The sequence below is a fragment of the Heterocephalus glaber genome, unplaced genomic scaffold (genome assembly GCF_053883595.1).
Source record: "Heterocephalus glaber isolate CG9 unplaced genomic scaffold, H.glaber_assembly_v1.0 deba00001461, whole genome shotgun sequence".
Classification (NCBI taxonomy): Eukaryota; Metazoa; Chordata; class Mammalia; order Rodentia; family Bathyergidae; genus Heterocephalus; species Heterocephalus glaber.
In genome coordinates this window covers 39,868,354-39,939,399 of record NW_028258308.1, presented here as the reverse complement: position 1 = coordinate 39,939,399, position 71,046 = coordinate 39,868,354, and the positions used below count along the sequence as shown (strand labels likewise).

At 45.6% G+C, this 71,046-nt stretch overlaps 2 protein-coding genes and 1 long non-coding RNA gene across 9 annotated transcripts; all 3 read left to right on the top strand.

Moving 5' to 3' along the window:
- The first annotated feature begins 14,892 nt into the window (after positions 1–14,892).
- On the top strand, positions 14,893–17,563 carry Adrb3 (adrenoceptor beta 3). Of its 6 annotated transcripts, none has more exons than XR_015453484.1 (3): positions 14,893–16,358; positions 16,572–16,791; positions 16,929–17,563. XR_015453484.1 is itself a non-coding variant. In XM_021236819.2 (3 exons), exons 1-3 carry the CDS (start codon positions 15,194–15,196, stop codon positions 16,963–16,965), a joined length of 1,251 nt encoding a protein of 416 aa, XP_021092478.1. In that variant the 5' UTR covers positions 14,893–15,193; the 3' UTR covers positions 16,966–17,563. The 6 variants fall into 6 exon arrangements, 5 of the variants coding, with proteins under 5 accessions (XP_021092478.1, XP_021092479.1, XP_087073415.1 ...); XM_021236819.2 differs by having other exon boundaries at positions 16,690–16,738; XM_021236820.2 differs by having other exon boundaries at positions 16,690–16,752.
- Positions 17,564–24,366: 6,803 nt separating this feature from the next.
- LOC101711826 (uncharacterized) lies at positions 24,367–35,504 on the top strand. 2 transcript variants are annotated; one of them, XR_002386356.2, is made up of 3 exons: positions 24,367–27,423; positions 30,366–30,423; positions 32,183–35,504. It is a non-coding gene; the product is annotated as an uncharacterized LOC101711826 (long non-coding RNA). The 2 variants fall into 2 exon arrangements; XR_205691.4 differs by having other exon boundaries at positions 24,369–27,412; positions 32,183–35,503.
- Positions 35,505–42,535: 7,031 nt separating this feature from the next.
- On the top strand, positions 42,536–47,804 carry Got1l1 (glutamic-oxaloacetic transaminase 1 like 1). The gene is given in 9 exon segments (XM_087216934.1): positions 42,536–42,541; positions 42,633–42,798; positions 43,516–43,697; positions 44,020–44,412; positions 44,603–44,695; positions 44,786–44,936; positions 45,522–45,687; positions 46,649–46,791; positions 47,026–47,804. Coding segments are annotated over 9 exon segments (1,452 nt in total). The 3' UTR covers positions 47,178–47,804.
- Positions 47,805–71,046: the final 23,242 nt, after the last annotated feature.

Sequence of the window (71,046 nt, the reverse complement as noted above, 5' to 3'; positions counted from 1 at the left end):
CATGTGGATTGCAAGTTTGAACCCAGCCTGGGTAATTTAGTGAGACCCTGTCACAAAAAAAAAACCAAGCAAAGCAAAGCAAAACAGAACAAACAAAACACACATAGGATTTGCAGGCTAAAATTTACAAACACTATGGGCACTGATTGGAGCACTCAACATGGCAGGGACATCACTTTCCCCCAAAATTAATCTATAGGCTTAATGTAATTTCTATCAAAAACCTGGCATTCTGTAGACATAGGCAAGCTTATTCTAAACTATATATATATGGAAACAAACACAAATTTATACAGAACAAAACAAGAAAACAATATTGGAGTCAGGGAGAATAAAGTGGGAGGAGTTACACCACCCCTTAGAAAGAGGCACAATTAGGGAGGTTTTAGTGGATGACCAATTGTCCCCGTTCCTTTGAGCCCATGGAGGCACAGGTGGTCACTGCAGGAGCACACAGCAGAGGAAGCCGGGGCGAGGGCCCTGATGTCCTCTCTAAGGGCACCCCCACAGCCCAACTTCCTCCTACTAGATCCCATCTCTTAAGGTTTCCACCATTCAGTGGCACTTGCTGGGGACCCATCCTTTAACACATGGGCCTTTGGGGACACCTGAGATCCACACCAGAGCTGGATATCACCTGGAAAGGAGAGACACAAGTAAAAAGCCTGTGAGTCAAAGATGTGCCTACTCGTTTGCCACAAGAAATGCCACATTTGAGGTGATGGGAGACTGGCCGCAATCAGTTAGCATGCTGGGTAATAGAGTAGTCTAGTTATTCAAAACTGCTCTTTGTTATAGTGCATGTTTATACATGCTTATTCCAGTTAGGGCAAGATCATGCTTATTAGGAATCCTGAGATCAAGCTGGGCAGCTGGCACACACCTTGGAATCTCAGCACTTAGGAGGTTGAGGCAGGAGGATTATGGGTTTGAGGCCAGCCCACAGAGTGAGTTTAAAGCTACCTTGAGGCAGGTCCGGTGGTGCACCCCTTTAATCCCAGCATTCAGGAGGCTGGGGCAGAAGGATTGCCACAAGTTCGAGGCCAGCCTGAACTACATAGTGAGACCTTGCCTCAAAAATAAATAAATAAATAAATAAATAAATAAATAAATAAATAAGGCTAGCTAGCTTGAGCTACATAGTGAGATTGTGTCTCAAAACAACAAGAAAACAGTTGGTCATGATGGCCTACTGTAGTCTCATCACTCTGGGAGGCTGAGGCAAGAGGACTGCAAGTTCAAACCTTGACAACTTAGTGACATAGTGAGACCCTATCTCAAAATAAAAATTAAGAAAGGGAATTGGGGATGCATGTTAACATGAAGGGCTTGGGTTCAATCATATATATATATATATATATATATATATATATATATATATATATTACATCTTCTCATAATAATATTATCACAGTTAGAAAATGAACTCAGTATGGGGCTGGAGCTGTAATTCAGAGATAGTATATGCTTAGCATGAATGAAATCCTGGGTTTGGTCCTCAGCAGCACCAAAAAGAAAACAAAATCAAACAACTCAGTACCGTTTGTAAGATGATCACATATTCAGTCAGTGGTTTTGGATTATCTCGTATTTTTTGGCCCAGTTTTTAAAGGTGTTTTTAAAATTATGATAAAAGATATGTAACATAAAATTCCCATTTTAACCATTTCTAAAGATGTAACTCAGTAGCATTAATTACTTTAGTGATGCTGAGATCCCAAACAACACTTCTGTACCCATTAAGCAATTCCTCCTCTTTCCTCCCTTAGTCCCTGTAAAGTCTAAGGTACTTTCCGTCCCCAAGAGTTTGCCTATTCTAGATATTTCATATAAGTGGACTTATATAGTATTTGTCTTTTTTGTGTCTGACTCATTAGCTTAATCACCTAAGGTTTTCAAGGTTCATCCATGTGGCAGTAAGGTATCACAATTTTATTCATGCTAATTATTTATGCTAAAAAAGATCCCATTGTCGATATGTAGCACTTTTTTTTTTTTGTACTAGGGACCAAACTCAGGTCCTTGTGCTTGCGCAGCAGGCAACAAAACCACTGAGCTAAATCCCCGGCCCTGTAGCACTTTTTTTGAGGGGGACTGGGGTTTGAGCCCAGGACCTTCACACTGAACCACAACCCAGCTCATTTATTTATTTATTCATTCATTCATTCATTCATTCATTTATAAGGCAGGTTTTGCTAAATCACTAAGAAGCCCAGGCTGGGCTTGAACTTTCTTTTTTTTTTTTTTTTCTGGTACCAGGGATCAAATTTGGGTCCTTGCCTTTTTTGGAGAAGGCGACGGAACCACTGAGCTAAATCCCCAACCCATGGGCTTGAACTTTCGATCCTCTTTCTGGCACTGTGGGCATGTGCCACCATGCCTGGCTTGTGGCACATTTTGTTTAGCTGTTCACCTGCTAATTGATACACCTGTTGACTGTTGTGAGCAATGCTGAAGTGAGCATCCAGGCACAGAGACCTGAGTCCTTATTTTCAGTTCTTTTGGGGGGGTACTTAGGAGTGGGATTGCTGGCTCACATGGTTCTGTGTTCTGTGTTTAATGTTTTGTGGGACATATTTCCACTGTGGCTGTAACATTTTACATTCCTACCATTGGTGCACAATAGTTCTGATTTCTCCACGTTTTCTTCAACAGCTGTTACTTTCTGGTTTTTGTTTTTTGTTTTTTTATTATAATCACCTTAGTAGGTGAATGGTTTTGATTTGTTTTTCCCTGGTGACTACTGATGAGCGTCTTTTCATGTGTACTCAAATATCTTCTTGGGAGAAATGTCTCTTCAAGTCTCTTACTTACCCCCTTAAAAGTTGAATTGTTTGTATTTTAGTTGTTGAGTTTTAGTAGCTCTTTACATATTCTGGATATTAAAGGCTTATTAGGTACATGATTTACAAACGCTTTTTCCCCAGCTGGGGATTTGTACTCCACTCCTTTGATGGCGATCCTTAGTGCTCTAAATGCACTTGTGGTTTTGTTGTGGTGCTGCTGCTGATTGTTGTTTTTGTTGTTGTTGTTATTTTGGGTGGTTTTTTTCCCCCCACTACTGGGGATTAAACCTGGGGTCTTTGCATTGGGCTACATTCCCAGCCCTATTTTTATGTTTTTGGTACTGAGGCTCAAACTCGGGACCTTGTGCTTGCAAGGCAGGCAGCAGAACCACTGAGCTAAATCCCCAGCCCTTTTATTTTTTATTTTGAGACAAGGTTTTGCTAAGTTGCCCATGCTGGGTTCAAACTTGGTGGTTGTCCAGCCTCAGCCTCCCAGAGTGATGGGATTACAGGCATGTGCCATTTTCTCAAAATGAAAAGGATGTAAGGGTGATCTGGCTTCGACATCTATCACCCCACTGATCTCTAGGGTTGACTTGGCTGATCTGGCTGGTTAGGTGGGTGTCCCCTTCCTCCCTCGCCACTCCATGTGTGTCCCTCCTGAAGCTGCGTGCTCCATCAAAGAGGATGACCACACCCGATGGAAGAGGACTGTTTCCTCCATCAAGGGTGTAAGAGCAGCTGCACTCCCCTGCTAGTACCTCCAAACAAGCTCTCAAAAAATAAGAAGGGGCTGGGGATGTAGTTCAGTTTAAAGGCCCTGGGTTCAATCTACACTACTGCAGGGGGGAAAAAGCCCTTTATCATTTTGAGGAAATTCTCTTCAGTTTCTAGTTTGAATATTTTTCTTATGAAAGGCTGTCAGATTTTGTCAGTATCCAACTTTTTCTGCATCAGCTGACATAATCGTGTATTTTTTTCTCATTCTATTAATGTGGTGCACTACATTGATTTTCACATAGTGAACCACTCTTGCATTCCTGGGGCAAATTCTAGTTGGTTATTGTGTACAATCCCTTCTGTATGCTGCTAGATTCAGTTTGCTAGTATTTTGTTGTGGGTTTTTGGAGCTTAATTCACAAGACATTGGACATTAGGTATTGGCCTGTAGTTTTCATTCTTTCTTTCTTTCTTTTTTATAATTACAAAAGGGATTTATTAGGTTGGCTTACATGATCAGAGGTGAACAAGTCCAGAAGGTCAGTCTGAGGAAGCAGAAGCAGAAGAATTCACAATGGTCCTCTGTGTACTAGAAAGCTGGAAGATCCAGTAGCAGTCAAAGCTTGAAGGTAGGGAACTTTGCTGTGGAGTTGCAGGTAGAAGTCTGTTGGAAGGCTGAAGAAACTGGAGACTCATGTCCAAAGGTGAAGGCAAAGACTGAAACTCTTCCCAAAAAGGAGCACTTCCTTCTTTCCTTCTTTATTCCTTCCAGGCTACAAGCCTATTGGCTGGTGCCATCCACACCCAGGGTAGGTCTTCCCCTCTCAGTTTGCTGGTTTACATGTCAATCATCCACAGATACACCTAGAACTTTACTAATTTGCTAGGGGTTCTTCCTCAAGTCAAACTGATGTATCACAATTAATGATCACAACAAATCACAATTAACCATCACACCAATTCACTAAAACAAGTGAAGCTGGGGTTTATTCAGGTTTTACCTAGGTTTCTTGTGTCTTCTACCTTACCCTCCCATAAGGGCCAGGTTTCCTGGGATACTTTTCAGGGGATACCTCTGTATTTACAGATGCTCACATTCCCTATTCATCTTTGTCTGAAACAGCAGAGAAATTTGCTTATGTTAGTAACAGTCTTTCTCTGCTTAATAAGACAAAATAAAACAATGAAAAACAAACAAAAAAGGCAAACCAGTCACTATCCTAGAGGTCCCACCTACAGTAGTGCATTGTCTCCAGTGTGTGTGTGGGGGGGTCCCCCAGCCTCCTTTAATGATTAACCTGGGCACTATAATTCCCAGGGATTTCTGCCTCCCCTATCCTTTTGTTAAATAATGGAAGTCAGCTACAATGGAATGGTTTGAATTCAGAACAATTAAAGTGGTAAAGTTAGTGTAATTCATTTTTTGATTTGAAGACTACACTCTTAAAGATTTTTTAAGAATTCCAAAAACTCTTGTTTATGTGGGGTATCTCTATCCATATTTAGTGTATTTGAAATTAAAACTGAAAGATTAAAAAAGTGTTGAATATATTTAAAAATAACAATAAATTCATTGCATGTTATAAACAACACATTTTTATTCAAAATAACTATAATTTAAAAAATAATAGCCAGTAAGAATGGCATTTTACATTTTTATAAATCTTTCTCTTCACTCTATTGTGATATTTTGCTTTCACTAAAGTATATGAAGAAAATCTGGCCTCATATTGATAAGAATTTGAAAAGGGAGGAGTATGTTAATATCTTTTTCAGATAATTGTGAATAGTTTTTTTTTTGCCCCTTTATCCACATTGAACAAATTGTAGTTTCTTTCTTTTTTTTTTTTTTTTAAAGGGGAAGGGGTTTATTTGGCTTACAGTTCATAGAGGTTTCAGTCCATAAAGGTGACAAACAGGCATGGCGGAGCAGAAACAACATGGCATACACAAGGCAGCAAAGGTAATGAGAGCTGGCCTGTAGTTTTCTACACTGGTCTCATACAATGACTTGCGAAGAGTTTGAGAATGGTTAGCATTACTGCTTTGTTTGGTAGAATTCTCCACTGGAGCCATCGATTTCTTTTCCTTCTGAGAGGTTTTGATTTTGGATTCAGTCTCCTTACTTATTAAAGGCTTATTCAGATTTCCTATTTCTTCTTGAGTCATTTTTGGCAGGGATATATGTTTTATGTGAATAGATTGCTGATGAGGCATTCTTTCTGGGTGAGTGTGTGTGTGTAAAGGTGTTTCTGGAAGAGACTGACATTTGATTCACTTGACCCGATGAGGAAGACCTGTCCTTACTGATGCAGGCAGCATCTATCTGTGGAATAAAAAGGCCAAGGAAGGACCACTGCTCTCTCTGATTGAGCTTGGACTTCCGTCTTCTGTCTTCAGATATTGGAGCCCCTGGTTCGTGGGACTTCAGACTCAGACTAAATTACACCACTAGCTGTACTGATTCTCTAGCTTGCAGGAGGCAGGTGATGGGACTTCTTGGCCTCTGTAATTATGTGAATCAATTTCCATTATAAATCCACTGATATTGATATCAGCGTTGACATAGATATAGGTCCTGTTGCTTTGGGCCTGTGGCTAGGTGGCACATGATGGTGAGAGCACATGACCTCATGGCCAGGAAGCAAACGGAAGGAAAGCCCAGTCCCATAGCTCCCTGAAAGAACGCGCCCTGCATTACTAAAGACCTCCCACTAGGCTCTTCCTCTTAAAGGATCCATACTTGGAGTAGTGCTATGTGTTGGAGACCATGCCTTAATACGTGGATCTTTGGGAGACCCTTAACCAACCACAGCGTAGACAGAGACAGGGACGTTCCTTGTCGGAAGTCTTTTCGTTTTAATTTGAGATAAAACCTTCAGCTTAGAAGCATGAATTTATGATGATTTATTTTAGTTGCTGGTGATGGAACCCAGGACCTCATGTATGCTGAGCAGGTGCTCTACCTCTGAGCTGCACCCCAGCCCTATGATGATGGAATTCCTAGGCAAATCCTCCTCCCCACAGGAGGCCACCTTCCCAGTGCTTCCCCGCAGATCACATGCCAGTCATTTTAAAAACAGCAGGCCTGGCAGTGTTTCAGCACCTTTGCTTCATCCGTGGTATTTCCTGGTGTGCTGCAGCCTCTTGGATGAGGCACCTGGAGACCCTCATGGGAGAGTCTTGTAGGAGCCTCTGCACAGTCCTCTTAGGCTGGTGACACAGGTGGGAAACTACCCCTGGAAGAGGTGCTAGTGGATGAGGTCCAGGGGCAGGTAAAGGGGGAGAGAAGACATCCAAGGGTGCCTGTGGCATGATATATGGCTTTGGGAATGCAAACCCTTTTTAGAAGGAAATAATGTAACCTAGAGGAAGGTATTACTTTTCTTAGATTCAAATGAGAGGTGAACCAGATGGAGTGGCACACGCCTATAATCCCAGCATTCTGGGAGGCTGAGGCAGGAAGAGTGCAAATTTAAGTCCCGCCTGGGCAATGTCGTGAGACCCTGTCCAAAATAAAATATAAAAAATGCTGAGGATTAGCTCAGTGTGAAGGCTCTGGGTTCAGTCCCCATTACCTCCAAAACAGGATGTGTGTGTGTGTGTGTGTGTGTGTGTGTGTGTGTGTGTGTGTATAGGGGGGAACAAAGTATTGAGTGCATGTGAACATAACAAGGAGTGAATGGATGAAGGGAAGGCCTCTAGCACTGCAGCTGGTGGCGAGGACACATTCAGGGCCGCCTTCCCAAGGTACCAAGCAGCATATTAACCAAGGCTGGCAGGGCAGCTGCAAGGAGCCACACCACCTGAGAAACTCAGCACTTCCATCTCAGCCTGCTCTGCCATCTGGAATGCTCTTTTGAGTTCTTATCATCTGTTAACACTTGACTCCAACTCCCCCTTTTTGTGTATTCTTTCTGGTTACCCATCTGGAAGGGATTTTGTCTTAGAATCCCACCGTCACAGAAGCGCACTGTCCTCCTCGGCCCTTGTCAAGGGCCTGTTCTTTTCCTGTTTAAGTCTCACCTTCTGGAGCGGAGTCTGTTTCAAGGCAGCTGTCATATCTGATACTCTTGCTGTCTTCCAGCACTCAGTCAGGTGCCCAGCACACAGCTGTGTCCAGTGAGTGCAGACTGATGACTGAGTAATGAATGGGAAGGACTTTCTGGGCAGATTTCCTGGGACAAAGGAGAGTGTGAAGCAGAGGGCTGGCTAGTTGGTGACTTGTTCCCTACCAGCAAGCAGGGGTTGTGCTAGGTTTAAGTTAGGCTGCTCTGCCTTTCATGCTTTACAAGGACTTTCCCACGACAGACTTAGGACCTGTAGTTCTGTGCCATTCACCCGCTGCTCAGAGAAGAGGGAAAGAGGTAGCTGAGGTTGCCGGCCCTGACCCACTTCCACTGCTGCTTCTACCTGGGGTTGGAGCTTCTTGCAGTGTGGGGTCCAGCCTGGCTTCTGCCTGGGGCATGGGCTTGCATCTAGGCAGAGCTGATGCTGGCTGGTGCACAGGACTGTGATGCCCTCTTGGTGGGGAGGTAAGCATGTGCATGTGAGTTTGTGTGTGTGTATGTGTGTGTGTGCACCTCCCTGAGTTTGTGTAACTCTTATATGGAGGACTGTGTGTGTGTGTGTTTTAAAAATTCTTTTATTGGTACATTTTAGGTATACAATACATTTACATTTATCATTGGGTGCTTGTACCTGTACATGATGTATCTTGGTTCTTATTTTTCCCCCATTACCTGTGTGCCCTTCACCCCCTCCACCCTTCCCTATTTACATAGATTTCATTTCCATTTTTTTTCTTGGTACCTGGGATTGAACTTGGGTCCTTGTGCTTGCACAGCAGGCAGCGAAACCACTGAGCTAAATCCCCGGCCCTCCATTTTTTTTCTTTTCTCATGATTTTTCCTTTCCCTTCTTTCCTTTCCCCTTCCCTTCCCACCACCCCTACACCTTTGGACCTTTTAATATTTCAAATTATCAATTATTCATTTTAATCATTTTAATACTTATTTATACTTTCAGTTTCTCACACCAGAGAAACTATTCGGTATTTACACGTGTGTCCTATTTATTTCACTTATGAGTATAGCCTCAATGTGCACCCATTTAGCTATAAATGTCTCTAGGTTCTCCTTGTTTATGGCTGAGTGGTACTCCATTTTATTAAAAACCCACATCTTCTTTATCCAGTCTCCAGTTGATGGGCATTTGGGCTGTTTCCAACCTTTAGCTATTACAAATTGTGCCGCTATAAACATGGGTGCACATATATCGCTGTGGAATGATTCTTTTAATTCTTTGGGCAAGGTACCCAGCAGGGGACGAGCTGGGCCAAATGGGACCTCTAGCCCTAGTTCTTTGAGGTATCTCCATACTGATTTCGACTGTGTGTGTTTTCTTTGAGTGTGTGTGTGTGCGTGCGCACCTATATGTGAGAGCATTCTCAGCTGAATGTCAGTGTGCCTCTGCTGCACATGTGCATAGCCATCTGAAGTGAGTATCAGCAGCTCTCCATCGGTTCCCAAGAACAGTGGCTCCTTCTTGTCGCCAGACCCTGGACCCTCTTTTTTTCTGGTATTTTGCCCAAGCTGGGCATTTTCCCCACTCACAGCTTCTTCAAAACAGGAAACACTGCCACAGCCCCCGCTGGCACCTGGATCTTTTTTTTTTTTTTGTCCTTTATTTATTTATTTTTTAAATAGCAAAACATTTATTGGTACATTTTAGGGATACATAATGATAACATGCATCATGTACACGATACATCCCGCCTCTCTTTTCCCATTTCCCCCTTCCCCTCAAGCCCCCTCCTCTCCCTATGTACAAAAGCTCTGTTTCCATTTTTTCCTTCTATTTTCACTTTTTTTCTTGTCCCTTCCTTCCTTTCTCCCTCCCTCCTCCCTTGTTCCCCTTCCCATTTGAACATTTTCTTCCCATTTCCCAATGTATATTGTACATTTTAGTCCTTATTTCCACTTTCAGGTTCTCATGCCAGAGAAACAATGTGGTATTTAAATGTGTGTCTGATTTATTTCACTTAATAGTATGGTCTCAGGGTTCATCCATTTAGCAAGAAATGTCTGAAGCTCATCCTTCTTTAAGGCAGAGTAGTACTCTATTATATAAAAAACCCACAACTTCTTTATCCATTTGTCAGTTGATGGGCATTTGGGCTGTTTCCAAGGTTTCGCTATCACAAACTGTGGCACCTGGATATTGACAGTCCCCAGACTTGATTCTTTTCCTTGCCTTCTATCCAGGCAGTAAAGCTCTTCATCCCCTCTTCTTCCCCCAACCCCCATTCTGGGAATTGAACCCAAGGCCTTCACACTGTGCTACATCCCAAGTCCTTTTTACTTTTACTTATTAAAATTTTTGTGACAGGATCTTGCTAAGTCACTAAATTGCCCAGGCTGGGCTTGAACTCCCAATCCTTGTATATCCCTATGCCCAGCTCACACTGCTCTCTTAATTGGAGGGGTCTGATCCTGAGGTACTGGTGTCCCTGCTGGAGGAGAGGTCTTCCTCACTGCCTGTCCCGTCAGGCACCAGCAGCCCTTTCCTTAGCACATGCCCCAGGGAAGATGAGAGGAGGGAAGCAGCCCAGCTGAATACCAGCATAAGGCTCTTGTCCCAGGCCAGACCTTGGGCACTTGAGTACTTTGGTTTTCTGGGAACAGCAGCCTCTCTCTGCTTTCCTTCAAATTCCTCTGGATCTGACCTTGGAACCAGTCAGATGTATGTGGAGTCAGCTGGGCCACATAATACAGGACAAAGGGACAAAAAACCTGTGATGTTAGGGCCTTCTTCAGTTCTTGGAGTCTTCCCGTTTGCTGGTTCATTCTGGGAACCTGGGGGACAGACTAGAAGCTGGCACCAGCCACAGTCTGGCAGGGAGTGAGGGGCAGAGTTCTGGAAGAGGAGCCTTCTCCTTGGGTCCCTACGTGATGTTGTACATAGACCTTTGCTGTGAGATAGTGGAGAAGCCCGAATTTCCTCTCTGGGCTTCTGTGTTATACTGAGTGGACAGTCATTGCAGGTTACATACATGAAAAAAAAATCCATCTGCATTTTACTTCCTTCCAAGAACTTTTGTTTTACAGTACTGGAGACTGACCCAGGCCCTTCACAACGAGCTACATCCCCAGCCCCTTTTTTATTCTTTATTTTGAGACAGGTCTCACTAAGTTGTTAAGTTGCCCAGGCTGGGCTCAAACTTGTAATTTCCCTGCCTCAGCCTCCCAGAGTACTGAGATTACAGATATAAGAACTTTTAAGCAAAATGAGTAGACTAAGAATGGTAGAATAGGGCCGGGATGTAGCTCAGTGGTGCTGGCACCTGCCTGGCAAGCGAAAGGTCCTAAGTTCAATCCCCAGTACTGACAAAAAAAAAAAAAAAAAAGAATGGTAAAATAAAGCCACAAGGTGGGGGCTGGGCATACAGCTCAATGGTAGAGCACGTGCTTCAATATGAGCAAGGTCTTGTGTGTGTGAGTGTGTGTGTATCTTTATAGCCACTTCTAACACTGTAGTCTTAGACAAGGTAAAGGCCAAATCATATACTCTCCTTGGGTTCTCCTAGCCAAGTCTCACTCTCACACACATGTGCACAATCTCACACACATTCTTCCGGCTGTGATCTTCATAGGACCACATATTGCAAGCCACTAGGGAGGGAGAGCACTTCTTTGCTACTGAACTCTTTATCAGTTGGCCACTGCCTCTTCTGGCTTTGCCAAGCACATCTTCTCAATCACGGGTCACAATTCTTCCAGACAGGGAAAGCATCCCTGGAGCGCCCAGCACAGGAGGAGCGGCCAGGGGGCCTGACCGCAGTGCACTCAGAGGACCGTGTTCACTGCCTGCTTCCAAGAGCACAGAGTAAAGGTCACGGGAGCTGAGGCCTGGGTGATGTTTGCTTGGGTGCTGTATGTGTCTATCCAGAGTTGGACGACCTCTATGGACAGAGAGTACTCTTTCCTCTTGGGCCAGGCATTAGGGTGACTGCCCAGAGAGGCAGGCCACTTGCTTCCAACCCCCCGAGGCTGCCAAAAATGATGGTGAGAGTATAAATGAGGATGCTGGCTGTGGAGTGCAATTTGGCAATATTTTCCAAATTTGAAAATAGCAGTTCTATTAGTAGATATTTATCCTACAAGTATACCTACACACATGTGAAATGAAGCGGATTAGTCATTCATTGCAGAATCATCTACTAATAAAACCAGGGCACAGTGGCACATACCTGTAATCCTAGCACTCGGGGAGGTAGAGGCAGGAGGGTCACAAGCTCAAACCTAGCCTGGGGAATCTAATGACTTAGGGAGACCCTGTCTCAAAAGAAAGTAAATTAAAATGAGGACTGGTTGTTTTTTTGTGTGTGGTTCCAGGGATCAAACTTGGGTCCTTGTGCTTGCAAGGCAGGCAGCGGAACCACTGAGCTAAACCCCTGGCCCCTAAAGTAAATTACAAAAGGACTGGAGATGTACTTCAGGGTGAAGGCCCTGGGTTCAATCCTCAGAAGTAAAACAAAGGAAGGAAGGGAGGGAGGAAGGGAGAGATCTAAATGTCCAACACTAGACAATTAATTTCATGGATTATGGGATGTCCATGAGGTGGAATATTTAAATAGGAAGCTTTTGTGTATTGATCTGGAAGGATCACAGGTATGCAGTTAAATTTTAGTAAGCAAGGCAGATATACTTTACTACCATTTGATAGAAAAGCAAGGATAAAAGAATATTTATTCATATTGATCTATATGTATGTAAAACATTATTGGAGGGATAAAGATAAACAAAATTCTATTGGTAGTTACTTGTTAGGGAAATGAAAATGGATGAAGGCAATTTTCTATGGTATGTATTTGGGGTGTGTGTGTGTGTGTGTGTGTGTGTGTGTGTGTGTGTGTGATGGGTATTAAGACTCAAGGCTGGGCTGGGGATTCAGCTCAGTGGCACTGTGCCTACCTCACAAGAGCAAGGTCCTGAGTTTGATCCTTGGTACCCGGAAAAGAAAAAAAAACTCATGGCCTTCACTTCACATTGAGCTATATCTCCAACAAAATATATATTTATATTAGAGAGGTATCATTGTTTAGAGAGGTATCATTGTATTCCAGATTGGCTTTGAACTCACTATGTAGCCCAGGCTGGCCTTGAATTCCAGAAATCCTCCTGTCTACCATGCCTGGCTTATTTACTATTTTTTATTTTGAGACAGTATTATACTAAGTTGCCCAGGCTAGGCTTGAATTTGTGAACCTTCTGACTCAGCCTCCCAGAGTGTGGGGATTACAGGTGTGCACCACCACACCTGTAGATTTTATATATCCTGATTAAATGATGTCAGTGTGTTATCTATTAAAAAATTAAATTGAGGGGCCAGGGATTTAGCTCAGTGGTTTTGTTGCCTGCTGCGCAAGCGCCAGGACCCGAGTTCGATCTCCGGTACCAAAAAAAAAAAAAAAAAAAAAAAAATTAAATTGAAAACAGAATCAGAGTAGCAGAAGGAACCTTTCACCCTGTCCACATCTAGGTGGGGACAACCAGCTGGAAAACCAGCAGAAAGGACTGGAGCACCTTGGGAGACCAAGCATGGCAACATCCCTCTGCCAGCCCGGAAGCCCTGGCCTATAGGGCCCTGGAGTTTCTCTTCTTACAGTTTCCTTCCTTATTGGCCTACTCGCTCTCCCAACTCAGGCATTCTCGTGTGTGTGGCTTGGGAAATCTTGCCTTTTCTGAAAATGTAAACATTTTACACAGTTCCTCTGAGTAACAAGGTCACTCGCTGAAGCAGTGATGTTCTTTGAAGCTGCTTGACTTCTTGGAATCCCTTTGCTTTACCCCTTCAACTCTGATGTTTTGGGAAAAATCACAGAGTGGCATGTATTTGTTTCAGAGATTACTCTTTCAGACTCTTAGGACACCCTGTGAGCCCTCTGGGGTGTTGCAAAACCCGACTTTAGAGTGATTGCCTTGATGATCACAAGAGGTCACAGCCAAGTGGGGCCAATCACTCTGGCACATGGTAGGGGCAGGGCAAGGGGAGAGGAGGGTTCCGGGCTGCCCCGCCCTCTACCCCAGGAGTTCCCATGGCACCAAAGGCCTTTTTGGGTGCCTCACAGGCATGCCAACCCAAGCAGGGTGAGCTGTGGGGTCCCTGGGAGTTCAGCTCATTCTTTTTCCTCAGGGATAATTTTAGGTTCTCTCTTCCCCTCCAACCTTTCTAACTCCCAACCCCTGGCTCAGCCTCCCAGAGGGATTGCTCAGACCAGCGACTACACAGTGCTCTTTTGAAATATAGAACACAAGAGGGCATAGTCCTGGAGGCATTTTCCATGATAATTTTTTTCCCTCTATCCCATTGTTTCAGGGGAGGAAGCTCAAGGGTCAGGCCCTGATAGGTCTTAATAAAGCTGTCATATCTTCTTGCCCCCCATCTTGAACCCAGAGGGTTATTTTCCCAGTTTGAGAGCAATTGGCTTAGAGATTGGGGGCTAGACTAGCAGAACTAAGCCTTGTAAGTGTGGGTGAGGGGAGAGAGCAGGGAGGGGGTTCTGGGCTTCTTCAGAGGATGGACACCTCTGCTGGGCCCTTATGAGAGATTTCAGAGGCATTCAAGTACTACTCTGAACACCACATGTGAATTCCTTAACTCAGTGGGTCTGGTTTCTAAAGCTCATGAAGAAACACTTCACCAAAAGACATCATGAAGGGAGAGCTGTGGATAGTGGGGGGAGATCTGAGGATGCTGAACATATCTCAGCCTCAGACCATTCATTTTTCTCCCCAGTTCTGGGGATCAATCTCCAAACATAGCCCCCCTCTGTCGTGCTGCCCCACCCTGCCCTGCCCCAGGGCTGGGGATGGAACCCAGGGTCTTGGGCATGCTAAGGGGTGCTCTACCACTGAGCTACACCCCCAGACCCATTCAACTACTTTTAAAAATGTCTTCATGACAGATTTTAAGAGGAGGCCTATCTAGAGAATGTCTAAGTGGAAAGGTGTGTGGAAAGAGGCAGAGCAAAGAGGGGACGATAGAGGAATCAAGCTCTTCTCTCAGGCTACATAACCCTGAACCCCAATCGAACTGGACAATGAAAAGGACTCAATTTCCTCAGCAGCTGAGAAAGAGGAAAAAAACTATAAGGAAGAGAAGGGGAAGGGGTAGTCTATCACTAGGAGGGGAAGATACAGGCTGTTCTACCTTCCTTTAAAAACCCTCGGGAGGGGGCTCCGGAGAGAAGGGCTGCTGCGGGCATTCTGCTGGTCTTGGGAGAGTCCCCTTTTCCTCTACAGGGTAAGGCTCCCCCCTCCCCTTCTTCCTGGGAAACTGGTGCAGGGCGGGGGTGGGGGTGGGGGTGGACGGGGATGGGGACTGTCCCAAGGGCTGGCCGGAGGCCTGGGTAACAGCCGGGCCGGCCCCTCTATGTGCCCTCGCATGACCTCTGGAGGACTCTCGTCCACTATTGGCTGCTGCCCCTTTAAGCGCCGCAGCAGCTCCTCCCGCGGTGGCATCAGGGGTGGGGGTGAGGTGTGGGGAGGGGAAGGGTGAGAGCTGTGTCCTAGTCAACTAGGGAAGATGGTGGCCCGGGCCGGTGGAGTTGCTCCCAGGTCCAGCTGTCCCCTCCCCTGAGCCTGGGGCCCTGGGAGACCCCTCCCGCCCCCCGCGACGCGGGGATGGGTCCCCATGGGAACCGCTCTCTGGGCTCATTGCCAGACGCCCCCACGCTGGCTCCCAGTCTGAGTGGGCTGCCAGGGGTGCCGTGGGCGGCAGCGTTCGCCGGGGCGCTGCTGGCGCTGGCCACCGTGGGAGGCAACCTGCTGGTGACCGTGGCCATCGCCCTGACGCCGCGACTCCAGACCATCACCAACGTGTTTGTGACTTCGCTGGCCACCGCCGACCTGGTGGTGGGACTCTTGGTGGTGCCGCCGGGGGCCACTCTGGCGCTGACTGGCCACTGGCCTCTGGGCGCGACTGGCTGCGAGCTGTGGACGTCCGTGGATGTGCTCTGTGTGACGGCCAGCATCGAAACCCTATGCGCCCTGGCCGTGGACCGCTACCTGGCGGTGACCAACCCGCTGCGTTACCGCGCCCTGGTCACCAAGCGCCGCGCGCGGGCGGCTGTGATCCTGGTGTGGTCGGTGTCGGCCGCGGTGTCCTTCGCACCCATCATGAGCCAGTGGTGGCGCGTGGGGGCAGACGCCGAGGCGCAGCTTTGTCACTCCAACCCGCGCTGCTGCTCCTTCGCCTCCAACGTGCCCTACGCGCTGCTGTCCTCTTCCGTCTCCTTCTACCTGCCGCTCTTGGTGATGCTCTTCGTCTACGCGCGAGTTTTCGTCGCGGCCAGGCGCCAACTTCGCTTGCTGCGCCGGGAGGTGGGCCGCTTCCCGCCCCGGGAGTCTCCGCCGGCCCCGTCGCGCTCTCTGTTCCCCGCCCGCGCGGCTGGGACGCGTGCTGCGCCCGAAGGAGGTCCGCCCTGCGGTCCGCGGCCCGAGCGCCTCCTGCCTCTCCGAGAGCACCGGGCGCTGCGCACCCTGGGGGTCATTATGGGCACCTTCACTCTCTGCTGGTTGCCCTTCTTTTTGGCCAACGTGCTGCGCGCTCTAGGGGGTCCCTCGCTAGTTCCAGATTCGGTCCTCCTCCCCCTTAACTGGCTGGGCTATGCCAACTCCGCCTTCAACCCGCTCATCTACTGCCGCAGCCCGGACTTTCGGAGCGCCTTCCGCCGACTTCTGTGCCGCTGCGCCGGCTGCCGACTCCAGGAGCCCGGAGCTGCCGCCTTCCCGGCCTGCGACCCCTTGGATGCCCCTGAGGCCGGGGTCAGCCCCGCGGGGTCCACGGGTAGGTAACCGGAGGCTTGGCGGCTCGGCGTAGGACCAGGCGGGAGCTGGAGAGGGTCGGCGCCTGGAAGGAGGGAGCACGCAGGAGGGAGCCGAAACGTGGCCCAGGGCCCTTTCCTTCTCCATCCAATCACCAGGGTTGAAGCATAGGAGGACGGGGGTGGGGGTGGGGGTGGGGTGTCCTTCATTCAGGCTTCTGAACCCCCTCCCCGAGTTTTCCAGCTCAGTGATTCAGCTGCCCAGGTCTCTGGTCATCGCTACTCCGGTCTCCGAATTGCACAGAAGGGTGTGGCCCTCCCAACCCGCGGAATCGGTTCTGATTTCTCCCAAAGGTCCTATGGCTATGAAAGTGAAGATCCACTCCAGATATGAAGGACAGCGGTGAGCGAGGAACTGTGAGTGGAGATCGTGCTCCTCCTTCAGAGGCAGAGTGGGTGTGTGTGTGGGGAGTTTGCAGCTGGGTGGTCCCCCATGATTTTATGTAATTATGCTTCCCAGGGTCCCCCGAGGGCCACCCCTGCTCTCCAGTGCCCCTGTTCCCACCCTAAGATATGTTGTCTTCACCTTTCAGGGCTTCCAGGGAGCTCTTTAGGCCTGAAGGACAATAAACTGCTCCTTGGACGTTTCCTTTGGAAGCCTCTGGCCTCTGTTCCCAGTGAGGCCCAGCGAGCTCCCCAGCTGTGGAACTCTGTTTTCCAGAACCTGCTGACTGGGCTGTGGGGTGGGGAGGGGACCCTAAAGCAAGAGGGTAGTCACTGTCCTGAGAAGTTCTAAGCCTTACCCCTGAATGCACTCCTACCTCAGCAGTTCGGGCACAGGGGTGCCTGTGCCCAGCTGCCCTGGGAGCAGCCCCATGGCCTTGCTCACACGTGTGCTGGGAGTATGGGGCGAAGAGGGCCCCCCAAGCTCCACGCCTACCCTGATGAACGCCTAAGTGTCTGCAGGCCCGGTGGCCCAGGCTGAGGGCAGGAGGCTAGAAAAGGCCGAGGTTCAGGTGTCTGCCCCTGGCTTCCTCACTGTAGCTCTGTGCACCAGGGCCTGTCACATGAGGCACCAAACAGCTCTGATCTACCTCACAGCAGGGTCAGAAGGACCTCAGAGTTTGGGGGGACTCCAGGCTTCACAGGAAGGTGAACTGCTGGAATGGATCCCTTTTTTCCATTAAAAGCGAATTAATAAACATTACCGAATGCAGTTTATCCTTTACCCTTTTTCTTCTCCATTTGTTTTTCGTTCATAATCCGCTCACTCTCTTCCCTTTGACTCAGAGCTGGCTTTAGACAGAGGCAGTAAATTAGGACTCATCCGGCCCCTTTCTTCCTAATCTTCATCAAACAAAAAATGAGAAGTCATTTGTGTGAAGGGAGTGAGCTGGAGCTTTGATTCTCTTGCCCCCACCTGCCCTTCCTGAAATCCCTGAATCCAGTTGCAAGCGAGGAGCAAAGTTGAGCTCCCTGTAGGTCGTCCACAACCACTGGCCATGTCCAGAGCCAGGGCGTGGAACAATTGTTGTCAGCCACATGGAAGAGCCATGGTCGGTTTAGTACTAGCAGGGACCAAGCGGTTCTGTACTTTCTATGTGCTTGTATCTGGGCACACAGAGCATTGTTCAAGCTTGGGAAATGTCTTGGATAGATCTCTATATCTCTCTCTCTCCTTCACCTTCCCACTCTCTCCCTGGGCTGCAGAAATCTGTGTTTTCCTCTTGAAGCAGAGTTATAATTGAGCTTGTTGAAACTTTTTTGTTCTTCCTTTCAATTTTTACAACCATATGGGGCAGGTTTCCTATGGGAAGAAGAGTTCTATGGAAATCACTGAATCATTAATGGGTTCTCATTTGAATTCTGAGAACAAGACAATGGTCTCGCCTGATCCACAGCATACCCAGTAAATCACCCAATGTTTATTTAGTGTGCTTGTAACAAATGCACTGGCTGGGTTCAGGGGCCCTAGAGTAATAAAACCTTGGTTGGATCTCAGAAGCTTAGCGCATTTCCACATATGGCTGTTCCCTGTGCATTGGACCGGGTCTGGGCTGCTCTCTTTTCTCCTTGAGCCCAGGTTTTATTTCTCAGGATGTTTGCATACCGAAAATGACTTTCTCCTTTGCAGTCCAGAGCAGTGTGAGATCTTTGAGATGTGGAAGGTTTCTTGGCAGCTTTTGAACTATGGCTCTTAGGGAAGAAGGAAGTCTTGCTTGAGTCCAGGAATAAATAAGAGGGCCTCTTCTCCCTGTCTCTGGATATTTTCCCAGCATCACCAAGGAAAGTTATCCAGTCCTGTCCTGGGCAAGGGAGAAGGATGATTTTGGAGGAGGGGCCTCTGCTTTACAGAACTCTCCTTGAATAGCATCCAGGAACTCATACAGCTTGAGTCTTGCTCGACATGGACCCCTGTGCCAACTGTAGGTTCCTCTGCAGTGTTTAGACTTCTATGAGGCTGTGCATTCCATCTGCAGAGCGTCACCAGTGCATCTGACAGCTAGAAAAGCAGCCTCTCTGATCATTTCTTCAGCAACTTGTGGCCAGGTGTCAAACTGAGGGAGATTTACATCCTTGGATGGGAAGTAGGCTGCCTGCGCAAGCACAAGGCCAAGCATTGAACCATGGAAGACAAACAGTGTTACTCTGAATTCAGAGCTTCGAAGACTCATTGCCCAAGGGCAACTGAAGATAACTGGTCTCCCCAGAGACTGCTGGCAGGAGCTGGGCCTGGGACACAGATGACAGGAAAGGGTGGAGAAAGAATGAGGAATGAGTGGGTCTTCCAAAGGTCACAGACTGGGCAAACTGCAAAGGAGCAGGCAGAACCAGGGACAGAAGGAGGCTGGCAGACACTCTGGGCAGGTTCTTCTAGGTAGTGGTGCTAAGTGCAAGCTGCAACCCTCATGGACAATCTCTGGACTGTAATTCCATATCACCTTTGTTCCTCAGCTGTTATGGTGTAGAAACAGCTTCTCTCCATAGAGTCTAGAGCTTTCTCTCCTCTCCTGCCCTCAAGAGGGTGCCTGGGAGACCCTTCTAAGGTTGGATGAAATCCTGGGCTGAGAGAGCCTCAGCTACCCAACAAAAAAGTGGTGTTGCACGCCCCTGGATGGCAACGTGAAGCATAATGGGCTTTGGTTTGTAAGGCTGCTCTCTCAGATTGCAAAGGGCAGTTTTCCCAAACCCCTCAACTATCAGAGCTGCAAGAGACCATAGAAATACAAGATGTGATATAAAAAATATGGTGTGTGTTTGAAGAAGTTATTAGAGTAAAAGGCACACTGCCATTAATCTCCCCCTAGCTTTGAAAGCACTTATCCCATTGTGCTTGCCACTTTCGGAAGCAGTTCTGGACATCCTCTTTTGTGAGTGTCTTTAGGTGTGCTCTCATGGCTGCCTGCATGTCATGAATCAGTTCAAAACATTTACCTTTCATGGTGATTTTTACTTTGAAGAAGAGCCAGAAGTCACACGATGCCAGATCCTGTGAACAAGGTGGATGAGGACACACTAATGTTTTACAAGCCTGGCCTTCCAGCTGCTGGCGCTCAGCAGTAGCATTCATAGTATTTCTGATCACACTTCATAAAGAAACTCAGGAGCCTGGCACAGTGGCTCATGCCTGTAATTCCAGCCTTTGAGAGAATGAGGCAGGTGAATCCCTTTAGGTTCAAGGGCAGCCTGTACCATGGGTTCAAGGGCCTCCTGAACTATATCCTAAGACCCTGTCTCAAAAAGCCAAAATAAGTAATTAAGTAAAGACACTCAGGAAAGAGGACTTTCAGAACTGCTTCAGAAAGTGGCAAGAATGATGGGATGAGTGTGTTCCATGAGAGGGAATTAATGGCAATGTGTCTTTTACTGTAATAATGTTTAAAATTTAACCATTCACAGTACTTTCTGATCTCCTCTTATAATTTAGTCTATCAGTTGATTAAAATGGATGACAAATCTGAGTTCTGGAGGGGTGAGTTGAGTAGCCAGGACTCCTTTTGTCAGTGAAAGGCAGCACTATGGAGCGTAAAGAGCAGAGACTTCAGAGCCTCACACAAGAAAGACAGGGAGGAAGGAAGGAAGTGGGCACTCGCTGAGCACCTGCTCTGTGCCGTGCCTGGGGAGGGCTCTTTGAAGTCTGTGTGTTTAATAAAGACCACCACCGAGGTGGGGCCTCACAGAAATCAAACATCTGGCTCCAGCTGACTCCAACCAGTTTTTTCACTTTTCTTTCCTCATATTGCTAATAATCAGTTATGTGACACCAAGCAAGTTACTTAACCTGTCTTATTTTACTTGCCTCTGAATCAAATGGTGATATTATTGCCCTACTGGGCTCTTGCAGACTAGTTTTGAAAACCACAAAAGAATCTGTACAGGCAGAAGTTTGGCAGCTGACCAGTCTCCTCTGCTGTAAACTGGTGGGATTGGGGTCTGAATTGGGATCAGGATGAATCTAGGTCTCCTAGTTTGACTCCTTGGCAGGGGCTGATCAGACCCTCAGATACCTGTAGGAGGGACAATGGGGAATAAAGAGAAATAGAGACAGTGTTCAAGGTTCAAGGGGATCAGGAGGAGCTTGCCTCTAGTGGACAGATTTGATGATCTCTACAGTTGACCCACTTTTATTGACCAGCAAGAAGTACAGGCGGAGGGTAGTGTACTTTTCTCAGAACAGCAACTGCAATAAGAATGGGGCAACAAAGAATGAGGAACATGTTAATCCTCACAAAGGGAACAAGTTAATGGGGATTATTAAATCCTTCCCCATACCTGGATTCCTGCATTTTTTGCATTGTCCTTAGCAGATGTTATCTTGCCTTAGGAGTGCTGTGATTATGAACTTTCCCCACATAGCCAGGAAATATGCAGCCTTCCCTGTATTTCCCTATTCCTAAAGCTAGTCACACTGGCCTAGGGACTGCAGGGCTTGTAGCCTGGCCCCCACCAATCTGTACATATCATAGCTGGTCCTCAACACCTGCTTATGGGGCCCCCTTGTCTTGGGTCACGGCACCCATGCCCTGCCTGGTCTTTCATCCGAGACTTCCCACCTCAGATAGATTCTCCTGGCTTTATAGTGCTGTTCCATGCCAGACTCCTGTTTGCTGGTGCCCCGTGCTTTGGTCTGTGTTTGGCCCGATCATGGCTGATGTAGGATTTATATGGAGATGGGCCGGGGATTTAGCTCAGTGGTTCTGCTGCCTGCCTTGCAAGTGCAAGGTCCCAAGTTCGATCCCTGGTACCAAAAAACAAAACAAAACAAAACACCAGGATTTATACAGAGAGGTCAGGGGTGGGTAGGTGGTTTACAGCAGATGTTGGGACCTTAAGTCTATCAGAGTAGGGGTTTGTGAGCCTGGGTGCTATGGGACAAGGAGGGAGAGAGGTGGTATATACCTGTGCTGGGGATGTTGCTGCAGGTTACGGAAACTAGGCAGCTTAAAACAATCGGTATTCAGGCTGGGGATTTAACTCAGTGGTTCCGCTGCCTGCCTCGCAAATGTAAGGTCTGGAGTTCGATCTCCAGTACCAAAAAACAAAACAAAAAAATCGATATTCATTCTCTCCAGCTCTAGAGACAACAAGTCCAAAACCAGAGTGCTGGCAGGGCCACGCTGCCCCTGAGGGCTGCAGGAGGGCTCCTTCTATGCCCTTCATCTTTGGGTGCTCTCAAAATGTCCTTGACTCTGTCTGCTTGTAGATGCATTACTCCAGCTTCCACCTCTGTATCACATGGTCATCTATCCCTGTCAGTTGATGTCTGGATTTCTCTTTTTTTCGAAGGACCTCAGTTGTTGGGTTAGGGCCCAGCCAGATTCAGTATGACCTCATTTTAACTTGAGAGCATCTGCAAAGGCCATGTTTCCAAATAAGGGCACATTGACAAGTTTCAGAATTCACTTCAGTGCATCTTTCAGGGGACACAGCTCAAGTGTTGGCAGAGGGTGTGGTGAGAGAGGGTACAGTTCCCGTGTCCTCTCCACCCTCCTCTTCTCTCTGCTGCCCCAAACACACATTTTGAGACTCTGAGTTCTCCTGTCACCAGCCGGAAGGGTGGTGGGGGTGCCGTCCATCCCTGGATTTCCACTTCTGGACCTTTTCCCCACCTTGGAGGCCCAAATCTGAGAGGCCACTGATAAATTCAGACCTTGTGTTTGTTGTCCTGTGTGGGCAGAAGTTGTTATCTGTTCTCATTCTTCCCTTCTTCCTTTTGAAACGGAAATCCTAAGATTCAGCTGGAAGTGGGGCCTGTGAGCTGGAAACATCTCATGCAGTGTCACTTGCAGATAGATGTGGCCAGGTGACCAAGGTGAGCCAGAAGTGTGCCACTTGCAGATCTGCCATGAAGGTGTATATATCCTCTGTGTCCCTTTCTTGCTTTCCCACTGGCTGGAATGCAGATGTGATGGTGACAGTGGAGGCAGCCACCTTGGGTCAGATGACAGAAGAACCAAATGGAAGGAGCCTGGGCTTCTATTAGTGTGGAGCCACCACTCCAGTCCTAGTCCCTTAAATGAAAGACAAACTTCCATCTTGTGTAAGCCAAGATCACACAATTTATTGTAGTTATTTTAAACTTATTTATTTACAGTAGCTGAGGCCAACAAATCCATTAGTGAAGGGGAGGTAAAGGAAGCTACACCTGCAGAGCTTCGCTGAGCTGCATGGGTGTCCCCCGGGTTGTGTGATCAATGCAGTTTGTGTTAACCTGGCCGTAAGATTGCCCTGCTCCAGGGCCTCTTAGGGCCTTGTGACCATGGGAACTGATGGATCTGCAAAGTCTGAGAACTGTCGAATCTGAGGCCCCAAGTCCATCTCCTGGACACTGATCCCAGGGAGTGAGTTCATTCCTCAAGGCTGCCAACACAAATGACCATGACTTGATGGCTTCAAACAGAGGTGACTTCTCTCATAGGTCTGGGACCGGAAGCCTGGAATTAAGGTGCTGACCAGGCTGCTTCCTTCTGGAGATGCTGAGGGAAGACCCCTGTGTCTCCTCCCTCCTGGGAACTCCAGCAATCCTCAGTGTTCTTGGCTTACAGACACTGCTCCAGGCTCTGCGTGTCTTCTCCTGTCTCTTACAAAGGTACTTGGTGGATTTGAGGACCATGCTAACCAAAGCCTTGCTTCAATACAGGGCCATGTTCTGAGGCTCCTGGTGAAACATATCTGGGGAGCACCACCCAGTTCACTACAGAGAGAAACACATGTGAAACTTTGTTTGTTTGTCTATTTGGGGACAGGGTCTCGCTATGTAGTTCAGGCTGGCCTTGAACTCGATGCGTAGCCCAGGCTAGCCTGGAACTCACAGCAATCCTCCTGCCTCAGCCTCTTAAGCACTGGGATTACAGGCAGGCACCATCATGCCCAGCGAGAAACGTTTTGAGAGTTTGGTCTCTGAAAGTTATCACCCACTCCAGGGAGGTGAGGGGAAGCAGAAGAAAAAGAATTGACATATATTACATGCAAGTATGAATTCCCCACAATGAATGTAATCATTATGTGAAAATATACCAATAAAAAATTAAAAAGTTAAAACAAATTTATCACCCACTCCAGCCTCCACAGAGGGAAGGGTTGCTCTCCCCAGAAGTCCTTGGCTGCTGTGGCAGGTACCGTTCTGAGATGAACCCAGTGACCCATGTCCTTATGTAACCCTTTCCATGAATGTGAGTGGGACTTTAATTTGCTTCTAAACAGTAGAAGGCATATACATAGTAAAGGTGGTGGGATGCACTCACTACAGGGATGAAGGGATTTTTTTTTTTTTTTGGCAGTACTGGGGATTGAACACAGGCCCTTTGCACTGAACTACATCCCTAGCTCTTTAAAAAAAATTCTTTTAGGGCCGGGGATTTAGCTCAGTGGTTCCAGTGTCTGCCTTGCAAGCCCAAGGTTCTGAGTTCGAGCCCTGGTACCAAAAAAAAATTATTTTAGAGACAAGGTCTCACTAAGTTGTTAGGTTGCCCAAGCTGGGCTTGAATTTGCAATCCTCCTGCCTCAGCCTCCCACAGTGCTGCATACCACGCCTGGCTGAGGCAAAGGGATTTTAAAGTGTAATTACTGTCCCTAATCAATTGGCTGAAGCTAATAAAGAGGACACTTGTCCTGGGTGGGCTGTTCTACTTAGGGAAGTCATTTGAAAGCAGATCCTGAGGTCCTAGATGGAGGAGGCAGACACACTCTCTTTGGCCTTGAGGACACAAGGCCAGCCGTTCTACAGCACCAAGGACACAGGTTCTGCCAACAACTTCAGGAGCTTGGAGAGGACCTGGGCCTCAGGTAAGAGGCCCCTGGGCTGCAGCTGTTCAGAGCCCAGCCTAGCCCCGGAGGCAGCACTGCACCGGTAGTGTAGGGGGTCATCTGTCCACACCCGAGAGAGCATACAGACCTAGTGCCGGGCTCCCAGTGCCCAGCGCCAGGATGGTTTTAAAGCTGTCCCTGTGAAGCTCAAAATCCAGGAGGGACAATGAGCTCAGTGTCCCTTGCTCCGCTCTCCGGTCTCTCCCAAAGGCATTTCGGGTCTTCGGCTCTCAGTCTCCCTCCTGACTCCCAAGGGGTGACCTCTTGATACCTCCACAAGCTCCTGGAAGGACTTTTCCAGGTTAGAATCACATAACTGTGTTATTCCCGTTCTTATAATAACTCACTGGCATCCTAAAGCTTTTGGGGTGAGATTCGGACCCCATAATAGAGAGGGCCCATGGGCCTAGGCTTTCATTTCAGTCACACTTACCGTCACTAAGAAAGCACGCTCATTTTTCCAGGCACTGTGCCCCTTTTGCCCTCCACACCCACTGTCAGCATCTCCACACAGTGTCCCCGAGCTCCCCATCCACTCCGGCAATGTCATCACTGAGTGACAGACGCCTAACTACACTCCCCTCCAGAGGGAAGCGACAGAGCTGCTTAAGGCTCAGTTGCAGGGTTTGATGTTGGACACAGTTTGAGTGTGTTCCTCAAGGGCCCATGTGTTGCACGCTTGTTCCATAGCTTGGCAATGTGAAAAGTTGTACGAGCTTTAAGGGATGGAGCTTAAACTGGGCACAGTAGTGCCTGCCTGTAATCCAGGCACTTTGGGAGGCTGAGGTAGGAGAATCCCAATTCAAGCTCAGCCTGGGAATTTAGGGACTTAGGGAGACCCTGTTACAAAAATTAAAAAAGGGGCTGGGAATGTAGCTCAATGCAACAGCCCTGGGTTCAATCTCTAGTACCACAATAGGGAAAAAAAGAAAGCAAGCATGGAGCATAGAGGGAGGTGTTTAGGCGATTGGACACCCTGAGTTAGTTCTCAGAGAGCCAGTTTTATGAGCCTCTTCTGGTTTCCTGTCTTGTGCTGTGATTCTTATCCATACCCCTGCCACTGTGATGCCACCCATTGTGGGGTCCTCCCCAGAGGCAAGCTGATGTTGGTGTCATGCCCTTGAACCTCCAGAACTATGAGCTAAATAAACCTTTTTCCCTTTAAAGTCATTAGCCTTGGATATTTCATAACAGTAATGTGAAACTGGCTAATATATAGGGTATGAAAGAAAAAGACAATCTAAGCATGAGCCAGGTGCCTGGAAGAATAGACTTGCCATTTACAAAATGTAGTGGGTGTGGTGGTGCATGACTGTAACCCAGCCCTTTGGGGAGGTAGAAGCAGGAGGACTGCAAGTTCAAAGCCAGCCTGGACTCTATAGTGAGACCCTATTTCAAAAACCAAACAAAATTGCAGAAAATGTGATGAGAGCAGGCTTGGTGGCAGTTATGAAACAATGTGCTAATTTTTGGACACAGTAAATTTGGAAAGGTCTATGAATTCTTAATTATTATTTTTATTTTATTTATTTATTTTGGTACCAGGGATCGAACTTGGGACCTTGAGCTTGCAAGGCAGGCAGCAGAACCACTGAGCTAAATCCCCGGCCCTGAATTAATTATTTATTGGAATATCAAATAAGCATTGGATTTTCATGTCTGTAAAGAGTACAGCTGAATATATGGACTTGGGAGATGGGTATTTAAGCTCATGGAAGTGACCACTTGCTTGGTCACCGTAGAGAATTCAGAGGACTAGGCCCTGAAGCATTCTAACATTTAAAGGTCAAAAATAGAAGGAACTATCCACGTGCAGTGGTGTACACAGGTAATACTAACTATTCTGGAGGCTGAGGCAGGAAGGTCACTTGAGCTCAGGAGTCCAAGGCCAGGCTGGCCAACAGACTGAAATTCTTTCTTTCTTTCTTTCTTTCTTTCTTTCTTTCTCTCTGTGTGTGCACACGTGTGTGTGTTTTGACTTTTTTTTTTTTTTTGGTACTGGAGATCGAACTCGGGACCTTGTGCTTGCGAGGCAGGTACCGGAACCACTGAGCTAAATCCCCAGCCCACGTGTGTGTGTTTTGTTTCTGCTTTTTGGAACTGGGTCTCATTATAGAGCTCAGGGTGTCCTCGGACTCACTACGCAGCCCAGGCTTGTCCTGAATTCAGGGTCTCCTCCTGCCTCCCACTCCCAAGTGGCTGTTATACAGGCGTGAGCCACAACACCCAGTTGAGAAAAAAATAAGTAAATAAAAGAAGGAACAAGTAAAGCCAACGTAAAGGCGGTGGCAGCAGCGAGCTGAAAGCGGAAGCCGAAGTGAGCTGTGTCCCTGGCCCCGGGAGCAGGCGTCAGGAGCAGTCAGTGGAAAGCTCGAGCAGGAGGGCGGGAACCCCTGGGGGCTCCTGGCGCAGGGGCAGGAGACCCTCCCGCAGGTGGGGAGGTGGGGAGTGGGGACCTCGAAGCCCGCTGGTCCAGGTGGAGGGCGGAGGAGGGTGGGGAGGTGCCACCAGGGGTCATCACCTCGGGGAGTCCTCACAGGGTCTGCCTTGTGCTGGATAAAGAGGGCGTCCGGCTTTGGGGGCAGAGGCGGAGCGGGGTCTCAGGGCAGACCAGAGGGGGCCAGCTCGGCTTTCCGGCTGTCAGAAGACCTCGCCCCGCCCCACCTCGCCTCCCTTTGCCCCAAGCGCCCCCCCCCAGGTCGCCCCGAGGAACTGGCGCAGGATGTGAGGGCAGAATGTGGAGGCCAGGCTGCCTGTGTGCTGAGGAACTGTAAGGTTCTGGTGAGCAGGGAAAGGGAACTGAGAATGGGGGCTGAAAGACAACCGCAAGAAGGGTGGAGGGGTGAGCTCCTGGAGCCCGAGCCCGGACGCGGCTGTCACCGCTTGCTCTGAGAGAAAAGATGGAGCAGGGAGCTGCTTACCTTAGCAGGTTGGGGGCTACAATGGTAGCGTACTAAATGTTCCAATTGTCCTTTTGGTTTTTGTTTTGGGATTGTAAGACCGAGGGCCTTACCAAACGCTCCGAGGAGCTGAAGTGGAGCACACCCGGGAAGGAACACACCGGCCATGTTGGGAAACAGACCTTTATTAGTCTGGCCAGACGGCACTCCCGAAGCAAAATAGCTCAGAGAGGCACCTGGCTCAGAGTCCGAGGTTGTTTTATAGGGGGTTAAGGGGGGGGGGGGTTAACATGTGGATTCACAGAAAAAAAAAGAACAAAGGTTAGTGGCTCATTGTCACATGCTGATGTTCAGCAGACATCCTGACTGACAGTTACGACCACCCTGTTTACAGATTGTCCTATAGATACTGGGCCCCGGGACATTTGGATTTAGGGCAAACAGATGGCTGAGTAACCTCGCCCTATTACTGATTGTCCATTGTCCCGAGGCAAACACACTCCAACCATCAAATTTACAACAGAGTCTAGGGGAGTAATTAACTTTTGAATCACACAGTCCCACAGGGATAACTGGGGATTGAACCTAGGGCCTTGACACTAAGCTACAGTTCATTTTGTTTTTTTATTTTGAGAACAGATTTTGCTAAATCACTAAGTTGTCTGGGCTGGGATCAAACTTAGCTCCTCTTGCCTGAGCCTCCCAGGGTGCTGGGATTACAGGGGTGCACCATGACCAATTGCTTTTGGTAAAAGAAAAAATCTGATATGTCTTGAATTTAGTTACAAAGGCGGGAGAAGAAATCAGGGGATTTAATCAGTTAACAGCTCGTGTGTGTGTGTGTGTGTGTGTGTGTGTGTGTGCGTGTGCGTGTGCGTGTGTGTGTGCGTGTGTGTGCAGTAGCAGAAAGGTCGGGTCTCGGGGACCCGCGAAGTCAGAGTGGAGCCGTCACAGCGCCCTCTGGTGTTCAGGGGTGGAATCCTCGCCAGCTTCCTTTTAAAGTTTGACCTTGAGCTCCCTGTGCTTCAAAATCTCCAGCCAAACTAGGTGCGGTGGTGGTGCACCCCGTAATTCCAGCACCCGAGGAGGCTGAGGCAGAACGATGGAGAGTCCAGCCTGGGCGAGTTAGTGACTTAGCGAGACCCTGTCTCAAGATAAAAAATTTTTAAAGGGCTGGGGATGTATATCTGTTCAAAGTCCCTGGATTCAATCCTCGGTCGCTTCAGTAAACTTTGCTTGTGTTTAAATCATCCTGAGTCACTTTCTGTTGCTTGTAACCAAGAACGCAAACTGACACTGACAAGAACTAGAGGCTTGAGTCAGCTAAGGCTCTGTCCAACTTCCTTCTGTGTAGAGTTGGCCTTCTTTTTTCCTCCTCCGTGTCAGGGGCCAGTAACTTCTGGAGGCTCTAGGATTGCTTTCTTAAAATCCCATGATAGACAGCAAGGAAAGGGCTTCTCTTCCTACAGCTCCACAGCAGATGCTAGGAAAGGTTCCTCGGCAGGCCAGGCAGGGCCCCGTCTTCTCAGGGTGGCCCTCCGTGCCCTGAGTGTTGCCGTCCCCAGAGCTCTCACAGTGAAAGCCCATTGGCCAATGTGTAGCACTGGGAGGTGGGGCTTTGGGGAAGTGACTGAGTCAGGCCGACTGCCTTTGTGAGCAGGGTTAGAGTCCCAAAAGGAGGTTGGAGGCAGCTGCTCTGTCCCTTTGGTCACAGGAGGACACAGCAGAAAGGCAACATCTTTGAGACAGAGAGGAAGGACTTGCCAGACTTGGAATCTGCTGCTGCCTGGCCCTCAGACTTCCTGGCCTCTGGAACTGGGACTATATTTTTCTGTTGTTTACAAATCACTCAGTCCCAGGTATTTTGTTATAATAGCAGGAATGGACCAATACTCACTGTGATGTGTGGAAGGAGGGAGAGTTTGTCACCAGGAATAGGAAAAGTGTTTCTGGTGAACACATTAAGTTTACGACCCTTCAGCTGCTCCCCAGTCTGTGTTCCTTCCCCCGTACACAGACATTCAAGAAGGGCCCAGGGAATAGCAGTTTTCCACGTGTGACTCAAAATTCGCACTCTCACCCCTTGGAAGCAACTCGAAGTCACATCCATTCCACCTCAGCGTTCAGAGTCCTTGGCGGGGGTGGGAGTGGGGGTGGGGGTGGGGGGCACGTGCTTCTCCACATTGAAAGCAGCTGCTCGTGATACTGTGGCTTATGGACTAACAATGAACTTAGCCACTCGTGAGTGTCCTCACATACAAAGCAGAGGGGAAGACTTCTAGAAAATGGGCAAGAAAAGCAACACATAACTGTCACCTCTGCAAAGCCCATCCCCATCTATGTGGCCACGTATGGAAAGCACAATTACTTTTCAGTTTGTACTCTGTGTTGGTTTTCTGATACTAAAACAAATACTTGAGATCACCATCTTATCAAGAGAAAAAAAGGTTTGCTTTGGGTCAGAGTTTTAGAGATTTCGGTGCATGACCGGTTGGTCCTGTTGCTTTGTCCCTGTGGTGGCGCATCCTTGGGAGGGCACTTGGCAGACCAAAGCTGTTGACCTCATGGCCAGAGAGAGAGGAAGAGACCAGGGTCCCACAGCCCCCTGAGAGTGCACTCCAGGGGCCTCAAGACCCCCCATTAAAGGTTCCAGCACCTCCCAATAGTGCCCTGGGCTGGGGACCGAGCCCTTAGCACATGGACTTTTGGGGACACTTATTCAACTGTGGGGTGTCCCAGGCAATGGAATGAGCTCTTTGCTGCTCATAAGCAGCGTGGCACCATTTCTTCCACATGCCCCATTGAATTTTCCTTTCTCCCCAGTCCGAGGGCCTAAGGGAAGAGTGCCTGTGGGGGCTGCTCCACTTCAGCAGTCTCTTGGGTGAGTATGGTCTCCAGAACTCAAGGATTATTTGTGGGCTTGCAATTTCCTGGGGGAAAATAATCTAGCTTGTTCAAACATCAGTTTCATTTCAGGGGACTTCCCAAGTACCCCATACTGTAAACTCCAGAATTCCCCTTGGGTCTCCCTTTTATAGTTCTTGTCTCTTTGTAAATTGGCTCATTTCCATAGGCCTCACTCAATTTCATAACTGTTATCCTGTGTTAAAAATTGTACACTCAGAGGTGGAGAGGTTTTAAACAACTTGCCTATGGCCACAGAGACACAAAGGGATAGGGCTGAGCTGGGAGTCCAGGTTTGCCTGGCCCCAAAGACCCCGCTCTGTCCATACCATCTTGAGCTCTGTCTGTGCAGGTCTTAGGGCCGTGTGCTGCAGAGAAGCAGGGAAGAGCCCAGGGAACAGTTTTGGGGGTCCCTGAGAGCCATGCTCATGTGCTGACTGCTGGTAAGGAGAGGGTTGTTCCTACAGGGGCTTCAGGAGTGTGGACCCCAGGCGTCTAATAGTATCAAAGAATGTCATGGATGAAGCAGTGGCCACCTGCTGCCTGCCTTTCCCAGAATCCTTCTTTCCTCTCCTGTTCTAGGAGCATCTGCCATCTCTGGGGAGTCCTCCTGAGCTGAGTTGGGGAGAATTGGCACCACCCTTGGCTCTATGTGGCTGCTTTAGACTCTCCCATCCACGAGGGATCAAGGGTGGGCCAAAGAGAGGGGCCAAACTTCTGGGAGGGAAACAGCTTCATTCTTCCAGGGAGCCAGGAGAAGAGACACACTGTCTCCCTCTGGGTAGAAAGGATATAACGTCCGGAAGGCTGCAACCTTATAAAAATATAAACATGATTTTTGAATGGGAAATCAATGCACATGGTGTAAGAGTTAAAAGTTATAAAGTGGAGCCAGGTAGGGTGGCACACACCAGTAATCCCAGCAGTCTGCAGGGGGGCTGAAGTGGGAGGATTGCAAGTTCTAGCCCAACACGAACAATGTAGCAATTTAGCAAGATCCTGCCTCAAAATAAAAAATTTGTAAAAGGGCTGGAAATGCAGCTCAGTGCAAAGGCTCTGGGCTCAATCCCCAGTACAACAAAAAAGTTTTTTTGAAGTTACAAAGTGGTACATAGTGAAAAAGAAGTCAGCCTTTCTCCCATCTCTTTCTACCAGATCCCCATTTCTACCTATAGTAACTGGCTTCTTGCATATCCTTCCAGAGAATCTATGCACATCAAGCAGATACACGCAAATATATCTTTTTCCATAATGTTCCTCACTTCGCTCTGTATTCTGTACCTTCCTTGTTGTTACCTAATGTGTCGTCCCACATCTATATGGGTAGGGCTGCCTGTGACAGCTGCACAGAATTCCCTTATGTTGTTATCCATAACTCCCTTACACTTTCCTTCAGGACTTGGCATTAGTTTTGCATTCGCATCATGCACAAAGCTGTGGTGTAGATCCTGAAAATGTGCATCGTTTTTCACGTCCTGCATTTGCTTTTGCTCTTGTGCCATAGTCAGTCAGAGAACCAAAGTAAAGTTCAGAGGGTAGAGCCAAAAGGGCCATAGGGAACATAACTGGACCCCAATAACACCATGATCCTCTGGGCTGAACTGTGACTCAAGTCACGGTGCCTGCTAGTGAGCCACAATTCATACTTATATTCATATTCAAATTCATTCTCATTCTCTTTCTTGCTCTGGCTTTTTGGAGACGGGTTTTTATTATTGTTGTTTTGTTACTTGCAGCACAGAAACTTCTCAATGGCACACCTGTTAAAATTGTCACTGCTGAAACGTTAAGTGATGAAAGTTACTTCAAGGACAAATGGCCTGCTGACTAGTGCAACAAGCTACAGGAAGAGATTTCCAAAATGAGGAGCTCCTGGCTGGAAGCCACAGTGGGACAGGAGACGTTGAGGCAGGCGGCATCCTTGGTCCAGCAGGTAGCCTCCATGCTCTAAGAAAGCACACAGAGCCGGCCTCTGACCTGGAAGGCTCTGGAAGCTCTGGCACCAGGGAACAAAAGGAAGATCAACAGGAGGAGAAATTAATTGTAGCAGTACATTTTGGAGTCAAAAGGACAACGTCCTAGGGAGCTTGGGAGTAGAGGGACTTCCTGAGCAGAAATGGGCAGGCTTTTCACCGTGGTTTTGCAGTATTCTATATAAAATTTACTTCATATGTAAATTTAGTGACTGTTAACTAATGATCATTTAACGGATGATAATTCTAACAGGACAGAGTTCATGGTGTTGTCCCTAACCTGTCATTTTTCAGTTGCATGTGAAAGAGGACTAGGATGATTTATTACTAATCATTATAAAGACCTAGCACTGGTTTGTGCTGAAGGGGCCATAGGTTTAAGGGCTGAATCCATCTCACACTCAATGAGGCCACATAGGAACTCAGATCCTCCCTGTTGGCCCAGAGTACAGTTACAAGGAACGATCTTGTGTGTACATGGGGTCCTTCAGTGGAGGACTGGCAGACAAGCCAGATAGCTGTGCCATGTTCATGGGGCAGAGGAAGATGTGTCTCCAAAAACTAAGCTATTTATGTTAGGTACCGCTTTGTAAACGGGCACCAGGGAAGTCCTTAACGCATACATTCCTAGCCACCTGCTGGCCTGGGTCTGCATCTTGATTCTTTCTGATCCATTCTGGATCTTTTTCTTTTTTTTTAACAAACATGAAAATCACCTTTGTCTCTGTTTGTGTGGGATGAGGACATACAATTTAGATTCAGGACTGTGACATGTCATACTTCCTACATTTCCCAAGGGAACGAGGAAACACAGGATTTTCTAACACTGGCTAAAAATGCAAATTGCAAGGTTTAGAAGGACTGGTATAGTCAGGTGTGGTGGCGCACGCCTATGATCCCAGCACTTGGGAAGCTGAAGCAGGAGGATTGCCTTGAGTTTGAGGCCAGTTTGGGCTACAGAGTGAGTTCAAGGCCAGCCTGAGTTACATAGAGACCCTGTCTCAAAACAAACAAACAAAATAATAGAAGGACTGGTATAAACGTTATCATAGGCGAATCTAATTACAATTGTTTTTAGATTTCTATTTACCACATGAATACCAAGGCTACCATTTGCAGGTTACTGTCAGCTTTACACACACACACGTGTGGCAAGAACTGGTTTATATTAAAGAAAATTATATCTAATAATAAGTCTCAAGGTATGATTTCAGTAACTCAAAAACTAAAAAGAACCTTGGAGTATTGGCTTATCCTAATGTTTAAAAAAAATTTTTTTTGGGGGGGTACTGGAGATCAAACTCAGGACCTTGCAGTTGCAAGGCAGGTTGCGGTGCCACTGAGCTAAATCCTCAGCCTAAAAATTTTTATTAGTACACGTTTGCAATACACAATGATGGCTTTCATCATGGGGAGCTGATGCATGGACATAATACATCTTCATTCTTTTTATGTTCCTTTCCTCTCCCCTCAATTTTCTCAAGTAGTGCTTATCCTGTGAGTCAGAAAATGAATTCATCATTCTTACACCCTACTAGGTGATCAGGTATTTCCTAAGTCTCCCTGTAGACTTCCCTTCGTGTTTCATAGACACTCAAGAACATGGCCTTAGACTGGCATACACCTTTAATATTTTGTGATGGTATGTAGAAATGAAATTCCTATTTTTCTAAACTTTTTTTTTGGTACCAGGGATCGAACTCGGGACCTTGCGCTTGCGAAGCAGGCAGCGGAACCACTGAGCTAAAACCCTGCCCCAAATAATTCACATGAATTTTTTTTTCTTTTTTCTTTTTGGTACTGGGGATCGAACTTGGGACCTGGCGCTTGCAAGGCAGGCAGCGGAACCACTGAGCTAAATCCCCGGCCCTTGAAATTCCTATTTTTAAGGTCAATATAAGAAATGAGTTTAATGGTCTAGCATGAGGGAAGTGATTCATATATATGGTAATTATATTTCTGGAAAATTCAGTGCTCATTAATACCCATATGAAAGTGTCTTGGGATTTATGTGAAAAAAATAAAATCTAGGCTCACTTTCAGCCACATGAACACTTAAGAAAATTATATGCAAATGTTGATATAAATTATCCTAAGATATAAATGCCTTAGAAAAGAAACTAGAAGAGGTACAACGAAATGCAGACTGTGGTTAAGGATTGAATGAAGTAAATTTGCATTCTTAGTTTTACACATGCGTGCACACACACCCACACACACTTTTTTGGTAATTATGGGGATCAAACCCAGAGCCTTGTGCATGCTAGGCCAGTGCTCTACCATTGAGCTATATCCCCAACCTTTAATTATACTTTTTCTATATTTAAAGTTTTCTATAATCATCTGAACTATTTTCATCATCATTTACCTCAAGGCAGGTTCCCTGGAAGCACAGCCTGCCTGAGACAGGGATTCAGGGGACACATGATATGGGGAGGGAGTATAGGTTATTCAGCTTTCCATTGCTATGACAAAATTCCCAAGGCAAGCAATTTAAAGGAGGAAAGATTTACTGTATTTTGGCTCATGGTTTCAGATCGTTCATTCCATGGTCACTTGGGTCCATTGTTTCTAGGCCTCTGGTGAGGCACAATGTCACGGCAGGAACTAGTGTTGGTAAACCATATCTAGGGTGAATCTAACAGTGTCTACAACACTCATTTAAGGAGTTGTTTAAGGTGGGCATGGTGGCACTTGGCTGTAATCTCAGCACTCTGGAAGGCTGAGGCAGAAGGATTGCAAGTTTAAGCCCTGTTTGGGCAAGTTAGTGACTTAGTAAGATCCTGTCTCAAAATAAAAACTAAGCACGTGCATCCAGGAGACCGTGAGGACACCCCCAGGCAGGCACACCGGCTGCCAGTTTGGCTTTGGGGTTAGATGCGTGTGGCTGCACTCTGCTCTGTCTGGCTTGCCCCACCCACTTGCATCCAGGAGACCATGAGGACACCCCTGCCCCCCGCCCCCGCAGGCCCACCAGCTGTGGCTTGGCCGCACCGACGCCTGTAACAACAGACACCCCACCCCCCACCCCCCGCCTCTGGCCTCTTGTCTGTGCAGCTACCTAGTTCCACATTACAGAGGCACAGGGGGACATAAAGTCCATTGTACTGAGTTGCAGAAGTGAACAACAGAGAGAGGGCCTCTCTCAGGCTCCCTGATGAAAACTGAAGTCCCCTGGGAAAGTGAAGAGAATCTGCAATAAAGGCACACCAGACCACCGTACTTGGTAAGTTGGAAGGATCATCACCTCCCATTGAACTTGTACTGTTTTCAGGGGAGGGACAGCTGAAAACTGTAGCAGAACCTTGCGGACTTCAGCACTGCAGGAGGACAGGGAGCTCAGTTTGGGACTTGCAGCCAGAGGTCTGTCTGGGTCTCATGGATCTGTAGCTGGCTTACTGAGACTCATTGACTTATAGCTGACAGTACCAAAAACAAAAATGAGAAGACATTTAAGCAAATCACAAACTCAGACTTCCATCACACAAAAGGCAATTTCTGGGGAAAACAAGGTAGAAAAGTCTGATAATCAACCGCCTGGACACCCTGAACTGATAGCACAGGAAGTAACAAAACAGATGAATGAGGCTCTAGAAAAATTCAAAGCAGAAATAATCTCCCAGATAACTACAGAAGTGGTGAGCAGAGTGAAAGACATAATTAGAGGCTCTAGAACAGAAACAGATAAAAAAAATAGATGAGTTTAGAAACATGTTGGAAGCCATGAATGCCCAGCATAAGAAAGACGTGGAAACCATGATCGCCCAACATAAGAAAGAAGTGGAATCCATGAAACAGATTCAAACAGATATTCAGGAGATTAAAAACTCCATTGAAAGCATGCAGAGCAGATTGAGAGAATCTGAAGATAGAATATTAGATATAGAAGACAGGATTGCGGTTAAGGACCATAAAAACAGAGATTTCTTCAAAATAGTAAGGGACCATGAGAAATCAATCCAGCAGCGGCTGGATGATGCAAGGAAGAATAACATAAGACTGATAGGAGTCCACGAAAAAACAGGAGAAAATACAATTGACATAAAAAACTGTTCACAGAAGAAATAGTAGAAAACTTCCCAGACAGAGGTGGAGAATTGGACATACAGATAAGTGAGGCATATAGACCTCCAACTAGCTATGATAAAAAAAACTCTACACCTACACACATAATAATCAAGATTGCAGAAACCCGACAGAAGAAAAAAATCCTATAGGCAGTTAGAGAAAAGAAACAAATCACCTAAAAAGGAAAGCCCATCAGAATCACGGCAGACTTCTCAACACAAACCCTCAAGTCAAGGAGAGCCTGGAGTCAAGTATTTCAAGCCCTAAAAGAAAATAACTTCCAACCTAGACTGTTGTATCCTGCAAAATTATCTTTCAAAATCAACAGGGAAATTAGATGCTTTCAAGACAAAGAACACCTGAGAAATTTCATGAACACCAAACCAGCACTCCAAACAATTGTAAGCAATATCCTAGAAAAAGACAATGAGGATCAAAACTCCATGAGGTCCAACAGAGGAAAGCCACCAGGCAAGGTAAGAAACTAAAGGGAAAGGGAAAAAAAAACCCCCGAGAAATAAAAGAGCCACCAATAGTATAACATCATAACAGGGATGAGTCAATATCTATCAATTAAAACTATCAATGTTAATGGTCTCAGTTCACCAATCAAAAGAAATAGACTGACAGAATGGATTAAGAAGCAAAATCCAACAATATGCTATATACAAGAAACATACCTAACTCAAAAAGAAACTCATAGACTGAAAGTAAAAGGATGGAAAACAGTTCTCCACACCGCAGGAATCCAGAAAAAATCAGGGGTAGCAATTTTATTTCCAGACAAAGTAGATTTTAAACCAAAACTAATTAAGAGAGACAAAGATGGTCACTACATCCTTGTGAAGGGAACAGTCCAAGAGGAAGAGATGACAATTATATGTGCACCAAATACGAATGCCCCCAACTATACAAAACAAATATCAATGGACATGAAAAACCAAATAAGCACTGATACAATTGTAGTGGGGTATCTCAATACCCCATTATCACAATTAGACAGATCATCTAGACAAAAAATTAACAACAAAATTCTAGAACTGAACAAAGCTATTGAGCAAATGGAATTAATAGATGTTTACAGAGTGTTCCACCCCACAAAATCAGAATACACATTCTTTTTGGCTGCACATGGGTCATTCTCCAAAATAGACCACATGCTGGCTCATAGGACATGTCTAAGTAAATGTAAAAGAATTGAAGCTACCCCCTGTATATTATCAGACCATAGTGCACTAAAATTGAAGATCAATGACATAAGAAACTGCAAAACTCCCACAAACACATGGAAATTGAATAACACCCTCCTGAACAACCAATGGGTCACAGAGGAAACTAAAGAAGAAATTAGACAGTTTCTACAAGTAATGATAATGCCAGTACAATGTACAGGAATCTATGGGACACAATGAAAGCAATTCTACATGGGAAATTCATAGCAGTGAATGCCCATATTAGGGAAACAGAGAGAACTCAAATAAATAACCTAATGCAGAACCACAAGCTCCTAGAAAAAGAAGAGCATAACAAATCCAAAGCTCATACAAGAGAGGAAATTATAAAGATCTGAGCAGAAATCAATGCAATGGAGACTAAGAGAATGATACAAAAAATTAATGAATCAAAGAATTGGGTTTTTTTGGTTTTTTTTTTTTTGGTACCAGGGATCGAACTCAGGACCTTGTACTTGCGAGGCAAGCACTGGAACCACTGAGCTAAATCCCCGGCCCAAGAGTTGACTTTTTGAAAGAATAAATAAAATCGATAAACTCTTAGCCAACCTTATTTTAAAAAGGAAAGAAAAGGCTCAAATCCATGCAATCAAGAATGAGAAAGGTGAAGTTACAACAGATCCAACAGAAATCCAAAGCTACCTACTTTGAGAACCTGTACTCTAATAAAATGGAAAATACAGACGAAATGGACAGATTCCTAGATACATATGAATTACGAAAGTTAAATGAAAAAGACATAGAAATTCTATGGGGCTGGGAATTTAGCTCAGTGGTTCTGGTGCCTGTCTTGTAAGCACAAGGTCTTGAGTTCGATCAGTGGTACCAAAAAAAAAAAAAAAGTAATATAAGAAATTCTAAACACCCCAATTACAATGAGTGAAATTGAAAATGTAATACAAAATTTACCAACAAAGAAAAGCCCAGGTCCTGATGGCTTCACTGCTGAATTCTACCAGACATTTAAAGAAAAACTATCGCCATTACTATTTAAACTCATCAAGGAAGTTGAAAGGGAACCAAAGCTTCCAAGTTCATTCCTGGAAGCAAGTGTTACTTTGAGTCCAAAACCAGGGAAAGACACAACCCAAAAAGAGAACTACAGGCCAATCTCCCTAAGGAATATTGATGCAAAAATCCTCCACAAGATCCTAGCAAACAGAATACAAAGGGTCATCAAGAAGATCATACACTCTGACCAAGTTGAATTTATCCCAGGGATGCAAGGATGGTTCAACAATTGTAAATCAATAAACGTAATACACTATATTAACAGAGTCAAGGACAAAAACCATATGATCATCTCAATAGATGCAGAAAAGGCATTCGACAAAATCCAACACCCATTCATGATAAAAACCTTACAGAAAATTGGAATAGAAGTTCTTTATCTCAACTTGATTAAGGATATCTATGAAAAACCAACAGCCATATCATACTAAATGGTCAAAAATTGAAAACTTTCATGCTAAAATCAGGAACAAGACAAGGATGCCCACTATCACCACTCTTGTTTAATATTGTTCTCAAAATATTAGCCACAGCAATTAGAAAAGAGAAAGAAATAAAAGGAATAAAGACAGGAAAGGAAGAAGTTAAACTGTCATTATTTGCTGATGATATGATACTTTACATAGAAGTCCCAAAAAACTCCACCAAAAGACTTCTAGACTTAATTGACAGATTCGATAGAGTAGCTGGATATAAGATCAACACTCAAAAACAATATCCTTTTTATATACAAGTAATAGACTCACTGAGAGAGAAATTAGGGAAATAATTTCTTTCACAATAGCATCCAAAAAAATGAAATACCTAGGAGTCAATCTAACAAAAGAAGCAAAAGACCTCTACACTGAAAACTATAACACTTTGAAAAAAGGAGACTGAGCAGGATAAAAGAACATGGAAAGACATCCCTTGTTCCTGGGTAGGAAGAACCAATATAGTGAAAATGGCCATACTACCAAAACTATTATATAGGTTCAATGCAATCCTGATTGAAATTCCAACAATATATTTCACAGAACTAGAGAAAACAATCCAAAAATCCATTTAGAACCAGACAAGACCTAGAATAGCAAAAGAAATTTTAGGCAACAGAGATATGACTGGGGGTATCACAATCCCCAACTTGGAACTATACTACAAAGCTACTGTGATAAAAACAGCATGGTACTGGCAAAGAAACAGAACTGAGGATCAGTGGAATAGATTAGAAGATGCAGAAATGACTACAGACATGCTCAGCCACCTCATCTTTGACAAAGGAGCCAACCATTCTCATTGGAGGAAAGAGAGCCTCTTTAATAAATGGTGTTGGAAAAACTGTATTTCAACTTGCCAAAGATTAAAACTAGACCCATACCTATCACCATGCACTAAATTAAGATCAAAGTGGATTAAAGATTTAAATATTAAGACAGAAACACTAAATTTGCTGGAAGATAAGTAAGGTAGAACTCTTGAAGACATTGGTATAGGAAAAGATATTATGAACAAAACCTCAATGGCATGGGAACTTGCACAAAGAATCAACAACTGGGATCTTATCTTATTAAAAAGCTTCTGCACTGCAAGAGAAACCACCAACAGAGCTAACAGACAACCTACAATATGGCAAAAATTTTTCAGCAACTGTACCTCAGACAAAGGACTACTATTTAGAATATACAAAGAACTGGAAAAAAATCAGACCCCCCAAATTCAAAGACCCAATTCAAAAATGGGCATCTGAAATGAACAGACATTTCTCAGACAAAGAAGTAAAAGCAGCAAATAAATATATGAAAAAATGTTCAACATCACTGGTTATTCTAGAGATGCAGGTGAAAACAACACTGAGATTCCACCTCACCCCAGAGAGAATGGCTGCTATTAAGAAATCATCCAATAACAAATGCTGGTGGGGGTGTGAGGAGAAAGGAACCCTTCTCCATTGTTGGTGAGAGTGCAGACTGGTGCAACCACTGTGGAAATCAGTATGGAGATACCTCAAAGAACTAGGACCAGAGGTCCCATTTGACCCAGCTATCCCCCTGCTGGGTATCTTCCCAAAAGAATTTAAAGAATTATGCCACAGCAATATATGTGCAGCCATGTTTATAGTGGCACAGTTCATAATAGCAAAAGCTTGGAAACAGCCCAAGTGCCCATCAACTAGAAACTGGATAAAGAAGATGTGGGTTTTTTTTATAAAATGGAGTACTACTTAGCCACAAAGAACCAGAAACTAGAGACATTTATAGCTAAATGGATGCATATTGAGGCCATCCTCTTAAGTGAAATAAATAGGACACATATGTGTAAATACCGAATAGTTTCTCTAGTGTGAGATACTGAAAGTGTAATTAAAGATACACATGGATGAAATGGCCTAATAACATATTTCTTGGATTGTGTTTCCATTGCGTGGCATATGACTGTATCGAAATTTAAATTAGGGAGAAGCTTGGCTTATGTGGAGTCTGCTAGCTAACTGGAGTTTTTTTCCAGACCACTATTTGTTCAGTGTTGGTTTTGGGGATCTTTCTGAAACACATCACATCCTCTGGTGTCTTGCTGGTGCTTGAGATGGTTTTTTAAGTTATATGGAAAAATATTTAAGTGCTTTTCAGTTTTGTTTTGGTTGAGTTCTACTGTATTTGAATATTATTGTAGTTTTTTTCCCTTGCATTGTTCTTCTCTGAATGTTTTTATGTATGTGTGTTTTTGATAATAAATTTATTAAAAAAATAATAAAAACTAAAAAGGACCAAGGATATACTTAGCATGAAGGCTCTGGGTTCAATCCCCAGTACCAACAAATAAATACATAAATAAATAAAATAAGAGTTATTCAAAAGCAAAAAGAAATCAAGATGCAAGAATGACCCTGTAGGGTGACTGTCCCCCTTGACCTCTATGATCATCACTTACTGGTGTTCACAAAAACACACTGCTTGGCTCCAGGGTACTTACAGAAATTGTCCCTGAAGAACAACCCTGAACCCCTGCAACCCTCTCCACGGTCCCTGAAATCAGCCTTATTTCCAGGGCACTGAGCATCTATCCAGTGTGAGCATGAAGCAGCCACTGCTTCTTCAGAGAAGGAGTTCAAACCCCTTCCCCACCCAACCTCACCCCTGACCCACTGATAGAAAATAGGCAATTAAATGTCATCTACACCTTTTTTTTTGGTATGGGGTATGGAGCTCAGGATCTTGTGCTTCGGAGGCAGGCCGTGGCACCACTGAGCTAAATCCCCAGCCAAGCTACACCCTTTTTTAAAAAATAAAAATAAATTCAAGTGTTAAAATAAAAAGAAAAGTATGGACTTCCTGAGTTGCAAATTACACTATTAAAACCTCTATGGAGGAATACAGCACATTCTTTTTATTGCTGTTTAAATCTTGGGCCCTTTGCAAAATGAAAGCAGAAAGAAGGTTTTAACATTTATCTTGTGGGGCTTGAGCCACAGCTCACTGGTTGAGCACTTGCCCAGTATGTGCCAGGCCCTGGTTCTACCTCCAGCACCCCAAACAAGCAAGCAAACCCAATTATCCCTCAACTCATATTGCTGAGTGATCTGGGATTTTTACTTGGCCCTTTGCAAAATAAAAGTAGAAGTTTATTATATTGCTCTGTAACCTGGAACTGTTGCTTCCACAGGAGAGGCCCAGCCTGGCTCCCGGTTCACCTGTCCATTTGGTAGGCAAGGCTTGTGATTTTGGACAGGGGAACTTGGGGCTGAGGAGGCAGTGAGTGAGATGAAGGTGCCTGAGAATTCCCATCCTCCCCTGGAATCCTCCTCCAGGGATGGAATGTTCCCATGGCGATGGGGGTGGGGAGCCATGGGCTGGGAGTGGTCAGGTTCTGTTGCCCTGGAAACCAGCCATCCACAGAGTCTGCAGTTGGGAAGAGGCAGGACCTAGGCCCAGCATGGAGGAAAAGCGGGCTCCCAGTCCCCGCCCACATCCTCTGTCACATCCACCCTGTCGGTGTTCGCAGATGTGCCCCAAGCCCACAAGCTGGAAAGCAGCTTGTTAAAGGCCTACAAACAGGATGATGACCCTAACAAGATGTTCCTGGTCTACAGAGGTGGATTGGTGGTGCTGGGTTCAGGCCTAGTCTCTGTGTGGTGGCTGCCTGGGGTGCACAGTGTTCCCCGAAAGCCCCCACAGGCAGGAACACTGGGGCTTGTTAACAGAATTTGCAGAGGGGGAAATGGGCAGAGAATGCCCCACATCATCGTTCTGTCTCCTCTGCCCTGCTCCAGGGGCTTCTGGGGATTTGCTAAGAACCATGTCCTTGTCCATACTGTATGCCTGGGGCTGCATGGGCCCCCTCATTCTCTGTCCTTCCTCCTCCCTTCTTTCTATTCCTGAACTAAGAACCAATCTGCTATGTAATCAGCCCTTTTCATTGTGAAAGTCAAGGTTACTTTGTTTAGCTTCATGTATCTATAACTCCCATTTGGTATATAATTTTTAGCCTTTAAAATGGCATAGGTTTTAGCTGGGCACAGTGGTGCACACCTGTCATCCGAGTGACTCAGGAGGCTGAGGCAGAAGGATCTTAGTTCCAGACCAGCCTGGCCAATTTAGACTCTGTCTCAAAGTAAAATAAGGGCTGGGGATACAGCTCAGTGCAAAGGCCTGTGTTCAGTCCCTAGAAGTGCCCCCCAAAAGGGAAAGGCTGAAACTTTCCAATGCCCAAAGGACCCAGACCAAACTCTTCCTGGGTCGTTAGGACAACATATGCTGGCAGGCCCTGCCCTGAAGCGGGCAAGTGAGCTGCCTCTGTGTTTTCCCTCAGTCTGCATGACCGAGGACGGCCTCCCCTGGGTTTCCCTCGTGGTGCACAAGACCTGACTGCAGATCACCCAGGACCCCTCTCTGATCTACGAGTACCTGCCGGGCACAGGCCTGAAATCATTCACCCAGGCCTCCTTGGAGCTCCTCTTTGGCAAGCACAGCCCAGCCATTGTGGAGAACAGGGTGCGAGGTGGGGACTGGAGGTACGGACCTGCAGGGGGCGGTGCAGAGCCCCAGCTTCCTTGAAGGCAGCACTGGCGACTCTGAAAGTCCTTGGCATCAGCCAGAGAGGCAGAACCAGGATCTCAACCCAAACCCAGGGCTATCTGCCAACTTGAGAGCTTTTCAAGAAAGAGGGGTCCGGGGTGTAATTCAGTGGTAGAGCGTGGGCTTGGCACGCTCAAGTCCTTGGCTTTGATCCCCAAACTGGAAAGAAAAATCAGAACAACAGTCAGAGTCTGAGGTGGTGCTACTGTTTCCACACACATGTTTATTTTGCTCACAGGCAGGGGGCGTGCACACTATTGGCGAGAGTGGTGCCTTCCAGCTTGGGGCCCAGTTCCTCAGGATGTGGCACAGGGATGCTCAAATAGTTTGCATCGTCTCGTATCAAAAAGGTGAGCGCTGCTGTGTCCTGGCTCCTCATTCCCATCTCATGGCTGCACCATTGTCATCCTTCTCTGGCAAAAGAAAAATGGCAGACAATGGCCTTCATCACCCTTCTCCAGTGTTTCTGCCTCCTTTTCTCCATTGTTCCATAGCTTGGCGGGGGGATGTTGTTTCCACAGAAAGTCACAGACTCATCTTCCAGGACATGGGCTTTAAGGTTCACGAATACTGCCTCTGGGACCCCAAGCATCGGTGCATGGACTCCGACATGTTCCTCGATGTGGTAGAGGTAGGGGGCCCACTCAGAAGCTTCCCCCCAGGCCTGATTCACAATCTTTCTTTTCTTGCTTCACCCTTATTCATTCCAGCCTTTCCTAGGCTTGGGTTTGCCTGGCCTTTTAGTAGGAACCAATATGGAGGAGTACTTCTCCTGTGCCCTTGGTAGAGGAGGTACCTGACCAGGCAGTCTCCACCCACAGAATATGCCAAGTGGCTGTATCCTCGTGATTGGGAATCTTATAGACTGCAGGTTGACACAGTCTCAGCGGGCCAAGCTGATGTTCACCATGAAGGTGAGCCCAGTGTTTCTCTTGTGTTTCCCTCTCACCATCTGCTGCCACCTCTGTTAATCTCATACTTCTTTGGGTCTCCTTTCTCCCCAGAGCAAGCAGATATTCCCATTTTTTGACATCCCCTGTCAAGGTTTATCCACTGGTGACCTCGAAGAAGATGTTGGAGTCTTACAGTACTTTGTATCCTGGGGCTTTGAGTCCTTCTGCAGCCAGTCTCTGTCCAAGAATTTTGGCATTTATGGTATGGACCAGGCAGAAAGAGGAGGGAGAGTCTGGGCAGAAGTGCTGCTGCTTTCACTGCATCAGTGATGTTGTGCCGGGGATTTAGCTCAGTGGTTTCGACGCCTGCTGTGCAAGTGCAAGGACCTGAGTTTGATCACTGGTACCAAAAAAAAAAAAAACTTCCTTACTGCATCAGTGATGTTTCTGACATCACCTGTCCTCAGAGGGATCCCAGGGTTCCAGACAGCATGGCGGAGGCAGAGGGGAGGAATATGAGCTAAACTCCAGATTCTGTTATTAAAACCAGCTACCTGAACCAGCATTGGTTAAATCATTTCACCTCTTCAGGCTTCTGTTTCCTGGATAGTAAGATGAGAGGATAGGGCTTTGTGATCTTTCAAGTTCCTTCCTCTTTTAGGGCTCTTGTTTATGAGAATATTTTCTAGAAGAAGAGGCTCTGGCAACTCCTGGGGTCAGATGCCAGTCTGGACTGGGGTGAAGTCTCCAGAGCTCAGCCTCTCTTCTGGAACATTGGGGGTGGGTGTAGGTGAGGGCCTGGTCCTGGAGGAAGGCACTGAGGGTGGCCATCTTCCTCACCTCACAGATGAAGGTGTGGGCATCCTTGCGGCTGTGGCACTAAGTAACAAGCAGCTACTGTGCGTCCAGTCCCAGCTGATCAGCTGTGCCCAGGCACTGTGGCTGAGCCCTCCTGCCAGGGGATCTCGTATCATCACCACCATCCTCTGTAACCCTGCACTGCAAGAAGAGTGGTAAGGGCGGAGGCTGGGGGCAGGGCAGGTGGCCTAAGCCCTGGACAACCTACCGATTGGCCACTTCCCTCCCTCATGTAGCTCTGTCTCCTTTCATTCATCAAGTTTAATGAGGGCCTGTCAGCACCAAGAGCCAAAGCTGTGCATGGGTTGCCCTACCTTGGATGAGTGGCAACAGGACATTCTCTTTAGAGCTAGGCTACGAGCTATCTGAACACTTTCAGATGGCAGAAAGAGATTAGGAAGCATCAAGGGCTTGCCATTCCAGCAAGCACTGCCCACAAGCCTGCTTTGTGTGCCTAGTTAATATGGGAGCTATGTTACTCAGCTTTCCATTACTTAACAAAATGCCTGATATCTTCAAGTTAAAGGGGAACAGCCCCGTTTACAGCTTTGGAGGTTTCCATCCACATCATTTGCCGTGTTGCTTGGGCCTGTGGTGAAGCACCAGGTCCTGGCAGGAGTATGCTACTCACTTCCTGACAGCTACTCACTTCCTGACAGGTGGGAAGCAGAGAGAGAAGAGGGAGGGGTCAGCATACCAGTATCTCCTGATAGGTCCTCTAGTGACCTATCTTCTCTTCATGGGGCCCCATCTCTTAAAGGTCCACCACCTCCCAACAGCTCCAGAAGCTGGTGAACATTCTTTGCTCTGGTGAGCATGGGCTTCTGGGAGACTCTTAAAATGCAAACTGGGCAAGGGATTTAGCTCAGTGGTTCTGCCACCTGCCTCGCAAGTGCAAGGTTCCGAGTTTGATGCCCAGTACCCACCCCCCCCAAAAGATGCAAACTATAGCAGGATCCAGCCCCAATGAACACCCCAGATCCCAGGCCCCTTGGTGAGCTCTCAGGCTCACCTTCGGGGGCTGTTCGAGTTTGAACGCGGAAAGGCAACCTGAAGTCTAAAAAGGGGGTGAAGGGCAACCTCATACTCTCATTTCCTGCTGTCCTTCCTTGGCAGAAAGCTGACTCTAAAAGAAGTTGTAGAGAACATGATGCTGATCAAGGAAAAGGTGAAGGAGAAGCTCCATATCCTGGGGACACCTGGGTCCTGGGACCACATCACTAAGAAGACTGGGACCCATGGTTATCTTGGACTCAACTGTAAGTGCACAGGAGGGGCTGCTCTCCCCTTTCTTACTTTAGATGCTTCTACAGAAACATTAAATTATGCTGACTAGGTGACCAGTCCACACCTCTGCTCCAGATTTTCATCATTTCCTCTGACAAATGGGGTGGCCCCAGAAATGCTGACCCTTCCCATCCCACATAACCCTGCCTGGGCATAAAGGGAATGAGAAGTGGCCCTCAGGATCGGAGATCCTGTGACTATCACAGCCCAACAAGTACAATACTTGATCGAGAAGAAGCACATCTACATTCACAAGAACAGTCAGATGAACTTCACCTGCATCAATGCCAGCAACATAGATTACATCACCCAGAGCATCAATGAGGCTGTCCTCTCCACAAAGCACTCAGAGAAGTAGCTTTTGAAAAGAAGTGATCCCTGGTGGGAATAAAAGCTTTAGTCTTTACAAAAAGCTTGTGCTAATTATTCATTGCAACAATTCATTTTTTTCATTTACTAGTGAGGCAATGGGCTAGCCTCAATAAAGAAGGAAACAACATGGAGAAGAAGGGAATATCTATGTTCCTTGGCCATCTTGTATTTACTAAGCACCTATTATGTTAAGGCTCTAAGCTGGGTATCAAAAGGGAAAGCAAAAAACAGATACAAGCCTGTTGGGAGCAATTCTACATGATTTTGGGGAAAATCATTTCATAATTAAATCATGATTAGGTCCTAGTTTTCTGTTTACAGGCCAGCTACAGCATGTCCAGATATAACTCCGTTTTCACCTCCAGTCACACCTAAGATTCAATGGTCCCGTGATGCTGTGATGCTCCAAGGCAGGACTACACCAGCTGGAGACATCCTGGGAGGAACCAAATCTTCATCTGCATACTTCCTCATTGTTCTAGGATCATCACTGTGCTTTGCCCTCTAAGTCAATTGCTACTTTTGTTTCTGCTGGTGTTCTGAATAAAGGTGTGTCAAACTCAGGGTCTGGGGTCTTTGCTGCTCAGAGCGGCATTGATCAGGCCAAAGCTCAGCTTCTTCTCAAAGTCTTATTTTTTCTATCTTTCCTATATAATAAATTAATTTACCTTGTGGTGTTGTGGCTCGCAGGAGACTAGGACTTACTGCACAGGTTCTAGTAATGTCCCCTTTTCCTGTTCCCTACATAAGCCAATTTCCCCCACCCCTAGAACTTTACAACCTGGTTGGGAGACAAGCTTTAGAAACAGGAAACAGTTAACTAACATTTTATTGTGACAAAGGTCATAATAGAATATTGTCTTAGCTTCTCATTGTTGTGACCAAATTCCTGAGAAAAACAACTTAGAGGAAGACAGATTTATTGTGGTTCCTGGTTCCAGATGGTTCAGTCCTCAGTTGACTGGCTCCATGGCAGAAACACATGACAGAGGAAAGCTGCTCACCTATGGCTGGCAGCTAGAAAGCAAGGAGAGCAGAGAAAGAGCCAGAGAGGAAGATAGAGTCCTTTGGGTCACACCCCATGACCCACTTCCTTCAACTAGGCCTCACCCATTTCCATTACCTCCCCAAAATGCCATCAAATTATGATCGCCCCAAAAGATAAATCTGATGATGAAGGTGGAACTCTCATCATTCAATCTCCTGAGATCTGAACATATGAGATTTTGGGGAGACAATTTAGATCTCAACCATAACAATTATATAAAGAGAAAACTGTCCAGAACTTAGAAAAGAAGAATCTCAGTGTGGGCTGGGATAGTTGGAGAAAACCATATGAAGAAGTAGGACTTATGAAGATTTGGAGATGGAAGCATTGCTAGGACTGGGATAATGGGGACAGTGAGTGAAAGGACATCCTAGGTTTAAGAGCAACCTGAACAAATGAGTCCAAAACATGCCACTGTGCTTTTGAATGAGTGGGTTTTTTTCCAAGGTTCCAGTGAGTCACTACCAAATCCCATTGTGTTTTTCATGTGTGGATGCGGAGTCCTGCCCTGCCTTTCCTGCTGGGTGTGGGGGGTCAATGGTGTCCTCCCTAGGGCAAGCTGTCTTCTCATACAGCTGCTCCCAGTTTCCATGTCCCTCTGTGTGCCCCAAGTCACTGCTTTCTCCACCTAGCTTTACAGCCAGTGGGTTTTTGAGGTACCCCTCTTGCTCCGCAGGCCCCTCTGTCTGTACACCCTAGGCTGTGGCAACTGTCCAAGCCAAGGTGTAGCCCTGATCCACTGGCAGATGGGAGGAGCAAACAGACTACTGAGTTCTGTGCTGGGTGTAGGGAGTGGAGGGGGGTGAATAGACTGTTGAGCTCAATGCTAGCATTTTCAGACCCAACCCTTATGAAAACCACATACAACTGGCTTGGCTTCTTATCAAAGAGGGTGAGACTCCTGGGTCCTTCTCAGTCTGGGCTTAAACTTCTCAGGAGGTCTATATTTAGGCCATGCCCTCCTGCAACTGCCTCTTGTGACCATTTCCTACTCAGTCACTGTGGTAGGGTGACCCCAGAAACCCTGATGTGTAGTTGTTCTGTAGCTAAGTCTGAAACAATTAACCCTTCCTCAAAATGGCTCCTGGTTAACTACACCTTCTCAATATGGTGAGCACTGCCCTGGATTTCTGCTCCAATTGCAGCCTGGTGTGAGGAAGGAGTTACTCTCAGAGTAGAAGCCCACACTGTTTTTTTGCAGTTTATAATAACCATGGGCTTTTCTGTGGCTAGCACTGAAGGCCTAGTCTATTGTTTCTCCCTGGAGCTGCCACCCTCTTGGGTCTTGAGTTCAAGGAGACCCCATCCCCAGGAGCTGGGATCTGCATTTCAGACCACTTTGTCCCTTTCTCCGTGTTTACTTCAGTTTCTCCATTTTCTTTGTAGTTTCTACTTTTACTGTTACCTCTCTTTTAATTCCTGGAGACCTGTTTCCTCATTTCTCCACTAAATTGTTTTCTGGTATCAGGATTCCAAGTTTCGAAGAGGCTGCATTGTTCTGTTGGTCTTTCTGCCATTTTTATTCTCCCCATGTAATGATTCCATAGTTGTGTACTTACTGTATATCAAAAATGATCAAACTACACACTTCACATATGTGTGGTTTATTGTATGCTAAATTATACCTTAATTTTAAAAATATATAAAATGAATGATAAAAAGTGGCAAGATTGTAAGGCCAGTGAATTAGAGGTCGTGAGGAAATCAGAGACATGTAGGAGGTGATGGTATGCTGTGAGACTTCAGCAGCAAGGGGCTGGGGTGTAGCTCAGTGGGTGTAGCTAGTGTGCTTGAGGCCCTGGATTCCATCCCAACACCCACCAAAGCAATGGTCCATTCACTAAAGGCTAGTAACTAGAACATTATGTGCAAGTGGGTGGAGAGGTGGAGTGGAGAAAGGGGTTATGTAAGGCAGCAGGACTGTTGGCTCACTCCTCCAACAGAGGGAAGAGGTCTTGTGATATGAACATGTTTTGAAAGAGGGTAATTTCCTTGGTGCCCTGCCCAACACAGGTTACTCTTTGACCCATTGACTCCATTTCTTAGAGTTTATCCTATGGAAATAAGTGCATAAAAGTATGTGTACAAATGCTTATTATAAAAAATACTGAAATCTGAATGCTAAAGGACAAGGTACTGGCTAACTAAATAATACCGTGTCTATTCCTCTGAATACTATACAGTCACTAAGAATGAAGAGATAGGGCCAGGGATTTAGCTCAGTGGTTTCACCGCCTGCTGCGCAAGCACAAGGACCCAAGTTTGATCCCTGGTACCAAAAAATAATAATAATAAAGAGATAAACCTAAGTTTAATGACATGTAAAGGGAAGCCGGCTCACAAAGCAAGACAGAAGCATGCAGGGGTTAAATACATCGATCCTGACAGCTCTCACTTGTGTGACCCTGGGCAGGTCACATAACTTTTTTAGGATTTAGCTTCCTCCTATGCAAAGTGAGAATCTCTATCAGGGGTGTGTCACAAAAGTATTAGGAGCATTAAACTAATAAACATACATGAAACACTTTAGAACAGGGCCTGCTACATTGTAAGTATCATAATAAGAGTTAACTATAGGGGCTAGGGATTTACTTACTTTTTTTTCCCCATTAAGTTTATTGGTACATTTTAGGTATAAAATACATTTACATACATCATTGGGCTCTTGTACCATTCCATGAGTATCTTGGTTCTTTTTTTTTTTTTGGTTCTTATTTTTTTCCCCTTCCCCTGCCCTCCCTTCACCCCCCACCCTTCCCTATTTGCAAAGATTTTGTTTCCATTTTTTTCCTTTTCTCATTTTTTCTTTTCCCTTCTTTCCTTTCCCCTACCCCTCCCAATTCCCCTGCTCCTTTAGACCTTTTCTTCCTATTAAACAATATCAATTATACACTTTTAAAATTAAACTATCGAGACCTAGGAGACATTACCACAGATTTTTCAGAATTTAAAAGGATATAGAAAGCATATTACAGAAATTTGTTTTAGAATAAATTTGACAACTTCTAAGAAGTACCTTGGAAGACAAATTAATGAAACTAACTCTGGAAGAAATATAAAATTTGAATAGCACTTATTAAAGAAAGTATATTCCTAGCTTGAAAACCTACCTATATGACAACAACAGGATTGTATATATTTAAACTGATAAATTATATCAAAAATTTAAAGCAGAAAAAGAAGGAACACTTCTCCCTTCATTTTAGGAACTCAACATTGTGCTAATCCTAAAACTGGATAAAGATAATTGAAGAAAAAAGTATGAACATAGATAGAAATTTATTTAACAAAACAAACTATTAGAAGTCAGATCTAGGGGCCAGGGATTTAGCTCAGTGGTTCTGGTGCCTGCTTTGCAAGCACAAGGTCCTAAGTTTGATCCCCGGTACCAAAAAAAAAAAAGAAGTCAGATCTGGCAGTATGTAGAAAGTGGTTTTGTTATAGGGATGGCAGTGTTGGTTCAGCATTGGAAGATCCACCCCCAAAAGTCATCATTTTAACAGAGGAAAGGAAAAAGCCATATGATCCTGTCACTAGTTGGAGAAAAAGTATTGGACTAAATTCTACAGCTGTTCATGGTAAAAGCTATCAGGAGACTAGAAGTAGAACAGAAACTTCTCAACAGATTAAAGACATGTATTCCATACTTCCAGGGAGAACGCCTTATATGAATGGGGAAGATACAATGCTTTCTCCTTAAGGTGGGGAACAAGGGCAGATATGCTTACTCTTCATTTGTCCATTAAACTTTGAAACATAGGCCCAAACCAAAATAGTCTGGCAATAAAATGACACAATTAGGATAGGATTGGCAAGGTAGAAGCAAAATCTTTATATGTAGATGAAATGGTCATCTACAGAGAAAATACTAAGAACTCTCTAGGAGCCCCTAGAATTTGTATTTGAATTTAGCAGGATTAGAAAACACAAGGTATACATAAAAATTCAGGTCTGTGTATACTTGCTATAAATGAAGAATTGGATATTGAAATTGAAAAGTTATGTAGGAGTACAAAGGACCTAGGAAAGTAAAAAGAGAGAGAGAAAAAAAACAGTGTTGGAAGATGTTTAGTACCTAATTTTGAGACTTCTTGGGCTGGGGATTTAGCTCAGTGGTTTCGCCGCCTGCTGTGGAAGCGCAAGGACCGGAGTTCGATCCCCAGTACCAAAAAAAAAAAAAAAAGACTTCTTCTAAAGCTACAGTAATCAAGGCAGTGTTGGTGTAAGGAAAGACATGTAGATTATTGGAATAAGAGAATCTAGAAATAGAACCACACATATATGGTCCACTGAGTTTTGAAAGATTATTTAACATTAGCATTTTATAGAATATAAACTGAATTCAAAAGCCGAGGAAGAGATAGTGTTTTCAGCAAATGGCACTAGAACACCTGGTATCCGTCTATAAAAAATTAACCTCAACCCTTTATTTCCATACATGAAAATAACCTGAAGGGATCTATGAACCTAAATAAGAAAGCCTAAAAGTATAAAACTTTAAGAAGAAATTATGAGGGAAAATGTTTATGAATTTAGGGTAGGCAAGAACTACCTAGGATACAAAAAACATGATGTATAAAAGAAATAAATTGATAAATGAGATTCCATCAAAATTTAGAACTTTAAATGACGTCATTAACATGAAATGTAGTCCTTAAACAGACCATATTTACAATGCATATAACCTATGACCAGAATATATAAAGAACTCTTACAGCTCATTAGTAGACAGCCCAATTAAAATGTAGACATAAGAAGATGATAAATAGCCAGTATAGCACAAGGAATGGTGTGCAACTCTAGAATCAGAAAAATACTAATCAGTACAATAACAAGATTGAATTATACACTCATTAGGGAGATGAAATTAAAAGTTTTAAAAGTCTTGTCATGTCTTTTTCTTTTTGTTGTATTCTCCCCCTTTGCTTTTATTTTATTTTATTTTATTTTTGGTACCGGGGATCGAACTCGGGTCCTTGTGCTTGTGAGGCAGACGAAGGAATCACTGGGCTAAATCCCCGGCCCATCCCCCTTTGCTTTTAATTTGTCACACCCAATGGATTCATTCTGCTGGTCTTCCTGGGGTTGTGATCCTCATTGTCTTTTCCTAGGATAGTGTCTAAAATTTTTTGGAGTGCTGTTTTGGTATTCATGAAGTTCCTGAGGTGCTCTTTATCATGAAAGTATCTTATTTCTCCATCAATTTTGAAAGATAGTTTTGCAGGGTACATCAATCTGGGTTGGAGGCTGCTTTCCTTTAGGGCTTGAAATATGTCACTCCAAGCTCTTCTTGCCTTGAGGGTTTGCATTGAGAAGTCTGCTGTGATTCTGATGGGCTTTCCTTTGTATGTGATTTGTTTCTTTTCTCTCACTGTGTGTAGAATTTTGTTTTTCTGTTGGGTTTTGGGTTTCTGGAATCTAACTATTATATGCCTATGTGTAGATTTTGTTTGATCAAGGCTAGTTGGAGTCCTATATGCCTCACTTATCTGTATGTCAAGTTCTTTTCCCCTCCTTGGGAAGTTTTCTGCCATCACTTCTGTGAACAGTTTTTTTATGTCATCTGCACTCTCTCCTCTTTCTTCATTGACTCCAATCAGTCTTACGTTATTCTTCTTTGCATCATCTAGCAGCTGCTGGATTGATTTCTTGTGTTCCCTTACAATTTTAAAGCAATTTTTCTTTTCCTGCTCACTAATTGCAATTTTATCTTCTATATCTGAAATTCTATCCCCACATTGGTTCATTCTGCTATGCAGACTTTTGATAGAGTTTTTAATCTCCTGGAAATCTGTTTGCATCTGCTTTATGGATTCCATTTGTTTCCTATGTTGGGATTCCATCTTGTCCCTCAGATGCTCTATTTTTTTTTAATCTGTGTCCTCTCTAGATTTATCAATCATGTCTTGCATTATGAGCACAATCTTTGCTGTTATCTGAGAAATTATTTCTGATTTCATTTTTCCCAGATCCTCTTTTGTTGCCAGTTCAGAGAGTCCAGGTGGTTGAGTATCAGATTGTTCCATCTTGTTTCGCTTTGGGGTTGTTTTAGGTGATCTGGAAGTCTGTTTTTGAGGCTTAAGTGTCTTCTCATTTCCACTGTGGGGGGTGCTTCTGACACCCGTGTGGCTCACCTCCTCTGCCCTAGGAGCGTCAGATGGCAGCGGGGGAGCCTCGTTCCAGGTGCTGGGACTGGCTCACCTCTTGGGACTAGGGATTTAGCTCAGTGATTCTGCTGCCTGCCTCACAAGCACAAGGTCCCTAGTTTGATCCCCAGTACCAAAAAAAAAAAAAAAAGTTAACTACTGTTATATTTTTCATGCCTTAAGTGAAACATGTTATAAAATAGTAGACATTATGTGACTCTATTTTTGTAAGATAATTATATTTAAATTGTATGGTTTATATTTATATTTAGTATAAAATGATATGCTTCCAAGAGATCGCTAGGTGATGGGATTATGAATAACATTCATTTTTCTTCATATATTTAAATTTTTTATTACTTTCCCATTTAGGAAAAAGTATTAAATTAATTAATTAATTAATTTATTTTTTGGTACTGGGGATCAAACTCAGGTCCTTGTGCTTGCAAGGCAGGCAGTGAAACCACTGAGCTAAATCCTTGGCCCTAGGAAAAAGTTTTTTTTTTTGTTTTGTTCTTTTATTGGTGCATTTTAGGTATACAATACATTTACATTTATCACTGGGTGCTTGTACCTGTACATGATGTATCTTGGTTCTTATTTTTTCCCCATTACCTGTGCACCCTTTACCCCCTCCACCATTTGGAAAAAGTATTTTTTAAAAATATGTAGTAGGTGATTCTCAGGGACTGGATTTATAGTTTTGGAGATGGAAACTTTGAAAGCAAAACAATATTTAAATAAATTAAATTATTTTAACCTATTTTAAAAGTTTTTATTTAAGAAAAAAAATTGCAGCATTATCTAATGAAAAGTTGTAAACATCTTAAAAGTCCAACAATAAGGGTGTGGTGAAGAGTATCAGTTTTCTGGTATATTATGCATCCATTAAAATGGCTATTATTAAAAGCAGGTATTAACAAGAGAAATATTTATTAACTAATAAAAGAAGAATACAAATTCACATGGATGTAAAGGAGAAATAATATGAAAGACTGAACAGTAGTGACTTGTTAAGAATGGTAGGAAGTGGGCAATTTTAAAATTTATACTTCTTCCTATGGGGTGGAGTTAAAAATGGGAAGGACTATATTTTCATGTTCTGTACCTAGTGGCCTGTTTACCTTACCAACCAAAACCCAAATAACCACAACTGTTACAGCTAACGAGGGTGCTGAGTGCTTGCAGAGCGGTATTGTTCAGAGAGCATCATTTCATTTATTGTTGTAATAACGGAAGGCTGTGGTTTATTATCACCGTTTCTGAGGTCGTTCATTTTACTACCGTCCTGGCCAGCATCAAACACCTGCCGGTTCAAGGTCCACCAGCTAGCATGGGACACGGGTCCTTGGTCCCCTATCCCGCCTGCCTCCTGTCTCCTTCCCGCCTGCCCATCCCCCACAGGCCTGGCGCTTTCAGGCTCTGCCCTGGGCCAGCACCAGCGAGGATCGGGTGGGTGCTGGGGAGGAGAAAGCAGGCGTCTCGCTCAGCACCAAGCACCTGCGGTGTAGGCAGCGGCTCCAAGGCACCTGCTCCAAAGCACCTGCAGGACACGCAGGATCCCCACGGCCTCCGAGGACCTCAGCCAGGGTCCCCGACGCAGCTTTCCCGCCCTGACACCCCTGGGGACCTGGGGGACCCACAACACGGGCACGGAGCGGGGTGCGCCTCCCAGCGCAGCCTGGCTCGCCCAGCTCCCTCTGCGGACAGATTCAGCCCGACCTCGCGGCCCTGATCCGCCCCGGAGTCCCGCGGCCTGGTGTCCTCCCTTCCTGCTCACGGGCTCAGGTCTGTGGGCTTGAGAAGGCGGGTCAGACTCCGAGTGCTCCTGTTGAGGGCGTCTGGAGCCGCCTGTGCCTGGCGGGCTCGCGATGACTCCACGTTCCTGGGGAGGAGACCCTCACCAGGCGCGGTGCCCGCCCGAGATGCCAGCACTGGGAGGCTGAGGCCCGGGCTGGAGAATTAGAGATCCTGTCTGGGAGGGTCGGTGGAGATAGGGTATATTTGTGTTTTAAGAAAAAATAGCTATTCTTCCGCTGCCTGCCTCGAAAGCACAAGGTCCCAAGTTAGATCCCCGGTACAAAGAAACAAAAAACAAAAAAGAAAAAAATAGCTTTTCTACATGTCGTTACAACCTTCAGAAAAAGGACAGTCTGTGGTCAGGAGACTGGTTTGGATTGAGATGCACCGGTGAAATAGCTATTATCCCTAAGTCTCTGCTTTCTCCTCTACAAAATAGGGTAAAAATATCCATTTTTATAAGCTGTGGTGAGGATATAAATATATCGGCGGTACTAGGGATTGAACCTTGAACCCAAGGCTTTTGCACTGAGCTACACCCCAAGCCTCTTTTCATTTATTTTGAGCCAGGGTCTTACTAAGTTGCTAAATTGCCCAGGCAGGGGTGGAACTTGTAATCCTCCTGCCTCAGCCTTCTAGAGTGCTGGAATCATAAGGGTGCATTGCCATACCTGGCTCCACAAAAATTTCTTAAATTACAGGACAGTATATCCTCCAGGAGAACCCGTAGGGCCTATCCCACCAGAACCCGAGCAGGCAGCTGTCTCTTTCTCACTAGGAAGACCAGAGCCTACGGTAGAATCGGAGGTGGTGGGGGGTGACTGTTAGGTCAATTGGACATTGATGACAGATGACGGGTGTGGGATGAACGTGGCTCTTTGGGAACCTGGTGACTTTTGGAGAGGGATTTGAGTGGCATAGGAAGGCGCCGAGGCGGAGAGGGCACAAAGCTGGTCTGAAGTGTCTTGCCCTCCTTTTGCCTGTTTTGAGGATCTCCCAGGCCGACTAAACCCCCGAGTCTCCAAGGCTCTATTTGGGCACGGTCCCGTTATGACACGTTTGAGACTGAAGGTGGCGCTGTGGAGCAAACTTGGGCACCAAGAAGAAACCCGAACTTGTCACCTGAGAAGTCACACCAGCCTGGTAACTGCTCCCTTTTCAGTGCCAGAGCAGAGGAGTGTAGGAGAGGTGGGACTTTCTTCCTCTTCGAGCTCCTCCGAGCCCTGGCTGGCCAGTGGAGGAGGGCGGCCGGGCAGGGATCTGGGCGCCTGCTGGTTCCCACGAGTTCTGCTATCCCAAATGTCTCTGGAATGCGGCTCAGGTCAATCCTGGGTGGGGGCCTCTTGCTGCCTTTCTGGAAGGGTGAAGCAATTCCGAGGAATCGTCTCACACCCTCCTTGGCAGGATGGCATCTTTACCCACCTTTCCCAGCTCTTTGGGGCCTGAAATGGCCACCTTTCCTTAGGAAGCTAAAACCAGCCTGGTGTCTGGCTCAGTGGCAGAACATTTTTTTTTTTGTACCGGAGATCGAACTCAGGACCTTGCGCTTGTAAGGCAGGCGGCGGAACCACTGAGCTAAATCCCCAGCCCAGTGGCAGAACATTGAAGTAGCATGTGGGAATCTCTGGATTCCATTCCCAGCACTGTCTGAAACAAACACATGCAGACCAGCTGCAAGGGATCCAGACTCCATAGTAAGATGGACAAACAAACGCTTGGCAGCATCTCCTTCAACAGATTTTACTTTTGGGGTTTGGATCCAGTGAGGCCAGGTTAAGAAAGCAGCCACAGGAGTGGCCAGCAAAATGCAGCGGGTGGGCTCCTTCTACCCTGAGAACCGGGAGCTGTTTCCCTGGCTTTGCCTGGGAAGCTGATCATGGATCAGATCCTGAGAGAGGAAAACACAGCACTGGTCTAACAGCTTAACAGCTTCAGCAAGTTCCCCAGCCAGTTCCCTTGAGCCCAAAGCACACGCACGCACACACACACACACCCCCTTTGTTTTTCCTTTGCCTGCCTTTCTCATGGTGCTCTGGTTTATGTGGTTTAACTTCATTTATGTGGTTTTCTGGGCAGCCTTGAATCCTTTTGAAAACAGAGAAGGGTACAAAGACAAACACAGCTCTAAGAGGTCAGAGGTCCTGGTGTTGGCCGAGCCTCATGCTGATGTAGGTATATTATTATTACCACATCCCTTGGTGACCATGACATCAAGGGTCCCCAGGACTGGTAGTGGACAGAACTCCTTCCAGACCACGGCAGCAGAATTTTCAATTCCCCTTGGCCAAGCTACTAAAGCTCTAACTCATAAGGATGGACATTTTAAATTACTTTTTAAAGACTGAGGGCTGGGAATGTGAGTTAGAGGTAGAGTGCTTACCAAGCATGTGCAAGGCCCTGAGCTTGATCTCCAACACTGCCAAAACAAAAAACTGAAATAACAAGCACCATGAGCCAGGTGTGGGGATGCTTGTGTGTAATCTCAGACTCTAGGAGGCTGAGGCAGGACTATTACAAGTTCAAACCCAGCCTGGACAACTTAGCCGCTTAGCAGGACCCTGACTCAAAATAAAAAATAAAAAAGGGCTGAGTTCAATCTCCAGTACTGGGGAAAAAAAAGCAAAATATAATCAGAAAATAACATGAAATTATCATCCAATGTATAGTTTATACTTTTACTTTCCATTGCAGGAGTCTCTCCTGGTCTGCAGGTGCTTCAAGATGCTGGGGCCATCTTAGGGTGCACACATACACCTACATCTCAAGCAAAGGCAGCAGGGCTGGATATTAACAGGGAATGTCCTTGCCTGTCCGTGAGGCCCCTCCCGGCTGTGCACTCTCTGAGAACCTGCTTTTTTTTCCCCTGACCTTGCGTGAGCCCTTCTCAGTGCTCCCCATATCGGAGTAAGGCATCTCATGGTGACCTCACTTTACTCCAAGGCCCCTCAGGGCAGGGGTCACTTTGTTGTACCAGTTACAGACCTGAGTGATTTTCAAACTGCCAGACCCGTATCCGTGTCCCTTTCTCGACAGGCCGGTCTTCCCAGCACCACTTTTAGACCAGACAATGGCTCCTAACTGCCAGCACCAACCCTGGCTGCTTTACTGTTTATTTGTTTCTTTGTTTTTGGTACTGGGGATTGAACTCAGACCTTGCGCTTGCCAGGCAGGCAGTGGAACCACTCAGCTAAATCCCTGGGCCCTTGTTTTACTGTTTGTTCTGATGAACACAGGCACACTACAAAGAAGTGACTCCCTGACTTCTCCACAGGCTCGTGGTCAGGGCTATCTAGGCCCTGAAAGGCATCCTTTCCATCAAGTTGGACATCAAAGGACTTTGGGGATAAAAGAGACCATCAAGATCTTCAGTGCCACCCTGCAGAGAATGGAGGAGCAGCGATCCTGCAGAGTGAGGCAAGTGACCGAATGGCCTGCAGATGGCCCAGAGCTCAGGTGTCCACACTAAGATTTATGTCAGTTTATTTCCAGACCACTCCTTTTTGTCCAACTACTCATGTCAGCCTCTTTCACAGAAACATAATTGTGACTGGAACTTTCTTTACAAAAGTAGGAGACATACATGGATATATATACACACATGCAAGATAACAGAATTAAGAATTAGAGTGACAGAGGAACAAGGATTTTGTGATATGCACAGTGTGAGCTGTCTGTGATGGGTGACTTAAGGTTCGCATGGAGGCAAATCTGGACTTGTGCTACATGGAATGAATGAATGAATCTGAGACCATTTAGCTCAATCCACTGAACATAGAGCTCTGGAAAACAATAATGTTTAGGCATGGTCCTACCCTTTGGAAGTCCATGAAGTGCAGACACACACTTAAATAGTTCTAACAAAAATCAGACTTTGATTAGTACTGGCATAATTAATAAGGAGTTCAAAATCACTATTGGTAAAAACACACACACACAAACAAGGAAACTCAACAGTAAGTTCAAGTGAATTATACATGTCTCAATACGGTATATAGTCAACATGAGACCCTGTCTGAAAAAAACAAATAAACAAAGCACTGTGTTGTTCCTTAGGTTCAGTTCCAGGTGAAAGAAGAGAGAGAGAGAGAGAGGGAGGGAGGGAGGGAGGGAGGAAGGAAGGAAGGAAGGAAGGAAGAAAGAAAGAAAGAAAGAAAGAAAGAATTGTTCATGTAGCTAACAATTTTTGAGGCTAAGAATCCATGACTGGGCCTTCTTTTAGTGAGTTCCCCTTGGCCACATCACAGTGCACATCATGGTGGGAGTGTGTGAGAGGGAGAGATCACATGGCAAGACAGGAAGTAAGAGAGATTCAGGGGCCAGTTAGTCCCCTACTGCCCTGGGGACTGCCCAGGGTCCCTTCCGGAGGGCACCCAGCATGGTCTTGTTCCATCCCATAGGCTCCACCTCTTAGAGGGTCCAGCCCTTCCTCAGTCACAGTGAGGACCATGGTTCCTGACACAGGAGCAAGGGAACGAGTTCTTTCTTCTGGAGTTCCTGTCTCACTGTCCATGAGCCAGTGGTCATCTCCACAGGGACAGGAGCCGGTCTGCTTGTCAGTTGTGTCCTCAAGACAGACAACAGAGCGTGGCACACAGTGGGTGCTGAACACACCCTGACTTACTGCTGGGTGATCTCTAGGTGGCATCCATGTCTCTCCATCCTCTCCAAGCTCCCAGAGCCGCCCCCACCTCACAGTCCCATTCCCACCCATTTTCTGCCAGACAAGTGTTCCCGCCACAGCCTCAGAGGTATCACATGACTTGCACCCTCGTGTCCCACCTCAAACGATGGATAGCCCTTGCTCCCCTCATCTGGGTGAGCTGGTCTTTTTCACAACACCTTCCATTACTTGCCTTCACTGACCACAGGCCCTCTGCACATCTCTCGCTTTCTCTGCCTAGACTGGTTCTTCCCTCTCCACTTGTTTAACATCAACTCGCAGAGACGCATGAATACCAAAGCCTCCTGGCAGAGGGATTTGATGAGATGTCTGCCCAAAATGACCTGCAGATGCTGACAGGAGAAACCGCCACAGGATCTGTCTTGGTTTCATTTTGCATAATTATTTTCTGAATAAAGCTTTTCACAACATTTGAGGAGATTTCATATGTCTTCCTGAATGAGTTCAGGGGTCCAAGCAAGGATCATTCAAATGCAACTCACCATTTCTCTCTTTGTTCATGTACTTTTGGAAGTACTGTCAAATACATTTACCTGTATCCTTTTTCTATTTTTCTTGTATGTGCGTGTGTGTTGCTGGGAATGGACCCCAGGGTCTCACACGTGCTAGGCAAGTGCTTTGCCACTGAGGTACGCCCCCAGCCCTATTTGTTTTTTTTTCTATTGGATATGAGTCCTTAAAAGATAGATCCTATTCTGGTTTTAGATTAAAGTCTATAAAGATCCTTCCCCAGTACAATAAGAATGTTTAGTAAAAAGTACCCTAAAATGATAGGTTGGGTTTTCTCCTTAGTTCACGAATGTCTATGGGATAATTTAAGTGTAGTTCAGTCTGGAGACGAGGGAGGCCTTGGAATCAGTGATACTGAGGGGAAGAGAAACCTTCCCGCTCATCTTCTGCCATGGATGCCTTTTCTTTCATGTAGGTTACCAAAAATGGGGTGAACTGACTGAATCTTACAGAATAAGAAGATTAGAATCACTCAGACTAGATATTTCTAGAAGAATCTATAATTATAAGAATGTATTATTCCAACACTCTGGGAGGCTGAGGCAGGAAGATTATGTTTGAGCCCAGCCTAGGGAGTGCCTGGTAATGTAGCTCAGTGCAGAGGTCCTAGGTTCAGTCAGGAAGAGAAAGAAAAAGGAAGAATGAAAAAGGAAGAAGAAAGAAGAAGAAGAAGGAGGAGGAGGAAGAAGAAGGGGGAGGGAAAATGAAGAAGGGGGAGGGGAATGTAGATGGGGAAGGGGAGGAGAAGAAGAAAAGGAAGAAAGAAAATAACTTATTATTAGTACAACTGATAAAGGAGTTTAAATCCAATAGGGATCAGGTGCTTGATGAACTATGCTTTAAAAGTAACATTTGTCTTTATTCTACATCACATACCAATACGAAGTGCATAAAGTAATAAAACTTCATGCAAAAAAAAAACCATTTCATGAAAGAAAAGACTATATGAAAACATAAGAGAGCATCCTATATCCAGAGGGACCGAGGCCTTTTAAGCTTATGAGCAACGGAAAACAAAAAGTATTTTGGGCCATGTAAAAATGAAAAGTTAACAATTACCTTAAAAGGTAAACAACAAAATGGAGAGAGAGATAAACTATCAGAAACAATACTAAGGCACATACCTATAATCCCAGCAGTCAGGGAGGCTGAGGCAGGAGGATCCTCAAGTTCAAACCCAGCCTTGGAAAGGGGAAGAAGCAGAGGGAGGGAGTGGGAAGCAGAGGGGAGAGGGAAAGGGAGAGGTTACTTTCATATTGCATGGACTGTGTTTCAAGGAAGGCAGGCTTAGATGTGAGAAAGAAGCAGCAGCAATGAACGGGAACGGGTGGAGAGGAGCTGAAGGGTTCCTCCATTTCAGATGATCACAAGGTGTTTTCAAGAGGCTCTCAAGGGAGCTCTAGGAGGTCCCATTCTTACTCAGCAGATCCGAGGGACCTCACTGGGTGGTGCTTGTGTCAAGAGAGGGGAGAGGAGGAAGGAGAAGGAAGGATAGGCTCAAAAATTGCTCCATGTATTGTAACTGCCTGCCTCCCCCAAAGATCTGAAATGTTTCACAAATTACCAAAGGCGAGTAAAAAAAAAAAACGAGGTTGTGAATTGATATCATGTATAACAGCATCAAAAAATCAACTACGTAGGAATAAATCTAGCAAAAGACAAACTGTGATTGAAAAATATGGTAAATATTAAAATTTTTAATCCATTACAATAAAAGACACATTGTCATTAATCTCCCTCAAAACACTCCCCACCCGTTTTTTTTGGTACCAGGATCAAACTTGGGACCTTGTACTTTCAAGGTAGGCAGCAGCACCACTGAGCTAAATCCTCGGCCCTATACCCCCTTTCTTTGAACACACTTATCCCATCCTTCTTTTGGCTTTCTGAAGCAGCTCTGGAAGACCTCTATCATGAGTGTCTTTGGTTGTGCTGTCCTGGCTGCCCGATGTTCTGAATGGATTCAAAATGTTCCACTTTGGGGAATGGTTATAAGTCGTACAGTGCCAGATCCAGTGAATAAGGTGGGTGAGAACATACCGTAATGTTTTTACGAGCCTGCCTTTCTTGGAATAGCAGCAGCATTCACTGTATTTTTTATCACACTTCATAAAGGCACAAAAGAGAACTTGGGGAACTGCTTCAGACAAGAATAATGGGATAAGTGTGGCTGAAGTGAGCAAGAGTGTTTTGAGAGAGATTCATGGCAATGTGTCTTTTACTGTAATCAACTTTTAAAAATTTAAACACTTATCATAAATTTTATCACTTCTCATAGAAGGCCTCTACATAGAAAAGTATAAGCAGAGAGAGAAATTATATAAAAGGACACCTCTTCTTCATTGTTTGGAAGATTCAGTCTTGTAAAGATGTCAAATTTCTCCAAGTTGATCCACAAATTCAATACATCTGGGTCAAAATGTAAGCAGGAATTCTGCCCCCAAGAAATGAACAAATTTATTCTAAAAATGAATATGAAAATGCAAATGGCCAAGAATAACCAAGGAATCTTAATAGAAGAAGGACAAAGCTGAAGAATTTGTACTGTTACATGCCAAGGTATGTTGTAAAACTACAATTAATACACTGTACCATTGGTTTTTTCATTTTGTTTTGTTTTTAGCATTGATTTAAAAAGAGACAAAGCTGAGTGTGGTGTCTCACACCTATAACTCCAACATCTTGGGAGGCTGAAACAGGAGGTTCACAAGTTTGAGCCCAGATTGGGCAACTTAGTGACTTAGCAAGACCCTGTCTTAAAAAATTTTTTTTTTAAAGGTTGGGGATGTAGCTCAGTAGGAAGGTACTGGGTTCAATCCCCAGGACTCTCCCCCTCCACAGAATACACAAATAGAGGAACAGAACAGAGTTCCCAAGTGTGACATTGAAGAGCTGGTGGGGGGAAAACTGAGACTTTAAATAAATGGCACTAGCTATAGGCGTAGGCAAAAAAGAAGTCTTGACTCCATCTAATACTATATGGAAGGGAAATTTTTGTGCTTCTGTGGAAAATTGCATTATCTGTAGCACACCCTTTGGGTTATCTGAGTTTTTTATTCTGTGGCAGTGATTTCACAACAATGCAACTTATAGATAACTAAGAGCGATGTAAAATTCATGGAAATAAACTGTCCAGCTGAGGGATACCACCCTCTCCCCATGGAAAGGACAGTTTGCCCCTATTTGCATATCATTTCATAGTCCTCATTTATAAATGTGTCTGTCCTTTGAGTTCACTTTCGAACAGGTTCTAACACTTTACTAGCTCATTAGTAAATTAAATACAATTTAACATGTTCATTTTTATATGACAGTCTTGATTTTATTTTTGTGCATGTGTGTGTGTGCGTACGTGTGCATGTGTTCTGGGGACTGAACTCAGGGGTAGGCACATGCTCTACATTCCCAGCCCCATGATTTTATCTTTTTTAAAAATTAATTTTTTAATAATACACACAAATTAATTCCAAGTGACTTGCTAATCTCAATAGAAAAAGTAAAGCAATAAAACTTCCAGAAGATTATAAAGGAAAATACATTCATGACTATCACTTTGGGACAGCAAAGATTTCTTAAACAGCACAAAAGCACTATCCATGAAAGAAAAGGTTAATAGCTCAGGTTTCGTTAAAATGAGGAGCTTCTTTTCATCAAGAAAGGCTACCAAGAGAATGAAAATGCCAGCCATAGAGAGAAGGTATTTGCATTACCTTTCTTTCCACAAAGGTGTATATTTTCACAAATCAATAAGACAAAAATCAATAAAAACACCAAAGAAAAGGAAAATGGACAAAAGACATAGACACATCACCAAGACCATACCTAAACAGCTGAAGAAAACCTTCCGAAAAAGCACATAACCTCACTAGTCCTGGAGAAATACAAATGCAAACCGCTGCCCAGCCACCAGAATGGCAAAACGTAGACTGCTAGTGCCAGGACTGGCACAGATGTGGAAATATGGGTCTCCCAAGCGCTGTGGGAGTGTAAACTGGTACAGCTGCTCCAGAAAAGTGTTTGTCAGACTCTCTTAGTGCCGAATGTGTGTCACCCTATGGCCCAGCAGCCTGTTCTTGGGTGTGGATGTGTACATTCCTGGGTGTATACACCAAAGGACACTGGAGAATGCATAGCAATTTTACCTCAAATAGCCCTGTGTGGATTTCATGTGGGTGCTGGGAAAAAAACACTACAAATTTGGGGTTAAATAACAGAAATGTATTCCCTCCATGTTGTAAAAGTCACAAGTCTAAAAGGTGTGGCAGGGTTGGGCTCCCTCGGGTCTTGAAACGACTGTGGGGATTCCTGGGTCTGTGAATGCTCCTGTAAACCAGCTTTCTATAACAAAACACCTGATTGACTTATATCAAGTCAGCCCAAAAAGAGGAAAAGTTAACTGGGTATGGTGGCACACACTGTAAGCTCAGGTACTAGGAAGGCTTTCCTTCTTCCTCTCCCTGTCTCTGTCCCTGTCTCTTTAAATGTGGTCCTGGGGATGGAACACAGGGCTTTGCTCCTGATAGGTAAGTGCTTTGCCATGGAGCTACATCCCCAGGGCTACTTGACTTGTTTATTTATTTTGTTTTTGTTGTTGTTGTTGTTGTTTTGTACTAGGGATCAAACTCAGGACCTTGCACTTGCAAGGCAGGTGGTTGGACCTTGTTTTTTGTTTTTGACACAGGGTTTTGCTACATAGTTTAGGCTGGCCTTGAACTCATTGTGTAGCACAGGCTAGACTCAAGCTTGAAGCAATCTTCCTGCTTCAGCCTTCCAGGTGCTGGGATTACAAGCATGTGCCACCCATGTCTGGCCAGGGTACTTGTCTTCAGAGTTAGGGTACATACAGATCATCTAGGATGAGCATGCCATTTCAAGATCCTCAACTTAATTATACTGGAAGACTTGTATATAGACAAGGTAGCATTTGCAAATCCAAAGATTAGGACGTGGACATATCCTCTGGAGAGGCATCATTTGGTTCACTACAAGCCCCAAACTAGAAAGTCTAAATGTCTATCAACTTTGGAATGAAAGACAAATTGTCGTGCATTCATACTATGGAATATTGTGAACTAATAAAGATAAACTAATGCTAATGAAAAGGATCAGTGAATCTTATAAAAAATACTGAGTGAAAAGAGCCAGACCCAAAATAGATACTAAATGATTGATTGATTGATTCACTCATTCATTCATTTATTTACTGTTTAAAAATAGTAGAATGAGGGCTGGGCATGTGGCACACACCTATAATCCCAGCCCTTGGGAGGCTGAGGCAGGAGGATCACTGTGAACTGAAGGCCAGCCTGGGCTACATAATGGGACTCTGTCTCAAAAACAAAATGAAACAAAAATAGTGAAATGAATTTATGGAGATAAAACTGAAGAATGTGGTAACTTTTGAAGAAGAGGTAAGGTAGTGACTAGGAGGGCCTTGAGGGAAGATGTCAGCAGGTATGGGTAGTATTTTATGTCTTATCTGAGTGGTGACAGATTTTTCTGCCTATAATATTTAAAGTATATTTTCTTTTCTTTATTATAGCTATGTTGTATTTTTTTTTCCAGTATGAGGGATTGAACCCTAGGCCTTCACACTGAGCTATATCCCCAGTTGTTTTACTTATTTTGAGACAGGATCTTGCTAAGTCACTAAGTAGCCCAGGCTTGGCTCAAACTTGCAATCTTCCTAACTCAGCCTCCAAGAGTGCTAGAATTACAAGTGAGTGCCACCACACTCAGCTGGTATGCCACTTTTTTTTTTTTTTTTTTGGTACCGGGGATCAAACTCAGGTCCTTCTGCTTGTGAGGCAGGCGGTGGAACCACTAAGCTAAATCCCCGGCCCTATGCCACTTTTTAATAAAGAAGATTGTTTTTAAAATTTTGTTCCTGTTATATAAACATTTTCTTCTATTTTCTGTATTCATATATATTAGATTTCAATATATGTTTATTTAAAATTATGAATGATTAGAATAATATTTTCTTTTTCACTATGGATTTAGGAAGCACCATCCCTTTGGAATATTTGTTTTAGGGACATGGTGTATACACTTTAGCCTAACAAGTCTGTAGGGAAATCTGAAATGGAGGAGCCAACTGTACCATGGAAGAGGCTGTGACTCATTGCCCCAATTGCTTGCTCGGACTTCCGCATCCCAGACTTGTGTGAGGAAGGCCAGCTCTTTCAGCGTGCAGGTACTGGGGGTGGTAGGGAGAATGTTGTCCCAGGGGAATGAGCAGAATAGGGAAAGTGTGTGTATCCTGGGGTAGATACGGTAGAGTCCTCAAAAGTGGGTAGAGATGTACCAGAGGTACAATAGGAGACATCCAGGGAACGCAGGAAAAAGGCACCAGAAGAGACCATCTAGGCTGGGGTGTCAGAGCACACGCTTACCATGTATGTGTGAGGCCCCTGGTTCCACCTTCTGCACTGAGACACACACATGGGGTGGCAGGGGTCTGGCAAAATCCCCAGTGTGGATCCCTAGGCAAGAGTTTTGTCTTCAGGGTCTAAAGGCTGCATATCATCAGCCTGTCCTACATGCAGTGGCATCAGGCAGAAGAGGAAGCCAGGTGTGGTGGCATATGCCTGTAGTCCCAGCACTCAGGAGGCTGAGGCAGGAGGATGATGAATTCAAAGCCAGCCCAGGGGTATATAGCAAGTTCAAGGCTAGCCTGAGCATCATGGGGGACCCGATCTCAAAAAACAAAACAAAACAAAAAAACTACAGTAGAAGAGGAATAAAGGGAAGGTGGAGCCACTCATACTCACCCCTTGACCAGCTCTGCTGCTGTGGGGACACAGCTGACAGAGGCTCCTGGGATGTTTGAGAGTCTAGGAGAGAACACGCCCTGGAGGGGTAGCTGCCCAGTGGAAAATTCAGGGGAATAAACACTCAAAACTTTTGCTTTTAGCCAGGTACAAAGCCTAAAAGCAGGTACATGACTGTAACCCTAGATTCTCGGGAGGCTGAGGCAGGATTACAAGTTCAAGGCCAACCTAGACAATTTAGTAAGATTGTGTATCAAAGTAAAAAGGAAAAGGGCTGGGGGTGTAGCTCAGTGCACAGCACTCATCTAGTGTGCATGAGGCCCAGGGTTCTATCCCCAGCACCAAACCCCAAACCCAAACAGATTTCTACTTTCTCCTGTATTCATAAAAATGGTTCTGGAAAAGTGAAGTGGTCTGCATCTACAAGGAATATAAACACAAACGCGTACTTCTTTTCCAATCAGAGAATCAAACCTTCTATTGTGAAAAGAGTTGTTCAGGATAGTGCTAAAGGCTGTGGTAACAGGGACCAAATGGCTGAAGACTGAGAGTTTACATGTCATATGTGTCCTTCCTATGTAACTTGAGCCACCTTCTAGTCGCAGAGGTGGGGGTGAGGGCCTTCTCTGAGAGGACTTGACACACTGGGGAGTGCATTTGTGTCAGCTCTGTGTGACACATACTATCACAAGGCTCTGGGGGGAAGGTTAGCCACTGACCCTGCCCACCACCCTCCAGCTGACCAGTTTCACCCTCCTCATGGCCAGCCACTGGGCTGTGGGAAGAGATCCCTCCTCGCCTCCACCTGGAAGCCAGTCACAGTCAACCACATGAGCAGGAGGCCCAGACACAGAGGAAAAGCAACACGGTTTACCAAGAGCCTGGTGAATGAATCATGGTGTGGCTGTTTGTCACCACACCCGAGTCAGAGGCAAAGGAGAAAGACCAGAGCCATTATCTGCTCCTCCCTTGGGAATAGCACATTTCCCACCAAGAATTCCCAGGGATTTTTTTTTTCCTGAGACAGGGTCTCGATGTGTAGTTAGGGTGGCCTTGAACTCACAGCAATCCTCCTGCCTCAGCCTCCTGAGCACTGGGATTACAAATGTGCACCATCATGCCCAGCTCAGAAATGAGTTAAGCACTTCTTCAGGGAAGAGTGTGTGGCAGTTGGCAGGGCAAGGACAGTGGCCCCTTGCATCTCCTTTGTGCCCGTCCTCAGCATGACCACACACAGTCCCACACTGGGGTTTCTTGGCCTGAACACAAATCTGTATTCCAGATCTGTCCTAGCTGCCCAGCCTGGCTGCCCAGGCCCTGCTGCTGCCCAGAGAGGCCCAGGTCCACTCTGGTGGCTGAGAATCTTGTGCTTTCTGCTCTGCTGCTTTCAGAGGAGGAGGAGGACAGGTGGCTCACCTGTCCAGTCTAACCTGCCAGGCACCTGGCCCGTGCTCAGGCCAACTGAAACTCTTCCTCTTTCAGCCTTGGCTAGAGGGGGTGGGGTGGGAGGAAAGGGCAGTCATCTGGCCTGACCTTCACGCCCCTGAAAGCTATTTACAAATACTCAGCTGGCCCTTGAAGGGCCAGCAGCCCAACCACAGCCTGACCTGTGGGAAAGGGAGAGGTGGACCCAAGCTTACCACCTGCCAGCCTCAACACTCCCCATATCATGGTGCCCCCAACCCAGAATGTGGGCTATGAAATTGAGAGAAGACAGATTCTGACTCCTGGGTGGTCAGTCGGTGGCAGGTCTCTGGGACAATGTGCTATGGCCTGGAGGCGGGTGCCATAGCTTCAGGGAAGTACTTTGGTTTTTCCACGTGGTGAAGTGGATTTGCCCTCCCTGTCCACCACCTCTGCCAGAGTCTGGCCTGACAGAAACCCAAACACATGAGGTCACAGGTGGCTGGTGACTTTTCCTCCCTCTCCTGCTCCCCTCCATCTCAGCCTTCCTGGGAGCAGAAGAGGTGCTTGTTTCTTACTCACCTGGGAGGCTGCCCAGCAGGGTTTCATTCTGTGCTCCCTCCACTGTGGGAGCAGTGCTGAAAATGGGAGTGCTGCCAAAGGCAGAGCTGAAAATTGTGCTCCCAGGGCCAGCTCTAATGTCACACCCAAGACTCTGTCAGCTGGAAAACACCTGCCTTATTAAATTGCAGGGGCAACTGAAAAGGAAATATCCTAAATTCCAGGCCTGGGGTTGGGGGCAGCAACAGCTCCTGGACAAGCCCTGACTCAGGCCCCACAGCTTTGTCTATTCTCTCCCAATATGCTGTTCCCTGTGTCTCCTCTGCCCATTAGAACCCAGCTCAGTGCTGGTTCCTTCATCCACCACCTTAGAGAGAGAAACTGTTCTTTTCTTAAAACACCCAAAGTGGTTTATAAATATAAGACTTCTTTTGTATTATCAAAGTGTGCCTTGGAATTGAGTCTTATCCAGCCTTATGCCCCTCAAAGTACCCAGCACATGCCTGGCACAAAGTGAGCTCTCCATAAATCTTTCTGGAAATGAATTGAGCCATGAAGTTGAACAAGGTTAACAACAGGCTGTCAAAAAAGGGAAATGGTACCAAAACCAAGAGTTCTGTTGGGCTTTTCAAGCTATCCATCTCCCCGGGAATCACCATGAGACCCATGCTAAATACGTTGCCCACAATGTAGCTGCCCCATTGCAAACGAGGCATGTCTGTCTGTTTAGGAAGCAGAGGAAAACGAGTCAGGTCCAAGAGTGATGCCAACCCCGGTGGAGAGGCAGCATTACTGGGTGTCCAGGGGAAGTGAGGACTGAGGGTGGGGGCGGCCACTAGTCCTGATGTTTGGTTTGGCAATCCCATTTCCAGTTCCTCCTTTTTTTTCTTTTTTCTTTTTTTTGCTTTTCCTAACTTAGTCTCGGCTTATTT

Excerpts from the sequence above, each read along its gene's own strand:
- Adrb3 (XM_087217288.1), top strand. The coding sequence starts at position 15,194 with ATGGGTCCCCATGGGAACCGCTCTCTGGGCTCATTGCCAGACGCCCCC. Across the intron at positions 16,359-16,571 it reads CAGCCCCGCGGGGTCCACGG|TTTTCCAGCTCAGTGATTCA; the intron begins GTAGGTAACCGG and ends CCCCTCCCCGAG.